General features: G+C 48.9%; 5 protein-coding genes across 10 annotated transcripts in view; 4 read left to right on the plus strand and 1 right to left on the minus strand.

Annotated features, from left to right (window-relative positions):
- Positions 1–10,980: 10,980 nt before the first annotated feature.
- Positions 10,981–18,289, plus strand: Arf4 (ADP-ribosylation factor 2). Of its 4 annotated transcripts, none has more exons than XM_037236230.1 (6): positions 10,981–11,098; positions 12,579–12,688; positions 13,240–13,320; positions 13,775–13,956; positions 15,565–15,690; positions 17,786–18,289. In XM_037236230.1, the coding sequence occupies exons 2-6, from the start codon at positions 12,622–12,624 to the stop codon at positions 17,867–17,869; spliced, it is 540 nt and encodes a 179-aa protein (XP_037092125.1). In that variant the 5' UTR covers positions 10,981–11,098; positions 12,579–12,621; the 3' UTR covers positions 17,870–18,289. The 4 variants fall into 4 exon arrangements, with proteins under 4 accessions (XP_037092125.1, XP_037092126.1, XP_037092127.1 ...); XM_037236231.1 differs by having other exon boundaries at positions 10,987–11,109; XM_037236232.1 differs by having other exon boundaries at positions 10,988–11,104.
- A 2,682-nt stretch (positions 18,290–20,971) lies between these two features.
- LOC119112678 (mucin-5AC) lies at positions 20,972–48,128 on the plus strand. 2 transcript variants are annotated; one of them, XM_037236923.1, is made up of 8 exons: positions 20,972–21,201; positions 31,198–31,274; positions 36,790–36,967; positions 38,801–39,693; positions 40,576–40,722; positions 40,932–41,249; positions 44,645–44,866; positions 46,972–48,128. In XM_037236923.1, exons 3-8 carry the CDS (start codon positions 36,943–36,945, stop codon positions 47,149–47,151), a joined length of 1,785 nt encoding a protein of 594 aa, XP_037092818.1. In that variant the 5' UTR covers positions 20,972–21,201; positions 31,198–31,274; positions 36,790–36,942; the 3' UTR covers positions 47,152–48,128. The 2 variants fall into 2 exon arrangements, with proteins under 2 accessions (XP_037092818.1, XP_037092819.1); XM_037236924.1 differs by lacking the exon at positions 31,198–31,274 and having other exon boundaries at positions 20,972–21,153.
- A 1,065-nt stretch (positions 48,129–49,193) lies between these two features.
- On the plus strand, positions 49,194–56,575 carry LOC119112860 (uncharacterized). The gene is made up of 7 exons (XM_037237148.1): positions 49,194–49,253; positions 49,619–49,813; positions 50,822–50,946; positions 53,080–53,337; positions 53,824–54,159; positions 54,416–54,548; positions 55,861–56,575. Exons 1-7 carry the CDS (start codon positions 49,202–49,204, stop codon positions 55,887–55,889), a joined length of 1,128 nt encoding a protein of 375 aa, XP_037093043.1. The 5' UTR covers positions 49,194–49,201; the 3' UTR covers positions 55,890–56,575.
- Positions 56,576–62,417: 5,842 nt separating this feature from the next.
- Positions 62,418–69,500, plus strand: LOC119111973 (pre-mRNA-splicing factor syf2). The gene is made up of 5 exons (XM_037235881.1): positions 62,418–62,510; positions 64,864–65,130; positions 65,611–65,739; positions 67,835–67,998; positions 68,637–69,500. Exons 2-5 carry the CDS (start codon positions 64,885–64,887, stop codon positions 68,800–68,802), a joined length of 705 nt encoding a protein of 234 aa, XP_037091776.1. The 5' UTR covers positions 62,418–62,510; positions 64,864–64,884; the 3' UTR covers positions 68,803–69,500.
- A 143-nt stretch (positions 69,501–69,643) lies between these two features.
- LOC119111971 (ubiquitin-conjugating enzyme E2 N) overlaps positions 69,644–69,906 on the minus strand; it is a 5,813-nt gene continuing 5,550 nt past the window's right edge. For both annotated transcript variants that reach the window (XM_037235878.1, XM_037235880.1), the window contains exon 5: positions 69,644–69,906. This exon is cut by the window's right edge and continues 581 nt beyond it. The gene's annotated coding sequence lies outside the window, so the exon portion shown is untranslated.

Below are 69,906 nucleotides of genomic sequence, written 5' to 3' on the forward strand. Positions count from 1 at the left end.
AGTCTACAGCACTGATTGACACAAAGCTTTTGCTGTGTTCGGTGTCGCTTGTTCAATAACTTGCCTTTTCCGGAATATGGTGGTCTTGGTTCAGGTCAAAGGTCACCGAAAAAAATTATTAAAAAACGGATAAATTAGTTGACAAAAAATTGCGCTCCGAGCGCATGGAACAGATCACCACGAACTATACACCAATCGATGCCCTTTTGTTGTTGACGTTTCCTTTTCAGAGAATGGTGACCGTGGGTCAGGTCAAACGTCATCAAAAAAGGTCCCAAACCATCCAAGTTATCTGCAGACCATATGACCAGACCATTTTTCCAACCATATGGAACCTACCGACAAAAACCTTTACCAGCCGATACGCCATGGTCGATAAACTAGCCTATCCAGAAGATGGTGACCTTTGGTCAAAGATAACGAAAAATGCTCCAAACCACCAAAATCCAGTCGGCAGGCAACCCTATGCTCCGAGCCTAAGACGCTAATTGGCACAAAACCTTTACCATTGATACGCCATGGGGGATAACTTGCTCTTTACAGAACATGGTGGCCGTCGGTCAGGTCCAATGTCTGGTCAAAAACGCTCGAAACCATCAGGAGTTAGTTCGCAGGTAGCCCAACGCTTTAAACCTATGTGACCGATTGACACCAAACTTTTACGATGTCATGCCGTTGAGCCGATGACTTGCCCTGTTCTGAAGATGGTGACCTTGAGTCAGCTCAAAGGTCCCCAAATATACCTCAAATCATCTTAAGTTGGTTTGCAGACAACCCCATGCCCCGAGCCTATGAGACTGATCGACACAAAGCATTCACCAATTGATGTGCCACAGCCGTTAAGCTATACTTCTCAGCACATGGTGACCTTGGATCAGGTCAAAAGTCCCCAAAACGCCCGAAACCACCAGAACTTACTTTCCAGAGAATGCCATGCTCCGAGCTAATGGGACCGATCGACACGAAACCTCTACCATTCGATGCCGCGCGGTGGATAATCTGACGACAGTCATCTTCTCACACATTCCTCAGGCTGCGATCACCGCACAAACCCTGATGATCTCCAGCCATCACCCTGCTGAGGCTCGGCGGTTCCCCCCTGGTGCCTTTAGTCCTGTCCCACCGTCATCCACTCTCCTTCATCCCAGAGCTCTGAAATGCTCATATGTGGTCGGAAGGGCTGTTATCCAAATAACCAATATCATCCACAAAGTTACACTATCACTGCGACCACTTCTCTCAAAAAAGCACTTGGTTCACATAATTTGTACTTCAAGTCAAAGTATCCAAGTCGGCTATCGGCTATCAATCTGAAGTAACGCCGATTTTGCATTTGTCAACACATCTTGATGGAGGGTCTACAGTCGGATTATCTTTCCAGTCTAAGGTAGAAGTACTTTCGGCCACCCATGTATGATATAGTGGCGATCCCGATCAACTCCAGCCAGACATTGATTCGTCATATATGACATGCTTAATGATGTTTCAGGTCGTGCAGAATCCCTTAGAAATCATCGAAATCTCGCGTCACTTCAGAGCAACTGAAACCACTATTTCAAACCAATATCAGAGCAAGGATCCCTGTGATATAGCTCGTATAGCTGTGCAACTAGGTAAAACGAAAGAAATTTCTCTTGTTCGTTAGAATCATACCATTATGTTTGTATTTTGACGAGCCAGGTCAACTCAGGCTGAGATCGGGCCAGGTCAAGGTCAGGTCAGCTCATCTCATGTAATCGTTTTGTTTTTCGGCCACGTGTTGTAGAAAGCCATGGGCTCGAAGGCTTACATTTGATCGATGTATGAAGTCGGTTTTCCACCACATTTATCTCAAATGCAAAGCAAAGCAGAGCATTTTGCCTCAGCACGAGTTTCACCTCATATGACGTTCCATGGCAATCTGAATGTGTGTATACCTCATGTGGGCTGACTGACCCTAGCTGGCAGACAACTCAACCCATGGTAGACATTCTTATGTTTGTCACAACGGTACAAGTTGCAAACATTTCGATTAACCCCGATATTGCTATGGTTACCAAAGTGAGAAAAATGTGGGTTATTAAATGATTTTCTGTCGTGAGTCGTGGCAGACTAGGCAATGCTTTTAAAAATCGTTGTAGGGTGTCCGATGATTTATGATGTGGAGGGAATGGAGGGAAGGGCATTGGAAGGAATGGAGGGAATTTCCTGAAATTCCCGGAATTTCACTGGAGGGAATTTCCAGGGCTCAGCTCGAAGTGATTTCAAGTTTGCAATGGCATTGTTTGCCGAGCGTACCTTTCTGTGAAGGCTATTAGTCTTCTCTCTTAGAATGCCAGATTCAGGTGTATATTTTTCAGGTGAAAAGGCGCCTTTCACGGGCTCCATCGCGGCCATCGTGGGCTCCGTCAGCCCTGCCATCGTGTCTACAGATGCGGCGCGGTGCCGTTAGCAACAGCACCGCGTCACCACCCCTGACGTAGTGTTACCGTCTTCTGCGTATTATCGTGACCTACGTAGTATCGCCATTAAGAACTGCGCAAAAGCTGCCAAATCATTACTTAGCAAATCCCAAATTGCTCATGGTCTATAAATTCTCAAGTTTGGTTCGGTCAGCCTACACGTACAGTGAAACGAGATTTAGCAGGCACCGCTTCTTTCGGAAAGCTTATTGATCTTACAATTGGGCACACACTGCTGGGTATCCAGCGTTGATGATCTGCAGCCAAGTAATTGTGGCGGCGCCAGCTTCGATGCTACGCGTTAAGAACCATCGCAATTTTGACGGCGGTACGGTCTATGTGATATTCCATGTAGGTGGTACGATTTACAATAAATCTCGTGGCGTTTTGAGCATTGTTTTTTTAAGGGCATCTACGCTATGCCTGTGCAAGAAGGTGGAATCAAAAACTACGCAATGAGAACGGATGCGAAGTTTTCGGGAAGTTTTTGAAAACAAAAAAAGGTTCAGCTGTGTGAAACTGTGGAGAAGAAGGAAAGATTTGGGTAAGAATCACGAAATGGAAAAGGGGGTTGGAGAATGGTGTGCGAGTTCGGAGGAGAGTCTTGGTAAGTAGGAAAGGGGGACATCGAGCTCAATAAAGGCTCATGATGGAATACGTTAAAAGTCACCGAGTTTAGCCCATTTCATTTCGAGACTTCCCAATTTTCTTCGCCTCTTTATCTAGTTCTTCTGGCGTTTGCGCTCATTCAGGACGCCAATGGATTTTATAAGCTAAAGAGGCCCTACTTTGGATAAGATTGAGGGCGCAGGTGGTACACTAGAATGGTAGATACACTGGTGCATTGCACACTGCACTACGCTTCGTGTATGGTAGCACACCAGGGGGCTTTACCTTTCCCGGCCAGGGGTTGAACAACCCTTGCATGCCAGTGCGCATTATTCACCAACCGCCATCTCGCGACACGAGAACTGGATCCTGGGCTCATCCGGAGGCCTTCAGAGAAACACATCATACATCGTTCCCTTCCCGACGCAGGTGGTCTTCTGACTGGAGTAGCTGGCGTCAGATCGACGCATTCACTCTCACTGACGCAAAAAGATCACTCACTAGCACAGAGGGTCCAACAATTTTTACGGGGACACCAGCTTCTCCTGACGAGTCACTAGTCGAAACGATGTAAAGGATTCCTGTTCGTTACAGGACCTCCTGTGAGATTCGAGGACTTCCGACTGTTTCATTGACTCATTATGCAACCTTTCACTGTTTCATCTCTTCTAATCCTTGAAGTATCCGAATCAACGGAGCAGGCCCTGTGATTGGCTTTGATGGATATAAAATGGGATTCTGATCGCCTCAGGACCCTTGAGCAGCGCAGGATCTCCCATTATGTATGCGTTGTGGTCAGCGGCACTCTGTTCGATGCAGGGGCCCGACCATTGAGACTTGCAAGGTTTACTGACTGTCGTTCGCGGGCTCAGACCTTATCTTTGCTTGGGAAATAGGCCCGGTCCGATAAAGGACCGAATGCCGGTGATCTCTGACCGAAGTAAGAGGTTCCGTTATCATGGCGCCCCCGGTCGCCATCAGAGGCACTCTGATAGACATGCGAGGGGCCGGGTCATGTGGGCTGGAGACTTTTCATGAAGCCTCTGCTCAGTCCTTCGGGTCTTTCGAGCCCTGCTATCGGGCCGTCGATGGTTGATCTCGGGACTCCCTCGGGATCTCGACGGACCGAAGGTCTTACGTGACCCTTTTGCCTCCTCTCCTCCTCCCCCCCCCCCCCCCCCCCCCTCCATCTAAGCGCCCGTATGTGAGACGACATCGTATCAACGATGATGGCAAATACCACTGGAATTATTTGTGAGATTCCTTATGTTCAAAACAAGCAAACTATATTGCACTGCAGGAGTGCCAGCTACACGACACCAGATGACAGTGCATGTCTGGCGCTTGCAATCAGCTAAGCGTGGTCGCCTGCCAGCAGTGCGCCAACCGGTCATGTCCGAACGGCGCTCCGAGTACGGAAACGGCAATGACAGTCAGTTATTAAGTCAATGACACTGTCGGCTTTTACGCAACGTTTATGCAAGTTCCAAACAGTGTACGCTCAGTATGGTTCCAAAAATCGGACACTTGAGTGCAGATACTTGTGTGCATCATGCACCCCTAATGCATTTTTCCCTAAAATCCTAACCGAGCAAGCTTCTCAAAGTTGTTTTTATATTTTGTGAGCAGTTTACCTGTTTGGAAGAGGTGTCCAAGACCATTGGAATCGTCTTGAAACTTGCATTTTCATAAAAGTTCCTGCTTGAAGACGGAATGTTGGTCTGGAGCGAAAACCTAAAAAATATATTATTTAATCGCTCAAAACGCTGAGCTGTAGGACCAGGTTCAGGGCCTATATTTGATACCAAAATCAAAATCCCATGTCGGTTGAAAGTAGTAAAAAAAATCATTAAGCAGCGTGCTACTTGTACCACCGAAACGTCGTGACCTCAGGTTGGTTTTACACTGCTGATGATGGGTCGTGACTATGGCAATTATCCTCAGTAAGAGAGCAACGGTAGGGTCGGACATCGAAAACCGCACGGAAAATGCTGAGTCATTATGGTTGGACGGGCACAGTCATAGAACGTACTGGCAACGGAGGTGATTGATTGCATTTTTTGACGTTCGAATACGACAGTATGGCGGTGTGCAACGTCCTTTGCGTGATTTTGCGCCGTAGCCATGATGCTAGTGCCGTCACACACAAAACAAGAGCCACAGCAATCGCGGAACATGGCAAGCCACGCCGGACGGCGTTGCATGTCCAATCAGTGCTCGTTGCATGTCCCATTACATGGCGAGATTATTAATGACCTACATTTGTGCATGTATGGGCCTCGATATGCCGATGGCCACCACCTTACATTTACAAAAGCACTGCAGTGACAGGGCTGCAGAGTAAAAAAAAACAAAACAAATACGACCCATGCGTTCGCGCCGGCTATGGCCGACAGGCTAATCACGCGCCAGCGATAGAGCGTTACAAGTGACAACATTGACATGACATGTCGCTCTCGTTACACTGGGCCGAGTACAACGCAACCTGTGACGAGCATATCGGAGCATTGACAACAAAACGCCAGGCTTTGTTAACTTACCGATGTCACTGAATGCATGCCTAATGATCAATCTTTGTCGCATTTCGTCTTTTTTACTTTAAAAAGGAATGCGACATGCATCACTGTGCCCCTTTTATTGAGTGCCAAGGACTGCACTACCCATACTAGCGCTCAGAGACCAAAGTGCATCCAGGAATCGACCCTGGGGTCCAACGTAGGAGTCCGACGCGCTAACCACTCGGTCATAGCGCCCCTTCCAAAGAACGCTGAAGAATAAGTGGTGTTTCAACAAACCTCGCCTCATATAATATTGTTTGAAATGAACAGGCAAAAGCAATAGGATTGAGTGGGGCAAAACGTCCCTATTCTCGTGAAAAGTGTGATATCTTTGGGCTGGGGCTCAGTAACGCAGGCAGAGCGGGTAACAGAAGGCACGTGGCCCCCTTAAGGTTCCCAGCAGCCGAAAGGGCCCCTCGGAACCTATGATTACACGCGCTCGGGTGGGGTTCGAATTAATTCCTCGAGGATTTTCCCGGAATGGTTTCCGATCGACGCAGCGAAACCGCGTCAAATTTGGATAGCTTGGCTATTGAATAGCGAATCGTGTGGCATAAAAATTAACTGTACCTTGTAAAGTTGCTGACCTACGACAGGCCAAATCAGGCCATGGATCTGCGAAGTCAGTTTCTAGGGAATTGTTCAATCTGATGGAACAACGGAGTGCTGCTTATTTAAATGCAAAGCTCAAAGCAGTCTTCTATGACTTTGGTCATCATGACCTTAAAAAGTTCAAACAAGGTCACTGACCTTAAATGAGCTTGTGAACTTCTGCTTAGAACAAGTATCTAGGTTCTGGGGACGCTTTGGAAACCATGTAGTCTACCGCCCCCTGTACTGGGGCAAAGCGCCCCTCCCCCGTGAAAATTTAACTTTGACACTTGTTATTGCGTTCATTTCATCGCGTATCGCACAAGGCATCCCCCTAAGATGTGATCGAGTGAAGCCCTTCTTAGTATGTTCATGAGTGTATTGCTTGCCGCCTCCACTTCACGAAAAATGCATAGCGGTCATATCTGAGGTACTTCTTCGGAAAATTAAACATGAGTGAAGAACGTTAAATGAGGCGTTTTTAGCAACAAATTATGAGCCTCATACATGTGTGTGATGTGATCAATGATCATATAATTTACACTGGTAGAAAATATGTTCTCGTTCGCTGGCCGCTCCCCGTTGCGTGGTGCTGTCCGTCTCACACGCCGCAAATGTGCCGCATCGTTCAACTTAGGTAACAGGCAATCTATTTCGCAGTATTTCATATGCTCATCTAAGAAGCTCAAAGCTCAAAGCGTATATAACGTCGCAATCTCCAGCAAGGTTAACAACGTCCCTTAAGTCGTCACTGGTCACAGCAGGACACTGAAGGTGGCACTCCATAGTAAGGAAGAGCTGAAACTTCGGTACGACGGGGATAATAGGCCGCTCTCCAGCATTCCCCTGCTCCAGGCAGAGGTCCCTTACAGAAGACATGTGTCCTTTACTGGCATCCGTGCATGGTCCACATGCCCATTTTGACCACCTCGTGCACTGAATCCAGGATTCCCGGGACAGTACAGCAAATAACAGGCGAAGCACATAGTGTCTTTGTCGCCCTGCTTCTCTGTCACCTCTCCGTCACCATTTCCCCGCGTCGTGCTCTCCTAGTAGGGTAGAGGTCGATTTTATTTGCGACGACACCTCTCCCCCTGTCTCTAGCCGTTCCTGGGCTTTTCCTTCTGCATTGATCGTTTTTTATAGTGAAGATGAGACCCCAGCACATTTCTCCTGTCCCCGTGTACGTTTGCCTTTTGGTGCCCTTGATAACGGGGACAGGTTCTGAGCGATTTTGAACGCCACTAGAACCAGCCACAGGCTCGATACACGATTCAGAACTGGGCGTTGCCTCTGTCCGTGTCGCACTGCCCACCACTGTACGTGCGGGTGGAGTCGGCCTTGACCCTGCACCATATTCCGCCGTGCCATCTGTAGCACCACGCTGCATGCTGTTACCGCCCGTGCCCGACTCCAGATCCAGTTCCAACTTCTGGGTCATCGCCGACCTCATGAAGTCGTTGTGACCGAAAACACTTCGGAATTCAGCGGCCACAGTCTGCTGGCGTTGAAGCCTTTGAGAGACTTCTATAGGGCAGCCACACGGTTCAAGGTGGTGCCAAAAATGGTGCCCATTTCGTACGTCACCACTTGCTTGCCGGGGTTGTAAATAAGTAAGTTTTTTTGTCCCAACGTCACGAGTTTCTTATTATTTTCTTATTATTTTATTCTATTTCTAAAACAAATTACCTCGTCTCGTATTAGCAGTGACACACACAAGTAAGGGATACAGCATGGTAAAATCCCAGTAGCCAGAGGGGGGAGGGGACAGCGGGACAACTCAGTCTCACCCCCCCCCCCCAAACGCCAAAAAATGGGACGTCTAAGCATGATGCAGACCTGAGCTTTTCGGGGTCTCAAAAACATGGAACGAGTAGTGGAGGGTGGTAAACTTTTTTGAATAAGCTATTGCAAAGTTTCCTACATTTGTTTTACATATTTCACCGAGCGCGATGTAAAAGGGCTAAAATCTGAGCAAAATCAAAATTAAGCGAAAGTTTCCGGCGGCCGACGGCGGGCCGGCTTGCCCCAAATCCTAAAAAAAAAACATTGGTGAGACCTATGAGCCAAAGGTATGGTCAGATCAACTTACAAGACCAGCCAAAATCCAACAGTGTGAAATAGAAGGGCGAAGTACGGGAACACATTAGATTTCGGGGTGAGGTACCAGGTCAGTTTTCTAAGGGTTGGTACAGCTCTCTGTTCTGCGTATGACCTACCTTGGCTTCGAACCACCGTCTTAGTCCTACTTGGCCCTTCTTGGTTTATATCGTATGCATACCATCATTGTAAGAAGCCACTTTCAGTAGCGTTTAAAAGGACTGCTCCACACTTGGGGTTTTAAACACAAATGGCCATCTTGAAGATCATTCGGTGCAGTTAAGAATACTGCCCTTCTTCAAACCTAAACACTTCTAGTGTATCAGCCACACGCTCGCAAAGATGCTCAGACTATTTCACGCAGACTTTTGTGTAGATTTTTTCGATATCAGTAACGTATCTATGACGCCGAAATCTTATGGTCATTCAATTTCTGACCTTCTGTTGGCCACACGACGATCAAGGTCAAGACAAAAGAATTATCGAGTCGTACATATCGGGGTTCGCAAGCATGATTCCTAGATATAACAGCCGTCAATTGACTCCCACTCAGCAATGTGCAAGATACGATGACGCAATTAGACAATAAGGCATTGAGGAGTATGGTTATCATGCGCAGAAATTGTGTTGTTTGGAGCAACATTTTACTCTGAAGCAAACCAAAAGCTATAACTGAGCCTTTTTCATCATATCTGATGTTTGCTTTAATATTTTCAACCATGGATTACTCCCTAAATAAAAAACTATAGCATCATGACAGCGAAACAAACCTTATAATTCTCGGGAACGTAACCAGACTATCAATTACATGCTCTCATTATACTTCCGTTGATGCGAAGCAGCTTCATATAGTTATAGTGATAACTATAGGAAATGAAAGCGCCCCAACCTTTGTTTCAGGGATCCAGACCAATGCAAATCGTGGCCCCCGGTCTTGCTCCTGCTTGGGAAATGGGTCCCCAGGCTTCAGACCAGCAGGGAGCCAACTGTTCGATGTTTGTGGTCTCAGGCTAATAATATACACGCATTGCCTCAGTGGTTCCTCAAACGATGCAAGAGGACCTCTGACTGATATTTCAGGTCACGACCCTACGGGCCGCGATTCTTTATGTGACCTAGGCAAGTACTTCGGGCCCTTATGCCCTCCAACCAGGCTTTGATCGACGGTTCCGGTGGGCCGCCCGGACCCCTCTTCGGGCCTTATTAAAACTTCCCTTGGTCGGCTCAGGGTCCTTTGAGAGCACATGACCTTCTATCCTTCTATTAGGCGCTGTGGACCTCCGACAGGCACAGGAGGTTCGACCAGCATAAATCACTGACCCCTGCTGATTGGGAAGTGGGCTCTCAGGCCCGTACCGCACACGACACCGACTGTGCGGTACTGGCGGGCCTGACCGACATATAAGCCCATATCGACTCAGAGATTCCCGATCGGCGCAAAGAGCGCCCGGCTGTTACTTGAGGGCACATCCCCACAGGCCGGGCTCCCTGAATAGGACTTCCACAGGCCCGTCGTGGGCTCGGACCCGCCAATCGGGCTCTTGATCGTCGGACCCGGTAGGCCCTCCAGGTTCTTCGGGCCTCCTCAAACACTGCCTCTGACCTGCCTCGGGGCACCTGCCAACACAGGGCCCCTTGTTAGGGCACTGTGGAGGGCCTTACAGAAGTTGCGGCCACGACCAATGTAAATTGCTGATTCCGGCTTTGTTCCTGCTTGAGAAATACTCCCCCAGGCCCACGCCGCCAGGAAGCCGCTTGTGCGCTACTTTTGGTGTGTGACCGACATATAGGCCCTCATTGAGCCAGGGGCCCCTGATCAGCACGCTGGGCTCTCTGGATGGCATTGGAATGCCGGCCCTGTGGACCGGGGCCTCTGGATGCCATCTCTGACTGGCCTAGAAAGCGCTTCGAGTCCTCAAATCGGGCCGTAATCGTAGGTAACGAGGGACCGAAGAGCCCCTCGGATCTTATAGGGCTAGCGCACGTGCCCCTATGCCCCCCATCCCCGCCCCTGCCTGCGCTACGGGCTGCGCTCATCCTTAATAGTCAGGATGAGGATGAACTCTTGAGGATGAGCATGGCCCAAAATATTGAGAAAAAACGCCAGTAGGAGAAAAAAGCCAACTTTGCCGTCGCGTCTTCTTTTTTTAATAACAGTCGGGAGAGTGCCGCTCTTTTTTCGGTGCTGTATTTTTTGCAGACAGCGGCGTCCTGCTTTAATTACATTGAACTATGGCACTAAAATAAGGAAAATGCTCCGTTGACGACGAATGCCGCACAACCCGGAAGTGCTCACGCCTACGCTAGCAACACGCATTCAGCAGCGAAATCTTGGGGCCGGGATGTGCGGGGGCGCAGTATGTGGGGTTACCAAAATGCGCAGTGGCGCGTGCGTAAAATCTGAGGAGTTGCAATAATCGTCGGTGTGAAGGGGGGGGATATTCGTGTCCGCGAGCAGATTTGGGATCGGGGGGCTGCGAAGTGCACCAGTCACTATGCGGGGGCTGCGTTCAGGGTAGTCTTGTCTTCGCATGTCAATTCTGCGCTTAATGTGCCTTTGTTGCGCGTGCCAACTTCCAGTTCACAGCAATAGTTGCCTGGGTGCACAGTAAGAAAACTTCTCGAATTTGGTAGCATTGCGTACATATCTGCCAGATTGGCGTTTTCAGGTTTACAGGAATAATTACGCTGACGCCACTGTGGTATCGCTTTCGTGTGACGTTGACCTAGCAAAGCCAACACATTTATTTCCTTTCTGTATCGTAGGATAAGCGGCAAATATTTTAGCAGGCTTCGATTGTGAGTGTAAGGTGTGCAAAATGGGTTTTTGTGTATGAAAACTGTGGTGTTGGTTGCATTGGTTTCAATTGTCGTATTCAAGCAATGTGCGGCCATCCTTCCTGGAGTGCCGACGTGGCATTGCTTCAGTTCTTGCACGCTGCATTGTTTATGATCTTGGAGAACAAACGACCAGGTTTTCAGGAAACTTTAGCAATAGTCACCTTCGGTACCTCCCCTGTCATGACAGAAATGTCTGACATTATCTGGCAGAGTTAGAGACTAGAATACTGCCTAGAAGGGTCATTTTGTGCTTCAGCCCACAACATTATACCTATGTAGTCAGGTGCTGAGCATCGTGGCATAACCTGAGCATTGTCACATGCCTTACTTTTTTGCTCATGTTTTGCATATTTTAAGCTTGAGCACATTTCAATGTGTCCAGCATTTTCATATATGCATTGGTGCACATGTTGCAAAATTAATGAACCATGCTGATACCAAGTGACCACCTTAGAGGTACAGCTATTAGATGATTGTAAGAAGTTGCTCTAGACTGTTTTGTGATTATAAGTTAGCCATACATGAAAAATGTCTGATAGGCAAACAAGTTCAGTTTGCAAACAGGCTGGATATTACAGGGAATATTTTGTGCTTGAAGATATTGAAGCAAGAATCAGACATGATGAAACAAGTTCATGTATAACTGGTGGTATACTTTAAGCAGAGAAGACCACTCTAGATGACACAATTCACTGTTTAATAAATACATTCCTCAATGTGTCATGGTTTGATTTTGTCATGCCTTGCACGACTTTTATTCGGAGCCATTTGACAGACGGTGTATCTGAAAGTCCATTCACGAAGACCGGATATGAGCTCCTCCTTAGTTATATTTTTGGCCTTGATTGCTGTGTGGCTTTTTGAATGGCAGGATTTGAATGATGTTATTACAACATGAATGCCAGGGTGACTGAAATTCTCCCCCCCCCCCCCCCCCCCAGCATACCTTTCTCCATCTTTGTGGGCATTTAGCCCAGAAACTAGATCGTTTTAGGCCGTAAAGAAAGACAGGGTTGTGAACAATAGTAAAAGGTCTTCAAGACAGCTATTTCAGTTCAAAACCCCATACAAATGTTGAGCACCCCCTTTAACTGGATACCTCTAGCAGCATCATCACCTGATAGTTTGGACAGTACCACTGGCCCAACAGCATGTTTTGAAGAGATGTGGCAGTTTGTAAATTTTTGAATGAATACTAGCCAAACAGTTAATTTTGTGCCACAAAGGGAGCACTGGGCACTGACTAGGACATAAGGGTGCTGAAACTAAACACAATCCTGCAAATGAAATGGATGAGTTGGTCTGATTAGAGGAAGCATCAACATGGCATGTTCCAGATAAGTCAATGTCAATGTTGTGAGCATGTCTGCTGGGCTAAAAATGTTTCAGGAATTTAGCTGATCATTACTTGACTAACCTGCAGTTCCTCCATTTACAGGGAAAGATACTGTCTTGAAAAGCAAGTACATAGACAAAAGAACATGGGTCTTACAATCTCCAACCTGTTCCAGCGCATGCTAGGCAAAAAACAAATGAGGATTTTGATGGGTAAGAAACCAATTGTGTGTGTGCCTATCATGGTTCCTCTGTTATGTGTGTTCCTTTAGCAAGTTGGGTGATATAGCTTCTTATGTAAAAATTGTTTTGTATATAAATGTTTGTTCTCAGCATGACACTTGGTTTGGCATATGCATTTATGTAAATAAATAAATAAATAATATATATATATATATATATATATACATGTATGGATTAGAAACAAATCTTCAGCAGCAGACATCTGAGGGTAACTTTTTACTTGGTATTGCTGAAGTACATTTATGTTTCATTTCTATGAACTTTTCAGTTAAAGAATTATAAGAGCATCCAGAAGCTTGCTAAATGAAGTGGAGAAGATGCATGATTTAAATTGCATTTGTTTCAACCTTTTAATAGTTTTTTTGTGTGTGCTCCAAGCCAATATGTACAGGTTTTCAAAGCACAATGTTAGGGTAGTTAAAAACATGGCCATTTCATGGTGTTCAATAAGTAAAACTGTATGGTGGATTGAGTTGCGTGCTTGCTGCTTGTCTGGTTCACTAATCACTTTCTTGTTCCAGTTGGATTGGATGCAGCAGGAAAGACAACCATACTGTATAAGCTGAAGCTTGGAGAGATTGTGACTACAATTCCAACGATTGGTAATGTTATTGCTACTTAACACTGACTACCTCCTCATGCTGCATCTAAAATTTATCATTGATTGGGAAAAAGCATGTGATGTTATCTCTGTCAGTCATATTTGGTGTATAATTAAAAACATATTTTAATATGTGACATCATTCCCACACATTTGCAAAGTGGGGATCCTACTTCCTATCATCTGTTCATGGGTTTGTTTTGTGCCCTTGCTGGCTTTAGCCAAATTTGATGGAATTGATTTTGTTCATGCTTTGATTTCCTGCTGTTGGGCATATTATGTCTTGGAAAATTGCTGGATGGGCCACAATTCATGCATCTAAGATCCATTTTGATTTTACTTTGGAGTACTGACTGGCTTGCTTTCACACTGCTGTGAGCTGTTCAGGATTGTGGAGGCTGACCAGCATGACAGTTGAGGTGCCATACTTGCTACTGATTGTTTGCTGCATTCAGGCTTCAATGTGGAGACGGTGGATTACAAGAACATATCATTCACGGTGTGGGACGTCGGCGGTCAAGACAAGATCCGGCCGCTTTGGAAGCACTACTTCCAGAACACACAGGGCCTTATCTTTGTGGTGGACAGCAACGACAAGGAGCGGGTGGCTGAGGCGCAAGATGAGCTGCAGAAAATGGTGAGTGCACAGCAGCCAAAGTCTGGACGCCGTGGCAGCACTTGTCGTGGCCTAGGCGCTGTGACAGCAGTCCTGTCGTGGTCCGGGCACTGTGACAGCAGTCGTGTCTTGGCCCGGGCGCTGTGACAGCAGTCGTGTCCTGGTCCGGGCGCTGTGGCGGCAGTCGTGTCTTGGTCCGGGCGCTGTGACAGCAGTCGTGTCCTGGTCCGGGCGCTGTGGCGGCAGTCGTGTCGTGGCTTGGGCGCTTTGGCAGCGGTTGGATGGATTATGCGTTAGGCGACCGTCCAGTACTAATGACAGTGTGCATTCAAGGTATGCGTGAGTTTGAAAACTGGGCCGCAATCGGAGCGAACATCCTCTGTTGGCAAATTTTGGGTAAAGCCATGCTTACTTATGACCGTTTTCCGAACAACGCGCTCCGCGCCTGGAGCTCTTTTCTTTGTAATACGTATGATAGGATCATCTGCGCTGACAACACGCTTTTTTCAAAATCACAATCCATAGTTACTTGGGCCCCATCAAGCCATATTTGCCACGGACGGACTTTTTGTGTTTCTCGCGGTGGTGACTAATGACTTTCCCTTCATCACTTCCCTGCTGCACGGCACGCTTTCCGTGACAAAGTACGCGGCAAGGGGAGGGGGGGGGGGGGGGCGGGGCCATACGAAAGCTGCTCGCGGTAGCACGTGCATAAAACATGGCCGGGCGAGCGGCGGCGGCGGACAGGGCAGAGCCGCTGCCTCCAGTGCCCCAGGCCTGCTGCCCGCCGGGGCGTCGCGTCCACTCGTGGGCAGCTGCGGTGAAGGAACCGTACCCGGCTGGCGGTCCGAGCACCACACGTCATACCTCTGCCGTAAATTATTTGCAGTCTGGTCGCATGGAGTTCTGCACGCTCGAATCCCTCGCGTTCGGCTTGGCTGTCGGCAAAACAGGTGGCGGTCCCCATGCTCCTGAGCTACTAATTCTTGTCATGTTGCCAGTAGACAGGGTTACCATTGTACCCAGCGGGATTATGGTCCGGTCCGAACCGCCGCAAAACTGGATGGCAAACCTGTTTCACCTGTGGTGCACCGATTACGGATATTAACAGCCTTGGTGATGGTGACGGTTAGCGCTGTGGCGTAGCGACTCTCGTCGTCTCGTCTGTGAATAGGGCGGCTTTCGACGTCCACAGCTGCCTTTGTGATATATACTGGAGGATCCTCAGCAGTATAATCTTGTTAGAGGTGTACGGCTGTTGGATCTCAGCAGGCGTGCTTTTGAGCATGTTGATAATGATCGCCGATTTATAATCGAATGCGGGGAATCACGCAGCTAAGCGGTAAAACTATGCCATGACCAACATTGAAATAAACAGTCATTGGATTTTAAAGGCGCATTCATAACTAGGTACCGTTGGGAATTGTTTCGTGTCTAACGCCCAGGGGCAGGCACGCTGTTTGTGACACATTGGACCCGCACCACGGGTTCTCAGCCCTGGAACGTTTCATGGAACACACGTGGAATGTTCCGGTACGGCTGGCGCGTCGGTTACTGTTGACGTTAGCGAAGCAGTGTTCCGTAAGAATGGCTCCCACAGCGAGAGCTGAGCCGACCGTCTGTGTACAGCTCCAGGAGGAGGAGCTGCGGGAGGCCGCGCTGCTGGTGTTCGCCAACAAACAAGACCTGCCCAATGCCATGTCGGCCGCCGAACTCACCGACAAACTCGGCCTCAACTCTCTACGGGGACGCAAGGTGGGTCTGGATCGGGCCTCCCGCACAGGGCAGTCCGAGTCCGCGTGTTGTACGCCGTCGCGAGCTGATGGTCGTTTCGATCATCATCATCATCATCATCATCATCGCGGTGGCCTCCGACGGCGGTGCGCCCTAAAAGTCCGGCTGGATCGCGGCGGCGCGGAGCAGTCTGACCATAGCGTTTCGATTTATTATTCTGCAGATCGTGCATTGCCTGTTCGTTGTTCGGACATACTGAGTAAGCGAGCTAGGCAAGCAGGCAAACGTGGCTATACAGGCCATTAACGTCCGAGCTTTGTCTGGTTGCTCGCTTGCATGCTGGCATAAAAGTGACTGCCCAAATATTGCAACATAAAACATATTTCCTGAATGTCTACTTGTATCCGGAACGTAAATGTCGGGTGTTGTTCTCTCCGTATTTTGACCATGTAGGCTTGCATCGTGCGACCGCTTTGCAGGGCGAAGATATCGTTCATCTGACAGGCACTGAAAATACGAATGTTATCAGAGAATCGAACCGGGGTCCTTTGGAAGTGATGTCCGGGTGTTCTACCAACTGCGCTCAAGATTGCGATACCTTACTGCTAGTATAGATGTAATTCGTTTCAGGTGCCATGTTTTGCATAAGTGCTTGGACGTGTAGCCGGGGAGAGGGTTAATATCGAGTTGTTTATTTCCGTACTTCGGCGGTGGAGGATTACATTGTGTGGCCGCTGTGCTGGTCGCGTACATCGTAGTGTACCCGCAAGGTTGCTGCGCATTGCGGTCCTCCATAGCCGTGGTATGGAGAAAAGAAAACACGATAGTGATTTTTCTACAGCTGTATAATTTATCTGTATGCATAATGGTACTCGCAAATGCACTTAGCAACGTACACGATATCAACTTCCATGCTACTACTTTGAACATTTACGAAGAACAACGTGCATGATATCAACTCCCATGCTACGACTTCAAACATGTACGAAGAACAACTTACCTCCAGGAAATGCTATCTTTATCCATCGTTACCAGAAGTGAGGCAATGGAAGCTGAACCCGCATGAGCTCAGTTGGTTTAGCATTTGGGTGCGATGCAGTGGACCGGGGTTTGACGTCCCGGTGAGGTCAGCCGTCGCAGTGCCCGTCAGATGGACCATATCATTCACTTGTAAAGGGGATGCACACTGAGGTCCTTCACAGCCGGGATGTGGAGGAAAAAGGAAACACGGTCTCAAAATACTCCCGGCTTTCTTAATTTGCAAAACAATTCTGTGAGTGGCTGTAATAGTGTGTTGGAGTTTTAAAAACATATGGTTGTAAAGTGCGTGGCGTATGTGTTTTGAAAATGATTAACAGAGCTGAATATACGTCGTAATAGTAATATGTGTGGCAGTTTTGAATATATATATATATATATATATATATATATATATATATATGTATATATATATGTATATATATATATATATATATATATATATATATATATATATATATATATATATATATATATATATACGTATCAAAACGCAAACGCACACACATAAGCGTACACACACACATAAGCGCTTTGCCCTCGTGTGCACCCTTGCGTGTGCGTGTGCGCTTGTGTTTGTGCGTGCGTGCTTGCGTGCGTGCTTGCGTGCAAAACCCACGAGATTTGATGCCCTTACTACTAGTTTGGCTCCACATATGAGGCGAAGTCGTTTGCGCTCTCGCCCATGTGCGCACGCTTAGTCCAAGTAATGTATAGTGTTTTGTAATTCGTCGGTGCTAGGCCTGTTACCGAGATCTCCCGCGCGTATCTTTAAAATGCATGTCCATCCGCATAATTTGATGCCAGAAGAAGCATTTAGCGCCGGTGTTCTCGATGTGGTTGCTATGACCTATTTAGCGCCGGTGTTCTTGATGCGCTTCCTACGCTCAGCGCCTGTGTTCGTGGCCTCGCCGCCGACGCGCCCTTAAACCCCAAGCCCCCACACCGTGCTCGTTTATCGTGTATGGGTTTGGTGCAGATAGGGCTGCTCTCGCGAGGCTGCGCATATGACGTCCACGTGTACGATTCCGTGCCGCACGTGTGCCCGAAGTCTGACCGCCGCCCGTCTGTTCGACAGTGGTACATACAGGCGGCGTGCGCGGCCCAGGGCCAGGGCCTCTACGAGGGTCTCGACTGGTTGTCGGCCGAGCTGTCCAAGTAGCGCTGCTGCGTGATATGGGAACTGGCCGGCGGTGGCGCCACCGTCGCCCGGCCGCTGGTGGCATTGGTCGGGTGGGGGTTGCTGCGGCCGCGAGGGGCGTCCTCCTGTGCGCGCTCGCCCCGCGCCGTCTGCACCCGTGATGCTCACGGACGTGTGCACCCGTGCCCTCTCTGTGGGAGGGGCGGCTTCCGGCCGAACAGGGCCCCGTTTGAAGCCCGATGGGCCGCACCGTGCTCACGGCTCGGGCCGAGGGGCATCAATTAGGTGTTGTTTGAGGAGTGTCCGATTTGTGCTACATTCCTCTGGATGCAATCACGAACTGGTGCGGAATTATTGCAGTTGTTGTGTTCTCTGCTCTGTTTGTTTGGTGGGCACTGTCATCGGATTCAAATATACATATATTCTTTTGATGTGATACTGGCTTATGCGTTTGTATGTATCTGCTACATAACGAATATTGCTAGGGATTCAGCACTCTGGATTTGTGGATTAGTTTTTTATGGCGTGCCTGTTTGGATGCGGAACTGTTATGCGGACGTGGACCCTACAGGTTTTCATGCGATAACAAGATAGTTGCCGTTGAAATATTTACCAGGCAGGACCAGTGTCTCACACCGACTTATGTGGAGCCCTTGACTTGGTCATGAGTGTGACGATCTGTTTTCATCTGATGGGAGGAGTCATCTGACTGTTTTATGTGGCGGGGCGTGCCGTGCCCACGTCTGCGTCGATCCATAGGCCTTCGGAATGCCACGATGGCCTTGAAGGTAGTGAATATTGTCAAGATCCCGCCGGGCCTGCCGTAACTCCGCCGAGATCGGCTGCCAATCTCCGCCCTCGTTCGCAAACAGCTCGGGGCGATGCAGCCTTCTAAGAGGATTCAGCTTTTGTAGTGCACACCTGAGGAGTTCTTTGAGTGTACATCAGGAGAGATTTTTGGTGCGCAACTGTTCTACATGGCGCATGTGTTTTAAAGATATATTGTCATAGCTTAAGAGTTATGGGGCGAGTCCATTACACCTGTGTTCATGAACTGCCCTTGATTTGTGCAATTTCGTCTGCCTAAAGGAATAGCGTGTTCCAAAAATAGGGTCGCGTTTCTCTTAAGGTCAGGTGGTGGGCGATCGTTTTTTGGGTGTTGGACTTTTAACATCTGATGCTGGTTTTTCAGCACTTCTATGAGATTTCGCTGTCTTAACGTAATACCTTGTTTAATGAACATTAACATCAATTTGCAAGGCTCAAGCTCATCCTACTTTATATCAAATTTTGATCGTTTCCACATTGTTCACTTCCAAGCAGACGCGCGACCAAAGGAAGAGGGGGTTCTCATGGCTCTTGGACCTCCGCCGTCCTCATTCGGGAGCCTGGCCTAGGCTCCGGATCAGGATAGAAGTGCATGAGCAGTACTGCGACTCCTCCAAGATCCTGGTTGTGCACCTCACTCCATATATAATTTGTTTCCAAGCTGTTTCCCGCTAGACACATATAGACTTTAAAGATATTATCGTTTACATTACAAAAATGGTGTGTCGCTTTAGTTCATCGAGTGATCAAAAATGTAACTTGATATGGCCAACCCGTGTTCGTCTGGAAAAGTTCGGCCTTCAGTCAGAATCGATCTGTGAAAACAGCATGTAACATGGATTTGAGCATGCGCGCACGCAAGTCTTGGAAACAAAAATCCCGACGTCCAGCGTGGTCTCCGTAGGCGGCGTCGGCCTCGCGGCAACACTAGGCGGCAACCAACAGACGGACGAAAATGATGACGCACTGGATGGAAATACCAATGAAAGCAATGAACTTCCTAAGCGGCTACGCTTGTTTCTTTGGAACATGATGATTGACCATTTTTATGATTCTGCTCAGCGTCACAACAAATTCATCGACATGCTTAACCGACTCCGCAGGTCTGCGGCAGTGGTCTGTGGAGATCCATTGGCTACACCGAGAAAGGGAGTTATATCTTCCGTAATTTCTTTGTTCTACACTCAGGACATATTCAATGCTGAGCAAAGCCCTAAGAAATATTGAGCTAGATTTGGTAGTCCGCTGATCACGCGGGACTGAAATTGCGGGGATCACCCTGATTTGTATCGCTCCACACGAGGAACACACTCGTGTAATCCACCATTCAATTGCCTGTAGCCCAACGCCAACTGCCTGTAACCGGCTGCTCTGAGGCTCGATGAAGCCTGCGCATGCGCGCCCCACGGGGGCCTGACACTGGACACCTAGTATACGATGACTGTTACGACGAGGGTCGCACCGAGCAGGCGACCGACGCTCGCTGCCGGTGCTACATTGTTGTACTGCAGGATCAACCGGACTTGATTTCGTTACATCACAACTACCCTTGTATCTTCAACTGTGCTAGGGCGGCCGGCACATAGCAACGTTAAGTCAAGCCCTACGAAAAGCAGGGGCTACGCATATTGTTACCCGTAGGCAAAACAGAGCTCGTGCTGTGATGAGTGGATTTCACACACCACAGAACCGTTAAGCCTAGCTCATTTTTTCAGCTCCATCGCAGGAATCTTTGCGAACTTGACGGCATATAAGTTGATGACATTACGCGTATATTTACGGGTGTTATGATGACGATACTAGACATACAATGCCAACTCCAGTTATGAAAACGCCTTGGGGAATATCCTGTGACCTATACATAGAGGATCCATATATAGGTCAGAGGGACGTAATATTTTGCCAGGTGGATTGTGCGCATCAGATAACCGTCATTTCTTTCAAAAAAATTCAGTGAAATCTGAGGCATGACCATGTCTGTTGTGATGCACTGGGAGGGAGACCACACTTACTGGAAAAAAACAACGACAGCGCATGACTGTTTTGAAATTAGACTAATTGCGACTACAAAATAACGTCACGCAAGGCTTGAAACCGTGTGACGCCGGGTCACTGATCGAGCCAAGGCCCAAACGCTGACGGCGGTGGCGGCGGTGCCGTCTTACAGCCACCGCCGCCGACCGAGCACAGGTGTTGCCGCGCGGCACACCTGCTCATGTCGGGCAGGTGTGCCCTGCGACACCACCTCCGGCGGCACGAGCATCCCGACCCTGCTAGTCCGCGGCGAGTGTTAAGCGGCGCGGGAACAGCACGGCCCGCCACGCCTTGGCGCTGTTTACCACTCTGCTGTGATGGGCGAGCCGCTCCCCCGGCACGTAGGCTCGCTCCCCCGCGCTCCGCCCGGTGTTGGGTGACGCGCCCTCGACGGCCGGGCATGCCCGCCACCGAGCCGCCGGCCAGCCTACCGCGTACGGCGGGTGAGTCAGTTCACCTGTCAGTCAGCGAGCCAGGTCACTGATCAACAGGTCAGTCAAGTTAATTGGCCACAGGGCAGCCCCATCACCAGTCATCAGGTCGGACAGGTTACCAGTACGCAGTTCAGGGAAGCCATTGATCCACAGGGCAGCGAAATCGCTGGTCTGTAAGTCGGTGAAACCACTGGTTTGTAGGGCAGTAAAGTTATTGGTCCACAGGGCAGCGAAACTACTGGTCCGAAGGTCGGTGAAGCCACTGGTTCGTAGGTCAGGGAAGCACTGGTCCACATGACAGTGGAACTACTGGCCTGTAGGTCGGTGAATCCACTGGTCCGAAGGTCAGCGAAGTCATTAGTCTGCAGATCGGTGAGATCACTGCTCAGTAGGTCAGTGACGCAGGTCACTGGCCCGCTGGTCAATTAAACCACTGGTCCGTAGGTCAGCGAGGCCATTTTCCGCCGGTCAGTGAAGTCACTGTTCTGCAGGCCAGTAAAACCAATGGTCCGCAGTTTTTTGAAGTCACTAGTACATAGGTCACTGAAGGCCCGTAATGGTCAATGGTATTCTTTAGCGCCGTATTTAGAAGAGCTGGCAGTTTATTAAAAAACGGAACGCCTTTATATTGCAGCTCGATGCATTCGGACTTGATCTGTAAAATATGGAAGCAATCCATCAAAAAATGTATGAGCACATGTTATTCAAAAATTGTGCTAAGTGTAATCATTCTGCCGTCATTTGATTGCGCATTATTTTCGTGTAGCGTTTCATTTCATTTTTAATTGAACTGGACTCCCCTAAAAGGCAAGACGGAACATTTTTCAGTTGCTGTCTCACCCCACCTGTGTTCAGATTTTGAGGAAAGCAAGAATAATATTCTTGGTACTAATGGTATTTTATTATTATGGTGTGTTTCAAAGCTCTTTTATGTTTAGGCGAGAACCAATCACCGCATTTAACATCCACGCCGATCATGCTCAATGCAAAACAGAGAAGATGACAAGAACAGAGCTGAGCATCCTAACTGAATTTTCCTTCAGGCATTTGGTTGGGTTTTATTTTTGCGAATCACTACGTTTTGTGTGTATTTGACACTGGGCCCCAATATCTGACAGCATGGATTTCGGCCGTCTCACTCCAAGGTGTCGAAAATCGGAGGCATCAAACATGTAGGAAGATATTGAACATGATATTATTTTCACAGCACGTTATCTTACCAACTTTCACAATGACCACTATAATCACACACATTGATACCTGGGAAATGGGCAGCAGTATCCATACAGCTATCGTTGTGTCTGAAAATGTCGCTCCTATTATCTAAGCCGTCTGGCTAGCATTGAAGCCCTATTCAAACGCATTTCAAGATATGAAAAAGCACAATTTTCATTCCAAACAAAATGCGTCATCTGACGTCTGAAAATAGGCGCTCCGGATCACGGCAATGTCGCTCAGCACCGCGACGCAGGTCCACGCTGCTTTTCTTTACCAACCGCTGATCAAAATGATGAAACAGTCCCTCCATGTTCACCAAAGGCTTGTCCACGTGGATGCATATTATGTGCATGTGCGGTGTGAAATTCTTGTCGGGACATATGCTCAGAAAGTGTTCCGGCCATGCACTGTACATGTTGTCAACCGCAGATGGACAAAAAAAGAATATCGTTGCGTGTCCTCTGATCGCCCGTGACAACCACATGAGTTAAAAGTTGATGCAGTTTGTATTTAACCTTTGACCTGTCATAATGGGCTCAATTAGTGACCCAAAAGCACACAATTTTCTAACAACCACGGAATTTGTTATACCCAATCTGCTGGTGTTTTCCGAGGGCTGTCATCGTTCACAATTTGGAAAGGGGTAGAAGAAACATTGACCCCTGTCATTCCGCATTATAAAAATAATGTCATTCAGGGCGAGGGTTAATAACATTTTACCTAAATGTACCAGGGAGAACCATTGTTTTCAATTCATTAACATCACGCAAACTGTGCCAACGTCCCTTTATACAATCAGGCAAAATCTAGTTTCCCTTGTGGTATTCACAAAAACCTTTCACGGCTTTGTATTTTAATTTACGGGAGTGCTCCATATTTGCATCGGAGTTTGAACTGAAACAGACACCTCGAAGATTATTTGGTGCACTTTACAGCACAGCCCTTCATAGGACTTAAACTTCTCTACTTTCTGAGCTACACGCCCGAAAAGATACAGGCTTTTTCGGGGAGACCATTTCAAGGTCATTCAGACATGCATGACGCTATTCAAATCCTATTCTTCCATCAGCATTGCATGACGCTTTTCAAATCCATTATCCATCAGTCGAGTCGTTCATGTCTGGCGTTTGTGAGCACGATTTCCAGATATAACAGCCGTCAATTGGCTCTCAATCACTGATATGCAAGGTGCGATGACGTAATCAAACAATTATCTGTTAGGGACCATTTTCACTTAACAGAGGAATCGCGTAATCTAGCGCAGTATTTTTCCCTTAAAAGTAGACCAACAGCTAAAAGTGAGCTTATTTCACCATATTTGATGTTTGCTTCAATATCTTTAAATGTGAAGCATTCCTTTTATGATGGCTGTTGACAAAGCTGGTGAAATCGAGATGACAAAGTTTCGATAGAATGCAATACTTGATTTATGCTGTACCATAATAGAACTTTGCAACAGCACGCGCGTTTGCCATTTAGGGGTAAAAACGGCAGAACCTTTCCTCGAAAATTTCATGGACGCTATCGCTTGCTCGTCCTCGCATCGGTGTCTTTAATATGGAAATAGGGGGCGTTTATGGTAAGCATTGCTGATGTCCGTTCTGCAACATTATTGAGCGAGACAAAGGAGCACTCCCTCTGGTATTCACATCCGGTTTACGCGTTTTAGTCGGTTTTTAGCCTAGAATTAAGCTCTGATGTAATGCAAAGTCTTCTTTGAAATTAACAAATGGCTGGCGTACGTAATTTAGGATTACATTGATAGCTGTGGCGAACTGGCTTTCAAAAACTGCGACGAATAATTATAATACGTGATTCAGCTTAGTTAATATAAGCCAAGATTTAGCTACTGCCATCTGGCGGAGGATGCAATTTCAGACAGCTATTGACGCAGTTTAGTGTAATTCTCAAGTCGCTAATTCACCACATGGGACACCACGTTCTCACCTTACCAACCCCATCGCTAATATATGATGCCTACGTGGGAAACCTTAGGGGCTGAAACTTGGCGTACCTGAGCTTATTTCTTACTCGTGTTGTGTAGATCGAAAGCTTTTGACCCACGGCTTATGGTCTATGACTCCTTTATCGAGGTCATGCTGGCGACATTTTGCCCAGCAGTGACAAATAATGATTACGTTATTTCTCACAGGAAATGCACTCTGATAAGGTTTTAAGACTTTTTTCTTATCTATATAGCTAAAGCGCGTTGCTGTAGTTCTTGTGGCTTTCGCCCGGTCAGGTTAAGCAAGGCTATGTTAGGCCCAGCTTTTACCTTTGTGACCGGATGCGACCGTCTAAAGGCTATAATATTTTAAACCCAATGGAACATATCTTACTACTTTGTGAAACCCCTTCTACCCATCACAACTTGGTTTTTGTGGTTCTTGCTTTCGGAGGACGGGCTGATGCAACAATTGCCTTCACCCATTTAGTCCGATATATCACAGGTGACGTGCTTCGGTGTCGATTAAAATAAGTCCGATAGCGGTTTTATAGACCGATTCAACAGGCCTCCACATTACTGTAGCATACTTAGTTCTCGAGATAACAGGATGATCCCTTTGGGCTGGTTTGACGTGTCAGAGGTCACCTTTGTCAATGTGTAGACATTTCTATCGGACGTAGTTTAACGAGACATTTTCAATGCCGTTTTTACGTTGCTGCAACTTTATTAGTCTTCTAGGAAATTGGTCTTCAGCTTTTTAGAGACACAGCTAGTAGAGGATAAAGCACGGACACTCCTTCACATGAGTCCTTTCTGTATGTCTCTAAAGATTTTCTCCTCTTTCCTTTTTCTTTTAGTCAGATTTAGCATGGTTGCTACACCACTAGATTTTTGGTCGGCGACTGCGACAACCATCGGCTGGCGTCTCGTCGGCGATTTGGGCGATCATCGTATGCTGTTAGCTCAGCGTTGTGCCAGAAAAGAGCTGTCATGTACCACTGGAGATCAGAGCACAAACGTGGTAGCTGGTATTGTAAGAATTTGGCACTGGTTAGCTTTGGCATTATTTCGTACTGATTGAAATCAGGGCTCCCGAAAACAAATGAAATGTAGAAAAAATGAAACAAATAAAATGTAATCAAATAGCGGATGCCGTCGAAATCTGTTTAGTGCTGACAGGCCTCTTCAGACATGTTCTCGTCTGAGTTTGTCCCTGTGGCTTTGGTGGTCACTTCAGTATTGTGAGTCGGCATCTGGTAGCTGATGAGACAGCCCTGTTAGCACTAAAGTGGCATACCCAACCAGTGCAAACCCATCTCATGTCCTCAAACTGGATGCCTTCCAACGTCTAACTGTTCCCAAAATTAAAGGAGAGAACACGGAAAAATGGGTATCTACAACTCTGTACCGCAAACTCAGGGCGGCACAGCCGGCTTTTGCCAAGCGGGTAAACAGATCTAGAGAGACCTCTTAAACCGATCTAGGGTCAACTATTTCATTCCTGTCCAGAAATCATCCTCATGATTTCGCTCTTTTTTAAAAATCATCTTACTGGATGTAAAGAGAAACCTTCAATCGGCATGGTGAGGCCTCCAATCTTCCTTATCGAGGCCCCCTCTTCGGCTATTGAGGCTTCTTGCTCTTTTCGAGGGGCCTGCTGTGCATCTGATGGCGCATCCTTTGTATCATCTCATGTGGACTGATATCATGTGGTGTCGGCCATTTGGGGCCCCCATCTGGACAAAAGTTTTCTTCTGTACGACTTAAGGGTCTGCTTTTCGTTTGGTGAGCCACTATGGGCAACCGCCCCTCGATCAATGACAAAAGGGTGGCTGCCACCTTACATTCCTTGCGGCACTGCTGTCACCAAGATTGCAAGGAAATAGCACCCCTGACTCGAGCGGCGAACCGATTGACCTTGTTTGGGATCCGATAAGACGTGCTTAACACGCGCCCGGGTGGCCGACTGGATACCCTTTGCTCGGGTGGGGGTCATTTTGACACCCCCTGAGATTTCGGGAACTAAGAAAGCTAGAAACACCAAATCTGCATGGGTGTGTTAACCTGTACGTCAACCCACTTAAGTCAAAGTTTTATATTCCTAGGTCATGACCTTTGGGTCAAAAAAGGTCAAACAAGGTCAAGTTCCAGGTTGGTCTCCAAAGTGCCCCAGACCTAGATAACTGTTTCTAAGCAAAAGTTCACATTGTCATTCAAGGTCAGTGACCTATTTTGACCTTTTGAAGGTGAAGGTGACCAAAATCATACCAGATTGCTTTGAGTTTTGCATTTGACTAAACGACAAAGATTACGTTGGGCAATATGCTCCTAAAACAAAATGTTGACCCGGGTCATTTTAGGTCAATGACATACTATAGCCTCTTAGAACTCCATGGAAGATGCATAATGCGGTTCCTGCTACCAATAAACTCGAAACGAGACCAGAAACTGTCCCATACAGTAAGCCCTTGAGTAACAAACTGGTTGGTTTTGACCTTGGTGTGACCTTTATACCTGACCTTAGGTCAATGTAATTTGCTCGTTTAGCTGTTTTGTTGCCTAAGAAAGCATCTCAGAGATGTATGGGTTCGTGTAACACTCCGTTGTTGGATCAGATTGAAGGATTCCCTAGAAATTGCCTGTGCTGAAACTATGGCCTGACTTTGACCTGCCATAGGTCAGCGATCTTACAAGGTACATGTCCATTTTTTATTTCAAGCGATCCGCTATTCAATTGTCTACAGCTATGCAAAATTTGGTGTGGCTACGCCGCGTCGTTCGGAAACCATTCCGGAAAAGCCTTCGGGGGGGAGGGGGTCAATTTGACCCCCCGCCCGAGCGCGTGTTAAGGCGTGGTTTTGTTGTGATTTTTCGTATGCTGCTGAAAGTTTGGCGACATTGTAAAATTTCATGATTTTTATTGACTGGCAATGAAAGAACCAGACGTCTAAGATTATGCGCCTGTAATAGTTATGCTGATTTGACAACTTGTCAAAACGTACGGCTGGCAACAGACGATTTTCATACTCTTTAATATGCGTGCTCAATATCTGTCGGCCGTGCCGTGTCCGATTCGGACAGGCGTGCGAATCCGACACTGCACCAGTTCGGCACCGGAGCGAACTGATGAGGTGTACTGTGCACCAGTTCGGCACCGGAGCGAACTGGTGAGGTGTACTGTGCACCAGTTCGGCACCGGAGCGAACTGATGAGGTGTACTGTGCACCAGTTCGGCACCGGAGCGAACTGGTGAGGTGTACTGTGCACCAGTTCGGCACCGGAGCGAACTGGTGAGGTGTACTGTGCACCAGTTCGGCACCGGAGCGAACTGGTGCGCAGTACACCTCACCAGTCCGGCACCGGAGCGGACTGGTGAGGTGTACTGTGCACCAGTCCGGCACCTGAGTGGACTGATGAGGTGTACTGTACACCAGTCCGGCACCAGAGCGGACTGGTGAGGTGTACTGTGCACCAGTCCGGCACAGGAGCGGGCTGGTGAGGTGTACCGTGCACCACTCCGGCACCGGAGCGGGCTGGTGAGGTGTACCGTGCACCACTCCGGCACCGGAGTGGACTGGTGAGGTGTACTGTGCACCAGTCCGGCACAGGAGCGGACTGGTGAGGTGTACTGTGCACCAGTCCGGCACCGGAGCGGACTGGTGAGGTGTACTGCGCACCAGTCCGGCACCGGAGCGGACTGGTGAGGTGTACTGTGCACCAGTCCGGCGCCGGAGCGGACTGATGAGGTGTACTGTGCAAGATGCAGGCGTGAACAAACAGGTGAACAGAGGGCTGTGCAGCAGCGTGTCACAACGGACGGATATGTTTCAAAGGTGACGCAAAGCCGGATCAGCTTGCGCACAGGTCTTTGAAAAGGCATGCACTGGCAAATGTGCTGGCATCATATTTGCAGCAGTAGCACGTAATCGAAATGGAATGTGTATTTCTCACCTGTTGATACATAACTTTGGCCTCTTGAACATTTTTTCCCCTCTGCAGCTAGTTATTGCCTATTTCTTCTCAAATGTGATTCATTCCAAGCAGCTTTTATTCTATCTGGCTTAGTGGGAAAACAGATCTTTCGGGGTTAGCTTATCCAAGACACTTAAGCTTATATCGACATGTTGAGCGTTGCTGCATCATCACGGAATGGATATGGCGGTTTTTTATTTCACAGGAGGCTTATTCTTTACGTTGCAATATTTTTGCAAAGTGGACTTGTGCTCTGGGGAACGATGGTGCCGGAGTTGCGTGCGGATATTATGGTGTGATTTACGGTCACAACTCGTTTAAGGCCCAGTGAGCCGAAGCTGTCATGAAGAATTTCTTAAAGTTCTATATCACTGCATTGCTGAAATTGGGGGTAAACTATTTTATCAACTGGCGCTTTTTACATCCCTATGCTTTGATTTTTCCAAATATCTATCGGGCCTCTTCATCGTCTACTACCAGAAGCCTTCAATTCCCCAGCGGTAATGCTTCATGACATTTAGCTACAGACGGTCGACGCAAGATTAGCCGCTCGAATGGTTACGCGAACATGAACGCCGAGACATTAATCTGCTCATGAGATGCATTCCAATGTTTCTTACAGCAAACACTATTCCCAGACCGGCTAACGTATAGCATGACTCCGAATTCTACATTTCCACGAGGTTCGATAGTAGATCAATAAAAAGCAACACATTTGGTTCTTCAAAAATATGCGGCAAAATTGGTTGTTAATTGCTCGATAGTTTAAGCTCAGCCGTGAAAGACTTAGAGAGATGTTATCAAAATACATGGAGTGCGAGAGATCTCGTACGTCGAGAGCAAGAACTATTCAGTTAACTCGCAGCGCCATATTTGCATCACGATCTCCATTACAGAATCGTGCGTAATAATACGTTGACAGCACACATTTCACAAATTACATTCTAGCACACGTAAGTGTACGATTGCAAAATTCCTGATGTAATTTTCGGCTGCCTCCCTCGTAGTTGTTGCTTCTCCGTCCCAACAGCCCTTCGCTGATCTGACAATAGCACAAAATAAACAATACAAAAAACGTTGGCTTCCGCTGCACGGATATTCAGTACCCGTTTCCATCAATCGCCTACCACTCGTCACGAAATACACCAAGCGGTGAGAAACCGACTTCATCGGTAATTTTTCGAGTGTTTTGTGATAAGTTCTGTCAAGTCTGGGAAAACCTCTGGCCATTTTCATGACATATACGGTGATGCTTAAAAGAAATCTTCAATATTTGAAGATATTAAAGCAAGCATCAAATATGATGAAGCAAGCTCATTTTTTTGTGCAATAAATGCTGACGAGGAAGTGTGGGAAAAGCAAGGCAAATAAACCATGCTTCTTTCAAAGTGGTGAGCAGGAAGTCAAATGAGATTTCTCCCGCAGGAACGGCTACTTCAAATCGGAATTATGAGCCATCCAGAGGGCTGTCGAGGAAACTGATATAACTAATAAAATCGTAAGCGTCTGGAAGTCGGAAGCTCACGGACGCCAGATCTGGACGACTTGGTGATAATTCCTTAATGGCCTTGAACGTCGCATGACCTATGGGATATCTCGATTTAATTGACTGATATGGCGGCAGGCGTGCCTGAATGGCAGTGAGCACAACATATTTTGTACGTTTTCTTGAGCGTGTATCTCAGAAACTGGAGGGTTCAAGCTCATAAAAAGGACAGGGCTATGAACTGCACCGACTGATCTTTAAAATTTTCATCTCAGTGCAACACTCCTTACAAATGTGAAACGCTCGCTTTAATCAAGTGCTCGCATGCCTGTGAATCGTTTTTAAAATAATGCTTTTTTTGGTCGGCAAAGGCACGGGCGTAATGGCGTAATGTCGTAAGGCGTAATGTCGCAATGTGGGCACAACAATATGACTTGGCCTCACTTGGATAGTCCGAGAACTAGCAGCGCAAATATGCTGAAAGCATTTTAAAAAACCATGTCTTGAACTTCATGATTTGTCTCACAAACATATAGACGTCATCGTCATTATCATCTCTTCGAACCTCTTCCGCGATTCATGGCTTTTCATGGTAAGAGTCATGCATGGTGCAAGACAAAGACACCAAGTTAGCGTATTCTAAACTATCATACACAGTCCAAAAGATTTGAACTTAACCGAAAGATATGACGGCCGTTCTCTGTCCACTCGTATACGGCATGGAGTGCTTGATACTGACCTGTGCTTTGGCTTTGACCTGTATTGGCGCACTGCTCCAATCAACAATCGCACGGAAATTAAACGGATGTCTGGCGCGCCCAGTTCAGAAACGGGGTACATTAAAGAGTCCAGCCATCGATGTCCGGGTAAGTTCTGACTGACTTGTCAGCACGGTACCCCAGCTCATGTCTCAAACCAACGTGATAGGGCGTGATACGGTCATTTTGTCGGTACCAGTTTGCAGCTCTAGTACCGTGGTTAATAATCTGCACGTGTTTACGCTCAGTTACATTACGACCACCCCAAACCTTTGAGGATCATGAAATGTGGTGAAATATGAGAAATTCTGTTGAACAAAAAGTCATTTAATCTGATAACGGGTTAATCATGTAGACAACCAGCCAAAGTTGCGCAGGCGCATCGCGTCACCGGAGAAAAATAGCTCTAGAAGCTTCTTCACTAACACTTTCTGTTGTACGCTGCCCCTATTTTCGTCTCTTTTTATGCACCACATAGCTCGCGAAAGAGACCTTTTTGTCAGCGATGATCACATCAAGTAAATCGGTAGTGTTTTCGCCGCTGGGTAGGAGCACGCATACCTAGCCGCATACCGCATACAGCCGCGCTGGGGCTCGAAACCGGAGAGTGACCGGGGCGCGCCGGCGCCGTGTGTCGTTACGAGAGGCGTTAACCGCACCTGATACACCAGTCGGGCGCCGGACGTGCCGAGGGCGAGTGCTGGGAGCTGCTGCTGCCGCTGCCGCTGCCGTCGTCGCGCCGCACCAGGTGAGCCCATACGCCGCTGTACCATGTATTGGAGTCGATCGTGCCACGTGTTGGAGCCGATCGTGCCATGTGTTCGAGTCTACCATACCATGTGCGAGACAAGTCCACACATTGATGGCGCCTTGTTGCCTGTCGTCACATGCAAATTACAACGGTAATGAATGCACACGTGCAAACACGCATGCCCACTATACGGTCAATAAAAACATGATGATCATGAAAACATGAAGCCCCCCCCCCCCCCGCTCCCTTCTAGCGTTGGGAAGAAAGTGAGCGGAATCCGGGAAGACACCTCTTTATTGACATATCTTGGGGGTAGGTTAGGCCATTTTTTCACTAACCAGCCCAATAACATGCTTTGCGGAACTACGCCCCTGTGTCTGGCAATTTTTATAGAGCACGGATCCGCGGTAACAGAACCTACGCCCACCATCCTCTGCTCGAACCATCGGGAGGCCCAGGAAGCTGTCGCAGCGCGTGCTTCCAACCCGTATCTCACGGTCGGCTAGAAAAGTGGAAGAAATGGACCCTGGGGCTCTAAGCGAGCCAATATTGTGCAGTAGTACGAGAGTGGCACATCATAAGATCCTCCTCAAGCCAACCTAGCGATGCCCAGACGTCCGCTGACTGGCTGAATTGTTTTCCCCTAGGGATTCTAGAGGAAAAATTCAAGACATTCAAATTTTCGAAGGATTGTTACCGGTGCGGCTCGTATACAATGGGAGACAGTAGCGGACCTGGAACAGCACCAGGGCGTCTATGATGGTCTGGAGTATCTTGGCCGGAAGATAATGACGGATATGCGATATGCGAATGAGGATCACCGTTGTGTTTTGAGATCCATCCTGTTTGCCGTTTTTCATGACGGAGACTGATGAGGGGGCTGATGCGGGAGTTGTCTCAACGAGATCTTAGGACTGTCAATAGTTTGCATGCTGCTAGCTCATTAATTGACCTGATTATGCGAGATCAAAGCTAAAATTTTCCAGATAATGGCACATTTCGGTTTAAACCGTGTATACGAGACGATGCCTCATGGTGATTCAAAACGTACACAACCTTGCTACTTGTTCAGTTCTTAGTACAATGGCGGGCACTTGTGTGTTTTAACGTATATGTTTATCTGTGCCTTATAAGGTTCCGCTCATGTAACAATATTGGGTCGTTGTACGCATTCCCCGGCATCGGCTGTCGCCGCTCGCCGCTCGCGCCGGCCATAGATCGCCGTGCAGTGTCCTACAAAAAATATTCGCTGCTCCAAATCCAGAAAAGCCCAAAACACGTTTTTGGTGTCAAAACATGAGCATGAATGTATCATAGACTGCGGAAAATTTAGGTTCGATTGATCGGTATGCCGGAGAGGTATTCTCAAAAAAACTTATGTGGATCGTGTTGACCTCCACCCCTCATTATGGTGCGGGTTAAGACTAAAAACATCAAATTTCTGAGCTAGACGCCCGCGAATATGTGCAGACCTTTTCGTGCAGACTATTTCAAGGTCATTTAAACATTTCATTACGCAATTCAACGACGACGTATTAAGGAGCATATTTACTAAAAAGTGAAATCTCATTGTCTAGAGCAGTATTTTGCACTTAGAAACCAGTGGCAACAAGTGAGCTTATTTCATTACATCTGATGCTTGCCCCAATATCTTCAAATGTGGAACATTCCCTTTAAATCAAGCAGGCAAAAAACGAAATTTGGTTGTCGTTAGCCAGGAGCGCGCGGTCAGAAATAATTATCAGAGCCGTTTCAGCGGCATGGTGGGTTCGGAAGCCACGCTGGCCATCGGAGAGGAAATGACTGAAGATAGGGTACCGGTAAAGTTGGCGCGGCACAATGCGCTCAACAGTTTGAATATGACGGGTGTAATGGATATTGGTCTGAAGTTGGAATTATTACTGGTTTACGTGATTTGTGAATGTGACTGACGAGTGAATGGCTCCATTTGTCAGGAACGTCACTTTAGAAGAGTCACGAACTAAAGGGAATGTTTCACGGTCGAAGATGTTGAAGCAAGCATCAGATATGATGAAACAAGCTAACTCATCGCTATGGGATATACTGAGAGAGAAAAGGCTACTCCGCATTTTCCACGACGGGGACACAATTCCGCTGTTAAGCAAAAATGCTCCTCGAGACGTAATTGCTTGATTGTGTCATCGTGACATACACGACATTGATTGACAGCCAACTGCCGTCCGTTACATCGGAAAACCGTGCTCACGAACGCCAGATATGAATGACTCGACCAGTATATTTGTATTAGCCTCGACCGTTGCATTGCCTATGGAACGACAGGATTTGAATGACCTTATTATGATGTCATGAATGTCTAAGTAACACTCCCCTAAATAACCTATCCATCTTCACAGGCGTGTGCCTCAGAAACTAGAGAGGTCTAGGTCTTACTTAGGGCAGGCCTGTGAGCTGCACCAAATGACCTTCAAGATGGCTATTTCAGGGAAAACCCCCATGGAAATGTAGAACACTCCCTTTAACCAGCTAAAGCAGTACCGGACCTATGACAGATGGACCAATGTTAACCAGGTGGACGGATATCCCATCCAGGTCGCATGCGGAGGTGTGACACAGATTGAGGACAATGTTAATCAGTATCGGCACGTAGACTGGGAGTCCTTTAATATTCTCCTAGGAGAGGGTGGGGGTCCATTTAAACCCCTGAATAATTTTACGGAATAAAATTTGAACGGTGCGGCAAACTCGCACCAACCTTTGCTTACATGTAGGCAGTTGAGTAGCAAACCTTCTAATAGAAATAATATTAGACCCGCCATGCAAGGTTGCTGATCTATGCATGGTGGCAAGGTCAGACAGGCTGTCAGCAAAGGCGATTTCTAGAGAGTCGTTAAATCTGATGCGACACCGGAGTGTTAGACAAAGTTACACGTCTGTGGGATCATTTCTTAAGGAATGAGGCAATTAAATTTGGAATTACAACAAAGTCCATTTCCCAGGGTGATGTGTGAAGGTCGGATCGAAGTCAACATCGACCTACTTTTGTACTGGAGAGCTTGCTTTATGGGATAGTTTGTGATGTACATTTCGAATTTTGTAATAACGAACCGCAACAGACATTTTCCATGAACTTATTAGGGGTCAGAGTAAGTCACCGGCCTAAAATGACCCCGATCAACCATGTGTTACAGGCATGTGCCGCCTGGAGAAATTCTTGGGTTAATTCAAATTAAAAATAGTAACAATGTCGTAGTTTCTTGATCATCATGATCTGCTAAAGGCCAAGCAGGTTCACCGACTTCAAATGAACACCAGTGAAATCCCGCTCAAAACAGGAATCTAATTTCAAGGTGGGTGCATGAGTGGATCTGGGGCACTTTGGACACCAATCTTGAGTTTGGCATTCTTTGACGCGTAGCTCAAGATCTAGAGATCTCAAATTTGGCGCCGGTGAGTTCGCATACAGACCAGCTCACGCGTTGAATTTGATACAAGGCTTTCTCAATTTTTGAGATCGCAAATTCAAATTGTGGCTGGTGTAGGCCGAAAATCCCCCTCCTCCCCCCCCCCCCCCCCCCGATCGAACGGTATTCAAGCGGTCATCCGTGCGCGTGTGAAATGCGCACGCTCACACCCTCGGCAGCCTCCAAGGGAGCAGCGGCTCGTCCCCGGTAGTCACGCCTCGTGAGCAAACCTGGGGTATCGACAAAAAAGACGCTTCTATCGTCAGCTAACGCCATGGGTACGGTTCTCTGTGGCGGACGTTTTCTCTGGTAGCTGTGACGGCCACCTGCCATCCCTTTGGCCAACCGAGGGTGCGCCTCGCTTCTCGTCCCTCGCTAACGGCCAGCTTGGGGCTTCCGTGAAGGGTCGGGTACACCTCGCTCCCTCTAATTCACCCGCGGCCACCTGGAAGCTTTGTGGGAGGGTGGTACTTACAATGAGTGGCCTAAAAAAACACGTGTTTCGGAAACACGTGTCGAGTGCAGAGCCCGCGGTGCAGATGCTTCCGTTTCGATCTTTTCCGCACGGTTAGTGATCGTCAGAATGAGTACGAGCGCGCTGGTGTGCCCAAGTACGTATCCTTGCTACCTCTGCCAACAAGCATATTTTGCTCGCTGTTCATGCAGAGCGCGTATGATGCTGCGTTAGGTTCAATTTTCTTTCGAGTCATTTTTTCACGTGCGATCATCTGAAGACGCTAATTGACATTTTCTCTTTCTTCAGCAACAATGAAAACACAACATCCGATATTTAAGCCCCTGACTGTAGATGCCTGACGGGAAAAAATGGGATCACCGTCGCCGGAATTCGTGGAATTCAGAATTCCTTTCCTCAACATTCGCCCCCCGGATCTCACGAGACATTACTGCAAATGTCCTTTGGCGGATCAAACCATTTCAATGGAGTGAAATTTTCAAAATAAGGTTCATTTCTCATCTCGAATGCTGTGTGAACTTTAAAAGTGGCGAAAAACGGCATTGTATATCCCTGGAACACAAAATCAAGCGCGAATTAGCAAGTCATTAGGCGGGTTTGACCTGCAACGTGTAAAGTGGCTCGAACAGGCTAAGCCTTGTAGGCACCGGTCTCATCATCCAGTTAAAGCAATGATTAAGCATCGCACAGCAGAACAAGCATCACTGAATAGCCTCAGTCGTTGGATGATGCGATCCAAAACATGTAAATAAGCAAGATGTGAAAAGTAAGACTCTTTCCTGTACGGTTTTCACTCGGAGGACTTGGCCTATGAGCCTTTGGTAACACCGCCCGATTGCATTTTAACGCCGTCGTTTTGCATTCGTCGTACATCAGCATGAAGTTGAGCCCATATGATCTATGATGTGTGGCATCTTTAAGCTGTCCGAAGCGTGTGAAGATATCAACAAACTCGCACTGAAATATGTACCATTCTATGTGCCCTCTACTTGAAAGGATATAGCTCCTCGAAAGTCGCAGTGGTCCTCTGAGGCTTTTCTCGTCGGTCGATGGTTAAAGCACGAAGTGGAACGGCTATCGAGCTGATGTCACAGTCATCAACAATTATTGAGGTGACGCATCAGTCATCTTGCTAACAATGCGCCGATTGGCGAATATTGGCGTAATGCGAATATTCCAGTGTGTTCTGACTAACGTTACTTATACTGCACATTCTCGACCATTGCTGTATTCTTTAAAACGTCAGCATCGGGCTTGCAAGCTCCAGCTGGTTACTACTCGAAAATTGTATAGTTGATGCTCGAAACGGACAATGAAAGTAACACATTTACCTGTATCATCCACGCAGCGTGTTCTCTATCTGTTTCCATGCATGGGATGCGATACGGATGTTCCGAACAAGTGCTTATATCCTCTCTCACTATGCATGAATGGTGCACATTGCCCTCCTCAGCAGTGTGTACATGTCAGGCCACGTGACAGGCCACTCCAGAGTGCACTGCGTCACTCTTTCGTGCACCGCGACCAATGAACACGCCATCGATGCTGCCTGCAAGCACTCACGAAATTGACGCAAACACTTCTTCTGTTTCAGATGAGCATCGACGGATCCGTGTAAAAAGCTAATTGGATCCATTTATACAAAAGTCCGTTGGGAATTAGTAAACTGAACACTTCTGCTATGCAGAGGTAGCAGTCTGGGGAAGCAGGCGCTGCTCCGTCCGGCGACATCGAGCCATTCGGCGACATGCATCTCTCAAGAAACATTATGGGTGAGCTTCAACGACAACAGGGTGCATTACTTTCATAATAACCATAAGCACGTACTTCTAGCAGCGAAAAACACCTTGGACTGTTAAAGTCTGGCTGCTCGATGCTTAGAAGAACTTTCTTCCTACTCAGCGCTTAAGAAAGGCGTTTCAGCACTTCGTGGCCTCGGCTGGCTAGGACCGTGTTCCAACACGCTTCATCGTTGCCAACATTAACCAGATTGTGGCTACGGCCTGAAACGTGACCGATCACGCCCGCGTGTCGGCGGCGCGGCGCAGTTTTTGTCGGTCGCCTTCACTCAGGTGTCTACACCCAGCTTTTTTGCCACGCGTTATGTCGGCCGGTGTGTTATCGGCCTCTATAAGACAGCCGGCAGCAGGCGGCATTCCGGATGTATTGTTTCGAACCATTTTGACAGTGAGCAGAAGCTAGTTTGCATGGTTTAAAAGAGTGTTTACGGACAACACGAGTTTCATGGCGCAGCATTCGCCGGTCATAGTCCTTCAGGCTCGCGTTATCCGACAATCCTGCTGCAGGATAGTGTCCATTTTTCTTATAAGTGAGATACGGTGCGGATTGATAAAGGAAGGACGCAATACAATTAAGCAGTAGACGTCTTTCGGGCTGCTGTCAAAATTTCCTGGTCGCTATGCACGTATTCCACCTGATTTACATTCGTTACCGCGTGACTGGTGTTGGCCCCGAATGTTCATTATGAAAGGGTGTGTTCAATAATACAGATCGCTATTCGTATCATGAGGTATGACATGACGCCTCTTAACCCTTTTCCCCCAAAAAACGAGAATTATCCATCGTTAGCGTGGTCTTTGAAATCAGTTAATTTTCTACCTGATTTTAAATATCAAATGTTGCATGAAGTTTTCGCTTCTGGCTCCTTGTAGTCTTCCTCCCATCACGGTAAAAAAGAGCAAAATTGATCGTTTAGGAATCAAGGTTTCAACAAGGCCATGCAGCAATCGCGTCACTGTGGAGGTTAAACCCCTCCCCCCTCACAAGCATGCTCTGTCAAAACGGGCAGCTGATGCATCGGAGCGTCCGTTAACACACGCTCGGATGGGGGTCAAAGTGACCCTCCCCCGAAGGTTTTTTCTGAAACGGTTTCCTAACGGCGCGGCGTAGCCGCGCCAAATTTGGCGTAACTGTAGAAAATTAAATAGCGGATCGTTTGGCATAAAAAGTTAAATGTACCTTGTGAGGTCGCTGATCTATGGCAGGTCAAAGTCAGGCCACGGTTTCAGCAAAGTCTATTTCAAGGGAATCGTTCAATCTGATGCAACAACGGAGTGTTAGACGAAGCCATACATCTCTGAGACGCTTTTAAGACAATACAACAGTTGAATGAGCAAATTACATTGACCTAAGGTCAGGTGTAATGGTCAGACCAAGGTAAAAACCAACCTGTTTTATTACTCCAGAGCTTGCTGTATTTGGTACTTTCTGGTGCTCATTTCAAATTTTTTGATAGCAACCCAGGTCAACATTTTGTTTTTCGGAACATACCGCCTAGCGTAATCCTTGTTGCTTATTTTAGTACAAAACTCAGAGCAGCTTGTATGATTTTGGTCACCATGACCTTGAAAAGGTCATGGTGACCCTGTTTGACCTTGTTTGACCCAAAGGTCATGACCCCAGTACCTGAAAGTTTGGCCTAAGTGAGTTCACTTACAGGTCAAGACACCCTGTAGATTTGGTGTTTCTAGCTCTCTTGGTTCCCGAGATCTCATGGGGTCAAATTGCCCTCCCCCCCACCCGAGCAAAGGATATCCAGCCGGCCACCCGGGCGCGTGTTAACGCCTCGCGCCCGTGTATTGCAGTGGCGCTGGCCTGCTGCGCCCTCTGCCTCGGTCAGAACGTCACAGAGCCGACTGAAACCACACAACCAGCCCAGAGCAGCTCGGCGCCCCCGGCGGGCGGCGCCGACCCCAGCTCTACTTCGGCCTCCAGTACCGAAGCTACGGGTACCGCCGACCCTAGCTCCGTCTCGGCCGCCAGCACCGGGGCTGATGGCCCGACGCCGGGCGCGACAGCGGCAACGGCAGCGCAAAGCAGTGCTGTAACCTCAGAGATGGCGGAGGGAAGTAGCGGGGATGCGACAACTGGAGCTGGTGGAGAAGGGGTGACGACGTTGGAGAAGACGTCGGCCACGGTATCGACCCCGACGCCCGCCGGAGCGGCGGTGACGTCTTCATCGTCGGCAGCGGCTGGTGGAAGCTCGTCACCGGCTCCGGCGAGTTCGCAGCTGGCGGAAGTGACGACGACCTCTGCTCCACCTGCAGGCGCTGGTGGCTTTACGACAGCAGCGCCGCCTACACTCAATGCCGTGACGACTTCATCGCCATCTGTCGTTACGACGTCAGCACCCCCTGCAGCGGCGACCACAGCGCCACCAGCGGCCACAGGTGCGGCGACCGGCGGGTCCCAGAGCGCCGCGACGTCTGCAGCGGACTCCACGACACCTGCGGCGACTCCTGCGCCGACAACCGCGTCTGCGGAAACCGCTGCTGCGTCCACAGGACTGCCAGACTCGTCTTCCACCTCTGCTGAAGAGGAGACCACTTCCGGGGGCTCTAGTGCCGCCCCTGGCACTCACACTTCCACGACTTTATCAGCATCCTCCGTCTCACCAAGCCCCTCGAATGTTTCTGCCTCTAACACTACTGGCGACGCGCAGGATGAACTCCCCATGCAGTACTATGGTTATCCGAAGGTAAGATATTGACGAAAATTATTTGCTCTGCCTGAACTTCATTGGTGCTGGTGACAATAATATGCATCAATCCACCTAGTGACACCGAGAGAATTTGTAGTTCAAGGTAGGGAAGTCGCCTTGATCCGTCACTGCCCTGCCTCTGTGAACGTTTTATGGCATTTTCGCGCTACATAAACGCGAGCCCATCCAGACCCAGCTCAGAGCCGGCACTAAGTAACAGTGCACGCGTGGCGTGCCTTCGACGCGCGCAGTGGCGCACTGTTCCGAACAGGCCCCGCCGGGTGTTGGGTGCCTTCTGAAGGTGCACTTCCTCCATGCTTGCCGCAGTCTGGCTAACCTCAGGCGTTAATTGCCGCTTTGCAATGCATGACCGGCCGTTGCCATGACCCTGCCGGCGCGTGCAATTCGAACGGGACTTCCAGTGACGTCACTGGCGGGATTGACCTGACGCCGGTCCGGTCTGGGCGAGGCACGTGGCTTGGCCCGGCAATGCGTCGCGTACGCGGGCGCCTGGCTCCGAGTCTGCGGCGTATCGGGCGCGGACGGAGTGGGTTCGCGGTCGGGTCACTGCCTCGGTGGTGAGGGGGCCCGACGGCCAAACGAGACGCGAGTGCTCGAGCTTTACGGAACCGGCCGGGATCGTAGACGCAGGCATCAATCCCACAGGCAGCGTGGAGGAGTAATAGTGGCATTAGTTTTTTCTTTTAGATTTTCCATGTGAGCAAACTGTATGTGACAAAGTCAGCGAATCGGGATCGTTCCAGTGAGACAATCAGTGAATCGGCACCATTTTGCGGTGCAAAACGTTACATGAAGCAATGCCCAAAGTCCAGCCGGGAGCTGCTGGCCTCGGCTTGACTCACCCGGTCAACGTTTCAGAGCAAGACTCTGCAGCAGCTCAGCGCTGAGCAGATGGAAGGCGTGGTGACGCTGATACTAGATCCAGTCCGGATGGAGTTCATTGCATGGCTGGCAGTCAAGGAGAACCTCTTTAGAACGGCCATTCTCAACATGACCAGGGGAAGGGTGAGTGTGCTTGTAATTGGAACACTGGCCACAATTATTTGGCATTCTGTGCAGATCTGTGCACCGCAGACTATTCTACCGGGCTTGATGCAGCATCCATACTTCTTTCTAGCGTTCAAAACATGACTTCTCAATGATGCTCATCAGGACGTTGACTTAGGTCCCTTACCATGCGGATCGGTCTCCATCACTCCCTTCCCCCACCACAGGGCTTCAACACCTCGGAGCTGGAGTGGGTCTACGTCTCGCCCTCGCCGACCAACAGGCCGCCGCACATCGTGCTCAGCTTCGTCGTGCTCTGGCGGCGGGAGCGTCGGGCGCTGGCCGCGCCGACCGTTACAGCGGCGCCGGACGCCTCTAGCGCGACCGCTTCCGGGGGTAGCCTGACCGCGCCGCCGACGCCCGTGACCGTGACCTCCCGACGGAGGCGGCGGGACGTCGACACGGCCGCGGTCGAGACGGGAGCCGTGTCGGCGGCCGTGTTGCACCAACTCGTCACCAGCAACGCCGACGAACTGGAGGCGGTGGTGAGCCGAGCGGGGTGGTAAAGGGAGGGGAAGAGGAAGGGGAGGTGCTGTGGGGGGGAGGGGGAAGGCGGTGAGGGTAGATGTTCAAAGGTGTGGAAAGAGAGAAGGGGTGGCGAGCTTGGGGGACAGGTGATCAGGAGGAAGGTGATGAACGGGAAGGGTGGCGAGGGGGAGAGCTGGGGTATGGGGAGTATGGTTACGGGGAAGTATGGTTAGGGGAATAACGGATGGTCAGAGAAGCATGTGGCGAGGGCAGGAGGTAAGAGAAGGGAGGTGGTTGTGGGATGAGCTGTCTGGGGGGGGGGAGGGACTGTGAGGGGGGACTTGACAAGGAAAGGAAGTGATGAAGGGATGAGCGTGTGAAATGAAGATTGTGACGGAATTACATGAGGTAATGGGGTTGAGGCGAGATGGTAAAGGGAGGGATTTGTGAGAGGAGGAGATGCACGTTTGGAAATGTAGTGCATAGGGAAATAGGAGATGCTCATTGTAGCGGGGTGGCGAGTGGAAGAGGGGTAGGGACGGTTTGAGTAGTAACGGGAAGGGGCGAGGGGATGAATACTAATTCCCATCCTCATCCCGTCCTCTCACCATCCCTGAGGGGTGGTGTGGGTATGAAGTAACGGGAAAGTAGGTGGTGAGCGAGGGGTGATGGGTGGAGGCATGGCGAGGGCAGAGGCGGCGGGGCGGAGGGAAGATAGGGGCGGGGGAGAGAGATGATGTGAGGATTGCCCGATTATGTGGATTATCTTTTTACCTGCGCAGGCCCCTCAGGCATATGATGGATTCCAAGAGATCTTTCCAGTAACTGATTCGTGGTTACCTCACGGCTCCTGAGCAGCAGGGTCCAGCACGAGCAGGGCTCAAGTATCGGGCTTTACTAGGGAGATCAGTGGGACCTGGTTTCACCCCGGCACGAAACTCAACAAAAATCCAAATCAAACGCGCCACTTGACCGAAAGATTCAGCTAGGCCCAAATCTAGCCTTGAATTATGCCGGTCGATCCAAAGAATCCGAGATTCGGCGGAAATGCGTCTGCAAATTAAACAGGAACTGTGCGCTCTAGCTCGGAGTTGTGCAGAGGATAGTACGAATTTTGTCAGCAGATCTAGCAAAGATCATGATCCAGCATGGAACGTGCCCAGAGATCAAGCTGGAACCAATAATGAACTGTGGTTGTAAAAAGGGATCCAGCGAGCAACCAGATCCGGACCGAAATTGTCAAAGGAACTGGCACAAAACAGGATCTACATGGATAGGGAAAACCAGCGTTTGTATTTTGCGCTTCTTATGGATCAAACAATGGGTTGTCCATTACAGCTGATATAAAGTTATGAAAACAAAGTTTTTTTAAAAATCGGAGTGAGCCAAAAATAACTGGTGAGTTTAGATGCTAAGTGATTACTGACGACCCTCATTTATAATCAGAAAAAGCGTTCTCATTTAGCGTCCAAAAATAATTCCTGCCCAAATAACACAACAAATCTGCTAGAAATAAACAAGCGTGATGATGAGCAAAACGTAGAACGTGCAGCATACCAACTCATCTTCTGAACTTCTCACGATTGAACTTCAACAAGAATCTAAAAGCTGCTGTACGAGGCACTTGACTAAGGATCAAGCGTTAGACAATGCATTAAAAAGATGACTGACAGCGCTGTGCTCAGAAGCCTACAGCTTTGCACGACTGAAAAAACCCAAATCTGTGTAACAAAAACAATAAACGTAAGCCGTGTATAAATCAGAAAAATTGCCGGGATATTCTTTACCTCCGGGCACAAGATGATGTGACCGGGGTAGTAGCCAAGGGGAGGAGGAATGGGGGTCTTGACCTTCCCTGAACCAAGAGATTCACACATCATGCTGAGCGGTTCGCGGGAAGCTGGTCCAAAGTCGCAAGGTTTTGAAGAAACTTTGACACTTAGCCCCCAGAGAAACACTTTGGCTTTGGATATGACGCCTTGACACTAGGCCAGTGGGGTTAGACCAACAGTGATAAACTGAATACGTGTTGCATTTATTCGCCGAAATCGCCTGCTGAATGGCATTTGGATCAGAAACATCGTGGAAATTCATGTTTTGGTCGCCCGGCGGTAACGTTTTCGCTCCTGTCGAGGAAATCCTATGCAGGCTGCCTGGTTTGGTATGGATGCACCGGGTTGTTGCGACACTAACCTTGCCCATTCAATCTATTATATTCTGCTGCAATATGTTTTTTCAAGCAGGCTGTGAGAGCCAGGGTGCACGATCTGATTTTTTTCGACAGACGTAATGGCAACCGGTGTCTGCTGTTTTCTTTTGTCAAAATAGGAAATCCGTGGGGTGGGGATAGGCAGAAACCATGGCTTGAAAGTTATGAAAAAGTAGGCGGAACTAGGGCCAAGTGCTAGCAAAATAATCGTTAAAGAGAATGTTTCACGCTTATATGGGATTTTAATATAAACTAGCCATCTTGAAGGCCTTTCGGCGCAGTTCACAGCCCTGCCCTTCTTAAGACCTAAGCCCCTCTAGTTTCTGAGTCACATGTTCGTGAAAATGGGGGGGGGGGGGGGTGTTTCGGGGAGAGCATTTTTAAGTCACCTTGGCATTCACGACGCCATAACAACGTTATTGAAATCCTGCCATTTCATAAGCCATGCGGCAATCAAGGCCAAAAAATAATGGCTGATTTGTCCATATCTATCGTTTGTGGGCACGATTTCCAGACAATAGCAGTCGTCCATTGGCTCTCTATCAATGTTGTGCAAGGTACGATGACATAATCAAACAATGACTTATCGCGGAGCATATTTACTAAACAGCGAAACTTTGCTGCCCAGAGCAGTATTTTATGCTTAAAACCGTATCAATAGTTGTAATTAAGCTTGTTTTATCATATCTGATACTTATCTTCAAATTATTGAAGTGTGAAACGTTCCCTTCCAGGCGAAAGTTCCCAGAACCAGGCGAGAAGTTTGTGAATGAACGATGAAAAATGAGGATTTAGAATCCGCTATTTCCCAATATTGCAATGATAGCAGGGAGACCGAGTTCAATTTTTTCTCAAAAGAACCTGTGTACTAGGCCCGGGGATCTTGTCTGAAAAGAGCTATTGAAAACCAAGATCCGTGGTGTGGTGCATGAAAAGATGCGAGCGGGGGCCAACAACCCTGGTCTCGTGTCTGTAAAAAGCAATGAGAACGAAATCCAGGATTCCATGTGTGTAAAAGAGTCGCTGGGAGCCAGGATCCGGAGTCCTGCTTCCACGTAAGAACAAGTGGGAACCAAGCACACGCCCGTCGCCTCTTCCCTGTGCCGCTCTGTTGTCAGCGCTATCCTCTGTGGCCGTGTCTCTCTCGTTTGCGCCGCTCCGTTGTCAGTTCTGCCTTCTATGACCAAGATCAAACATCTGCAGGCATCGTCTCGCCTGGTGTCGGCGAGGGTCGGCTTGGTGGTACCATCTATCGCATGCCCGCAACACGAGAACGACGTCACCATGACCAGCAACGGCGGCGTCATGATGGTGGTGACGATCGCCGCTGCGGTCTGCGCCGCACTCGCCTGCGGCGCGCTCATCTACGTGCGTCTGGGGCGCGGCTCCGGCCATTGGGACCCCGAGCCGGCGTACCACGAAGGGGTCAGTGGCTCCAACATTGTCCTCTATGACCACAGGCAGCTGAGGTGCGACGCTTGTCACTCGCCGTTCATGGCGCCACGGTTGACGTACAGGCTGTGAACGTGCCGTCTGCTGACGTAACACCACCTGGGCTTGCACCCTGTTGGTGTACATGCTACACGTTTACAGCCCCGAAGACTGGAGACTGCGGAGGAGGGGGCGCGGGAAGGTTGAAAGGAAGAAGCGCCTGGTCTGGTTGCGATTTGAGCCCCGTCATCTAACTGTAGGCTTTAGGAGGAGGGATTTGAGAGGGTGCAGGCTGCCATGCTGCAGCCAACACTACGGAAAGGGTGGTCAATATCAGCAAATTCAAAAGCGCCGACTCTCTGCCTTCGACCGATGGTAGTGCACGCCGAGATACATGCACGTCGTGTGTGAAATACTGCGGGTGTGCACGTCACGCAAAAGCTCACCGTGCTTACTTTAGCAATATGGGCTATTGTCCAAACATGAAAAAGATTGCGGGATCCTTTTTCAGCTGTGTTCTTCCACAGACATCCTTTTAGAATCTTTGTCACAATTCCTTGGGCCATGATGGTTCCAAGTTGCTAGGTATGGAATGGAGGCTTAGTTGAAAAATCCTGGTTTGGCTATTCCGAATCATTTGATACAGAAACATGACAACCTCCGACCGAATAGATTTACACCTGGAATTTTGTTTCTCTATTTTGTACATGAACAGTCGAAGATGGGGGAACTAGCCAGAAACCTCAAACATTTAATCGATTTTTGTTTATTTAGGCTGGCGGGAGAAAATCAATATTCGCCAATCTCAAGTTTAACCACGGCCGTCTGGAAATATATTCTGATGATCCCTCTATTGTTGGCATTCATTAGCTTGCATTTACGCTAATCAGCTGAATATCACGACTAAACATATCAGCGGCGCACTTTTGTGACATCCCAATGCGTCACACGAAGACACGCTGTACAGTGTGCTCGTGGTTCTGCGTGCATATGTGCAGTGTATACAACACAGCAATGTGCCAGTCAACTGCGATCGGAATCCTCAGACAAACGGGTACTAGCACTCTCATTAAGACCAGTCCAATGGCAGTATTTAGCCGCGTGCATCTAAATTACAAACCAACTTAACGCACAGTGGCTTCTCCCAAATGCTACGGGAAACTACTGACTACTCTGCTAGAGCATGATTAGTGCTAAGGAGCCCTTTGCCTTCTAGTTTTAGGCTCAGATTATCCCATTCCAGCAGGACGTATGATTTTCCGCGTACAAACAGGCTCTTCATGAGTTCGTGTCTCGATGGACTGGACACTTACAAATACGTGAACTTCACTCAGGCGATTGACGAGAGTATGCCATATTATTTATTGTTTACGGATGCGAGCCTCGCTCCGCCTTTTGCAAAGACCAATGGTCACATCCGTGTTAATGTATGACAATGCATGGGCATAATCTGAATACAGCATAATGTAGCTAAGCGGTGTTTCAATGCAATACTCAACAATCTCTCCATAAAAAGGCGGAGATTGTTGTACTTTTGGCACAACAAAGCCACACTCGGCAATAATAACCGTCATTCTGTGTTGCCTGGCGGTGGTAGACTTTGCAAAAAATGGCTGTATAAGCCATTTGTCTGTGACCCAATTTTGGTGAAAACTTTCTGAGCAAGGAGATGCAAATCAAGAGAGCTTTGCCAATGGCATGTTCAGTGAATGCCATGGGTGCGTGATATAAGTTTTGGCGTTCGGGATAACTTACCCGTCAAGTGCAGCAAGAGCGTTCGTCACCGAGCAAGATAACCTGCTGTTACTGCAAACAGTGCAAATCCTGTCTCGTGTCACGAAAGGCTGACGCCAACAGAGCCGCCTGGCGCTCTCCTCAACAGCATGACTAGTAGTGTGTCAGTGGGCCGATGCAGGCGAAAGTCAGCAAAGCTTTCATCCCCGTGTGCTTCAAAGATGCAGCTAACGACGCCTCTCCCGGCTCTGTCCCTGGTACTGCTGCGAGCCTGTGTCGTCAGTCAGGTGTAGTTTCCCTACTCGTGTGCAAGCATGACTCGACGCGACTAACGGTGCGCCCCTCTCTGCCTCTCTCCGGTCCAGGAGAGGGTCAGCGGCGTGAACCTGCACTCAGACGCCGACTGCAAGAAGGGTGAGGAGACGCTGGACGCCGGCGCTGGCGAGGTGTACCCGCTCTCCAGCGTCCAAGGCACCCCTCGAGCCTCGGCCAGGAAGGGCGACGCCAGACGAGCCTCGGCTAAGAAGGGCGACGCCAGAGTCTGAACGCACAGGACAAATAGAGACATCAGAGTCTGCGCGGACGAGACGGACGGAGACGACAAGGTCTGCGCGGATGAGACGAACGGAGACATCAGAGTCTGAACGCGCGGAACAAACGGAGACATCAGAGTCCGCGCGGACGAGACAAACGTAGACATCAGAGTCTGTCCGGATGAGACGAACGAAGGCGGAAGAATCTGCTGAAGGGAAGACGGATGCACCGGCAGGGTCTATGGGGATAACACTTAGGAGCGCCGTAGGTCTAAGACGTGTTTGAGTCGTCGACTAAGTGCAGTTTCCACACCGTGTGTATGCATGATTCGACTCGACCAACGGTGCCTGCCATCTTTTGCGGCTGTGTCGGCGGCACTGTTCTCGCAGACGATAGGCCAGTGTTTGTGGAGTCACCCAAAGACAACCCAAGGTCAGGGTCCTCGCGTGCCTTCCCGAACAGGACGCGGCCATGTAGTGGCATGCGGACGGACGGAGCCCCTCTGAGCCGAGATTGCGCCTGCCAGAGTCGACTGGGTGACACCGCCTGTGCTGTGGATGCGTCCCGCACGCCCTTTCCTGCTCGAGGGCGGCTTGTGGCAGTATGGACACCCAAGTGACTGATGAGTGTCGTCGCCATCGTGCTCTTATGGTGACGCGTAAAGGGTGGAGCGAGTGGTAGTCATGTTATGAAGGGAGCATGAGACCTTCACGAAGCATGTTGTGAAGGAGATGAGAGAGGCGTGCGAGGTTATCATGAAAAGCCGCTATTGCTACGGAAGCCTGTCTGGTGTGATTCAGACGATCCGACCAAGTCGCTTTAGGCCGTTGGCAGTTTGCTAACCCAGGCATGCAGCATGACAGGTCATTGCTTCTCTAGAGCTACGTTTGCTCGTTTCACCAAACCTGTATTATGAAGGCGGTCGGTGATGCAAGCATGAGGAGTTTGAAATAAATATTCCCACTCTCTGGCAATAAGACGGGCACCTGTTGCCACAGTAAAGGCTGTTTTTATCAATGATAAAATCGTGAGTTATGTCAATCGGCAACTCAGAGTAGAACAATTGTTGCAAGAAGCACTCACCTTTCATTGCTGTGCACAAAATGCAACCGCGTCATGTTTGAGATGCGACAAGTTATCACTAATATCATAGGGTGGATACTACTGATTTGAACCGACAGTTTATGAGGGAATGATATTGCCCTAGCGAAAAAGACTGCGGAGCAGCTGGTGTTTTGAACATGCCTTATCGATGACTAATGGTAATGGTTAAGCTAAGGCTACTAAACAATGATAGGTATGTATCTGAATTAGCCATATGGATCCACCAATTCAACACAAGTATGCGAAAACACATGCACGGACATCTGATTTGTCTGATTCGCGATTTGGCTCATTTGAGACCCCCTAATTAAAGATATTTCTATTTTTGCATTTATCCACGTGAGCTATTCCCTGGAATGGACTCGTCACCTGAGCTCCCGTTGAGCATAACTCGTTGCTTGAATACTGACCCCGGCACATAGGTGGTTCTCATGGGATGATCTGCGTGGCGATGAGATGCCGTCCAGTTTATCAGGTAAACGCAATTTGTCGGGAATTTCGGATGTGTTTAGATGCGATGCCACTTATAAGACTGCCCAGTTACAAAACCCCCGCCTCCTCCTCTTGTCTGGAAAGCGACCTCTCGACAGGATGTATCTTTGTCTTTAGGCGCTCACTGCTCGCAGACACTGACCCGAAAGATCCGACCGCGGCATTCTCGGCACTTGCTTTGCGGATGATACTTGTGCGCACAGTCGACTGTGACGACTGTCGGCGAAGTCGACCACACCGGTGTCGGTGTCGATGGCCGAGGAGAGCTGGCCGAGCGGCGCCGCCGTCTGCCGTGGCGTCGCAGCCGGCTGCCGGCCAGGCGCGGGCCGCGAAGCCAGTACGTTCACCCGGCGCCAGCCAACCTCCCGTTAGCCGAGCCGCCCCGGGCTGCCTCTCGGTGGAAAACTATAAAGCAGGGAGCGACGGGCGGCTGCAACAGAAGCGAGTGCGCCGCCGGCTAGCACCATGAAGGCCATCGTGATCAGCGTTCTGTGCGCCGGAGTCGTCGCCGTCTATGGTACGGGAAGCAGCTTCGCGCCCTGCGTCGTAGCAATGTTCCACTGTTTATAGGACGGAGTTAGGACATGTGTGTTTACCATCGTACATGGGGGCTAAATCGATATATATATATATATATATATATATATATATATATATATATATATATATATATATAGATAGACTAGATGAACATCGGCCCAATTGTCTCCGCTGTTGCCGTTCCCATGCTGGGTCTGACCGCTGTTGCCGTTACAGTGCTGCGTCTGACCACTATTGCCGTTCCCACGCTGCGTCTAACCGCTGTTGCCGTTCCGATGCTGCGTCTGACCGCTGTTCTCGTTCCCACGCTGTGTCTGACCGCTGTTTCTATGTGCTGAGCAGCAGAAGACTCCACGCCACCCGGAGAGAAGAACGCGCTTTTCAGCTTCGGTGGGCTCGAGCCTCTCCGCGACCCGGAGTGCGTGCCAGAGGAGTATCATCTCCCAGCCCGGGTCAAAGCGATCACCGATGAATGTCTGGATAAGGTCCATAGCAACTTTGAAGATCTGGACGGGCTCGAGGCCGAACTGTCCGCCCGTGAGTAGAGCCTTGTCCGCCCGTGAAAAGTACCGTGCTCACCCCTGAGTAGCACCTTGTCCGCCCGTGAGTAGTACCTTGTCCGTCTGTGAGTAGCACCTTGTCCGCCCGTGAGTAGAACCTTGTCCGCCCGTGAGAAGCACCTTTTCCGCCTGTGAGTAGTGCCTTGTCACGTTGACCGCTCGTGTCTGTTGTACCGCGTCAAAGTGCCAGCCCGTGGGCTATGCCTAGTCAGGCAGTCCACCCATCAGTTCCGGGTGCGTTCATGTAAACCGGCTACCTGAGTTGCTACATCCCCACCTAAGGAACACGTGAGCAGGCCCATGTTCAACCACCAGCCCTTAAACAGTGTCATGTTGAACAGTCTGCGTCTAAACAGTGTCATGTCTAGCTGTAAGCTTATGGCTAGCCCCACACCGAACTGTTACGGCGTGAGCAGTTCCATGTCCAGCTATTAGCCCCATGCCGAGCTGTCAGACCCTGAACAGTCCCATGCCGAGCTGTCAGCCGCCGAGCAGTCTCACGCCGAGCTGTCAGCCGCCGAGAGCAGTCCCACACCGAGCTGTCAGCCGCTGAGCAGTCCCACGCCGAGCTGTCAGCCGCTGAGCAGTCCCACACCGAGCTGTCAGCCGCTGAGCAGTCCCACACCGAGCTGTCAGCCCCTGAGCAGTCCCACGCCGAGCTGTCAGCCGCTGAGCAGTCCCACACCGAGCTGTCAGCCCCTGAGCAGTCCCACGCCGAGCTGTCAGCCCCTGAGCAGTCCCACGCCGAGCTGTCAGCCGCTGAGCAGTCCCACACCGAGCTGTCAGCCGCTGAGCAGTCCCATACCGAGCTGCCAGCCCCTGAGCAATCCCATGCCGAGCTGTCACCTTGTGAACCAGATCGCAATGTCGGACAGTAGAAGCTCAATGTTGGGCTCCCGCGCGTCAAATCTATAAGCAATCTACCAGTGTGCTTCGCTTCCCTCGCGCATTCCTGAAGCGTTCAGAGGTGTCGCCCGTTCCCCAGAGGACAGCCCGGACACGTCCCGTAGTCCCGGCAGCCCACTCCTGAGGTTTAAACTGGGCATCCGAGACTGCATGTCCGAAAAGATGGGGTACGTCGATGACGCCGGACAATTTATCAAGGACAGGGTGAGTGAGGGAGGCTCGGGCACCGACCGTTGCTGGTGAGTTCATGCAGTGTGCTTCGGGCTGGGGATCGTACTCCATTATGTTTTGCCCCAGCGACTCTCAATGGCATCACTGCAGGCTCATACCATTCCTCTGTACATGAATCATGCGTTGCTAACTTTCCTGAACATCTCGATGATACCATTATTTCCGAGCTGAATTCTGCCCGAACTTGAGACATCGCACACCAATGTCAACCATGCCTCCACAACATCTCAGCCTAGCTTTGTGAGATCTTGGATTTGGTAACCCGCAGCCAAGAGTCTGCCGGGCGGCGGCTGAACGCTGCTGCTCTCGTAATGAACCACTCAGCAAGCCAAATAGGTACGGCGGAGATAACCATTGGCAACATGTCTAGTTTGAAGGACACACTCAGCAGGTCAAAACAGCTCGGAGAGGCGGCAATAAACCCCTCTCAGAGCTGATGCCTATCAGGCGTCTATCAGCATAACCGGTGTCTCTCAGGGCAGAATAGCCCGGCCAATGGAAATCGCGGGCCCCGGCCCTGTCCCTGCTTTGGAAATGGGCTCCCAAGTCTCAAGCCGAAACGGAGCGCGGAGCCGACTGTTCGGTGTTGGCGGTCTTTGGACGAAATGGGGGCCTGCATTGCCCCAGGGATCGCCAATCGGCGCAAGAGTCACTTTGACTAATATTTGAGGTCACGGCACTACGGGCGGATATCCTTAACGTGACCTACAGCAGCCAGCTCTTCGGCCCCTCCAGTCGGGCCCTTGATCATCAGCCCCGAGAGGCCCTTCGGTCCCATTTCGGGCCCTCTCAGACAGTACTTCTATCCGACACGGGGCTCCTTGCCAACACAGGAACCCCTATTTGTCACTGTAGACCTCTGACCGCCGACACAGGGCGACCCTCATTGTCCCAGGGCTCCGGCCAATGTAAGTCGTAGATCCTGGCTTTCTTCCCGCATGGAAAAGGAGCTTTCAAATCCAGACCGACACGGAGCCGCTTGGTGTTGTTGATTCCTGACCAACATAGAGGCCCTAATCGATTCAGCGGGGGGGGGGGGGGGGAGGGGGCCGCATCGACATAGAAAGCGCTCTGGCTAACATTTGAGGTGCACGTTTGTTGTTTTCTCTCTCAACATTCTCTTAAACACTCCCTTTAAAGGTGGTGTGCCTGCGGCGCGTCTGTCTTAATGCAGGCCGGTGGTCGTCAAGCAAAGTGACTGTAATGGAAGCAGATGTTTCGTAGCTGCACAAGTGCATTGCTATAATTGGCTTTGCCTTTTACTTGGGTGTAAAGCTCTTCGTTTCAACCGGGCACTACTCTTAACTGGGATATTGGTATCACCGTGGGATATGACAAATGGGGTAACCAGCATCCCATAGTTTTGATACCTGGCTGCACCATTGATAAATCTGGCATCCTTCATATTTGTGGATGCCAGATCTATAAAACGAGACGAACTGAGATGAAAAACTGTGGCACTTTTCTTACCAACACATCTGCTGCACCAATCCACAATGGAATCAATATTCCAGCATTGTTCTATTCCACTTCCAGCTTCTTCTTTTACGCCAGGTAAGTATCCTGGCAACATACTTCACAGTCACCGGCTAACACGACCTAACCAGTAATTCTCAGGAAAATTTGTCATCCCAGTGTGTTCTAGGTGGATCAATCTCACAGAGAATCACAAACCAAGCGGAAAGCTTGTCTCACTTCACCAGTTAGCTGCTTACTAAGTTCACACTCAAAACAGGACAATCGATGGATTAGCAACCATTTTTTCAGACCGTCCAGACCAGTATACCACTCGATTAACAGGATAACTTAAAATTGTCGCGAGCCAAGAAAAAACATCAAAAGGCTTAGGCTCAGGCACGAGGCTGCGAAACAGCTTAGCCGCCTGCAAACCCTCATGCAAGACATCAGGCACGTGTTACACTTCTTTGTTGCTGTAAATCACCATTTATTCTGGGGCGAACAGCTGAGATGAGTATACATTACCGCGCTGGTTTATGAATTGTGAGCAGGTTGAAATGTGAAGGTCATGCAAAGCACGGAGGTATTTGTGAATGTAACCGCAATAACCTCGCCTGAACTGACGGCAATGTCAACTATCGCCGTCAGCTGGAGGCCGAGATCTCGGCACTGGGCTTCCCGGCTCCGTTTGAACGCGACGTGCAGGTGGCGTCGCGCGCCTGCCTGTACCACACGCCCGAAAACCTGAGCGTAGAGCAGAAGCAGAACTTCTACTACGTATGTCGTGACACACTGCTGGAGGCCAACTGCCTATACAAGCGGCTGGAGCGCGAGGAACCGGACCGCGCGCTGGATGTCGGCCTCCAGCAGACCCAGTGTCTGGACGACCTCAGGCCTTCACCCCGGGTGAGACGACAGGCGGCGCCGCGGGACGTCAGTGCACGCCGCCGTGATGCGATGCCGTGAGACCTGCTGCGTCGAAATCTGCAGGGTGAAACATTGGTAGCGCTGCAGCATGAGGAAGCTTGTCGTCATCCGAGGTGCAGTGTTGGGCCGACAGGTTTTCAAACGCGTCGTGGGGCTACTTTCTCATGTCCTCGTCCTTCTTTATAACGGCAGAAGCTCAGATGAAAATACGCCTCTGCACGCCTTCACGCACAAATTGCATTTCATGCACCGAAATGTTTATTGTCAACTTGCATAACTATACGCAAGAGCACTCACGTAGACCAGCTTCCAAAGCGCAGATCTCCAGCGAAATTTCATTAGCAATCACACAGGTTAAATGTGAATAGGCTGGCAGGTCAGCATGCTTTCCAACCGGCTATGTCCGCGGGTTAAATGTGACTAGGCTGGCAGGTCCACATGCTATCCAACCGGTTATGTCCGCAGGTGCTCGACGCCATGAACCTTTGCAAGGACGTGCACGACGTTCCCGTGCAGTACGCGTCTCTGAAGAAAAAGAGAAGCGCGCGTCACCACGACCTAACCACTCACCCCGAGGAGGTGACTGAGGAGGTCTCGGAGGGCAGCGGACTCGAGGAGGGCTCCGGGGCCGCCGTCGAGGAGCCAGGCGAAGAGATCGTGCCCAAAGAGGAACTACCGCTGCCCCAGCGAGTGGACAAGTTCATTCATTGTGTGTATGAGTCGATTGGTGCTATAGCCAATGGCAAGTTTAACGCAAGCACTTTGATCGTACAGCTGAAACAATTCGACGGACATGAAAAGGTAAGAAGGTAGCCCCATCTGCCGTCATTATGGAGAGGCCTAACTAGCACAAACTAACGCAATCGCACAACGAAAAACACTTCCATGCCGAAAAGGGTGTCTGCACTAGTGATGTGACTACATTAAAACTTTTAAGCTGTTAGGAAGCTTTCAACGTTTCAATGAATTAATTTGTAACGCTCCGCTCGTTAGGCAACTACGTGCACGGCTCCGGTTGTCAAATGCCCCGTCTGACCTCTCTTCTCCCTTCCCCCAGAACTTGAAACTCCAGATGGACGCTGCAACGAACTGCCAGAACGAGGATTCGGTTCCTGCGTTCAGCCTGTGCTACTACGACTTCATCTCCTCGGCTTGCCATATCTTCCGCGTCCAAGATGCCTTCCTCGCCGGTTCGTTTAGGACCATGCTAAGGGAGAGTGAAAGATAGAGGGATTTTGATGGCATCATCAGTGTGCTGTTTTGACAAAATTATTGCCGTCGTTAGTCATTTCCATCTGCTGCTTCGCTGCCTTCTCGACAAAACAGACAGTATATGTTAAACCTCTGCAAACTTATCACACGTATATTTCCCAATGTGCCAAACCTTCGCCCTGATAGCGGGGGAAGGTCGATCTAGTCCCGCCGTAAGATTGTTAAACGACATCTCTGACATGTCGAACAATTGCGGTGGCCTTTGGGGCATTCATTGCACGTGTTTTAAAACCAAAAGCGTGTATCTACCAACGCTGGCTTCTTGAAAGCGACGCCTTTTTTAGGAACACGTTTTTTAGGACGATCCACGGCCGGCGCTGGCGGGTGGCGGCAACTGACAAATCCGCTTATCGTGCGTCCCGGGCCAAAACTGTTTCACCACTGGCAATGGTTCACATTTGAAGATATTGAAGCAGGCATCAGGCATCAGGCATGATGAAATAAGCTCACTTATAAGTATTGGTGTTCTTTAAGTGGAAACGACTGTTCTGAACAACACAATTTCCCCCCTTAGTAAATATGCTCAGCAATACGCAATTGTTTATCGCGTCATCGTACGTTACACAATATTGATGACAGTCAATTGACGTCCGTTATATCTGGAAATTTTGTTCACAAACACCAGGTGTGAACGACTCGACAAATATGTCGTTGGGTTTGATCACCGCGTGACCAATGGAATGATAGGATTTGAATGACGTTATCATGGCGTCATGAATGCCTGGGTGACCTTGAAGTAGTCTGCACAAAAATATGCACATCTTCGCGGGCGTATAACTCAGAATCTAGCAGGGTTTAGGTCTTAAGGACAGGGCTGTGAACTGCAGCGAATGCTCTTCAAAATGGCTGTTTCGGTTCAAAAGTGCATACAAATGTGGAACAGTTCCTTTGTCTGAGTCCTATGTTATTACCGTAGTCGGTTTGAAAATATTCGTGTATAAATTAAGGTGGTTTGATTTTCAGGAAAGATCGACCTTGACCCGGCCTAGCCTGATCAGTTATTGATCTAGTAACATGAAGTCACTAACCGGAAGACCTTACTGATACCTATCCACCATTTTTCATGCGAGGCTCTACCGTTCTTAGTTTGGGAAACGGCAGAGGGTCACATCAACCCCCTCCCGCCCCTCCCCTAGCATATCAGTCCGCGTTATGTAAACCGGGACTCATGGCAATCACTTATTTGACGTTGCATTTGCCCTTAAAACCGACACTTGCCTTGTATTTCAGGAGACCCGGAGCTGCTACCGAAATACTAAAGAAGCTGCCTCGTCATCCGGCAGCTCCGGTGCTGCATCCGGCTCTGAAAGAGGCCACGACAGGAGCGCGTTGGGCGTCGGGTTGTGGGCCCAGCTCGCTTTTACACCGATCACGCCAATATGTGATAGACCTCTCCACCGCTGCATTAGGGAGATTGCCTTACCATACCCGGCTGGTGACATCAGCGCGCTGATATTGCCGCACCAGTCGAATGGAGGGTTGAGGTGAGGCGACAATGCTGAACAGCATTAGACTCGAACAATATAACGTGCGTGGTGAAGCTGTGCCCTGGCATGCATGTCCCCTAACCGTGATGATTCTGCCGGAGTGTTCTACTGGTATGTAGGCGCGCTTAGCGCGTTGCAAGATTTTAGCTAATTGATTTCAAGAATGTGTTGGTTACAAGGCTGGTGCGTTTCGGTTGTCACTGTTATGTGTTTAGACATTAGCCTACAATATTTTGGAACACGAAGCATGGCTTCTATACTACGGCTTCATATACGGGCTAGTGGGATGTTGCGCAACAGGCAACAGCAATCGTTGCTGTAAAGCGGGTTTGTGTGTCTAACTGGATCGATTTACGGAGAACGGACGCTGAAAATGATGTGCGCTCCCTCATCAGCAAATCAGCACAGTTGGCTTCGACCATTAGCAGCGTCGAGTTGTGCTCCGCGGTTTTCCCCAATTGTCTCGCATCTGGTTTGCAAATTATATATATATATATATATATATATATATATATATATATATATATATATATATATACATGTGTGTGCGTGTGTGTGTGTGTTTGTGTGTGTGTACGTGTGTGTATGTATGTATGCATGCACGCGTAGTGACGCTAATATGTTTCACGTGAATAAAGTAGTGGCGGGCCACGAGTAACCGTCCCTATTTAACGAACGTGGAAAAGGCATACTGCATTAAACCATCGACTATAGCATACTACGGATGACTTGTTAGGGACGTAGCTGGTGCAGGCGAGTATGTGAAATAGTTCCGTGGTTTAACACAGAGACAGATATCAGCATTAGGGCGCATCATCAACCACAAAATTGCACTGGAGTACGATAAAAAGTGGCGCTGAATGATAAAGAACATCAAATCCGAGGAGCTCTTTGAGCAAAAGCAATACAAATTGAGCGAGAGCCGATTTACTAAAAGACAATTTTCTGGACCTGTCGATGGTAGCGCCACATATATCGCCCATGTTTCGGAAGCGAGCTATCATGTTTTATGACTATGATGAGAACTGTAAACGATCATGAAGCCATGTTTTAGGGTAGACTATTGGTTACAATGGAAATAACACAAGACTGCATGCGAAAGCTATATTCAGCGCTTCTTAATCAGATTTACAAAGGCAAAAACCCGTATATTCATTGAAGTCCAAAGTGCGGCAACTCCTGGCGCCGACTCAGCTGAGGCCGGCATTGGCAGACGCAAGACGAGTGTTATTAACGGAATGGGCGAGGTTGTGGCGGTGGAGCAGGACAGCCGAGTCACTGCCACTCGTCGACAAGCCGCAGTCACCCGGTCGATGTGGACTTGAGAGGCTCCGTGGAAACGCTTAATTACTAGGTTAGGCATCTGTGGAATGAACGGATTTTTTTAGAAAGGTGTTGTGTTAAAACACAACCAAGACATGGATTAAAATGAAATAGGTTTCGAGGTAGGACAGCATGTACACGCTGACAAATAGGCTTTTGACGGCTGAAGAGAAGTAAAAGTATCTGTAAAATGTGTAAAAATCGTGACAGCCTCGTTTTCTACATCAATCTTAATATCCTTCCATGACAAGCGAATAAATGAAAGGGCATAAGATGCAGTGTATACATGCTGCTTAGTGTTACTGTAGTTATTTGGATATGCTAAGATGAACTTGAAACTTGTAATGCATATAGTATCCCAGGCCGGTACTGGTACCGTGCATCAGAGGGGCGCAAGTCCTGCTGCGAGTTGAAGACCGGGATGATGTGCCGGTGTTTCAGCCTCGCTCTGGTGAGGCGGTGCCTCGACCCCCTGCCCAGCACCGAAGACCAGGCTTCCGTCACCGACCCGACGGCCCTCTCTACGGCCTGGGTGTTTACTGAATACGGCGGGAGGACGGCTGGGGCTTTGACGATCTCATGCAGGTCCCCATCGCTGATGTCTCGCAGCAGCGGTGGTTCGGCCACCTCCACTGAGCTCCAGTCGATGACGTCCGCGTGCCCATCAGCTCCGAAGTTCACATTAGGACGTTTGGAGCTCCTGTCGGCCCGCGTCCCCCGTAGACGCGCGGCACGAATGAGACGGACCGCCTTCTCCCGTATCTGCCGGCTGTCGTCGGAAGCCATGGCGTGCAATAGCTGCTCGGGGTGGGCCCAGTAGCTGTTCCTCTGCAGCATCGGCCGGACGATGGTCTGGATGTTCGGCGACAGCAGGCAGAACAGCTCGACACTGCGGAGCAGGTTCTTCGCGCCGAAAGTGCAGTCGCTGTTCTGGCGCACCGTGAACCAGACTGGAACGCAGTGGGCAAAGCTGGCTGCCTGGTCCAAAACGGCGCCATTTTGGACGGCACGAGCCAGGCGGTGCAGGTGCTCCTGGTTGTGGCTGTGTTGGCGCGCCACAGTGTATGGGATTTCTTCCACGAACCCAGGGACGGCGTCGAATACCACCACCTCACGCTGCCAAACATCGGTAGCACACTTCTTGCCGATGGATTCTGTTAAAGACCCGTGACCCTGAGGTGGTCCCGTCCAGGGTGAGCAGAGCGTAGCCCAGGTTCAGTTCATTTGGCATGCAACTGGCAGGTGAACCACGGAACTGGAGTCCCCGATACGAGCTCGAAGAGTCGACACACTCCATTAGTTGTGCTAGTGTTCACAGCCGTTCCGCCATAGCCCAAGACCTTTACTCCTTCGCCCAGCCGAAGACAGGTCGAGGATAGCTCCTTCAGCACGTCAATGGCTCTCTCGGACTGCGGAGTGAAACGTTTCACGCACCTCTCTCCCGGCTCCGTGAGGGCAATGCCGTGCTCCTCAGCTTCAGTAACGGTGGTGCGGTCCACACATTTTTGTCTTTCCGTCGATCAAAGGATAAACTGGTCGATCTTGACGCCAAGAAGCCGTCTGTGTTCTCGTGTGCTGCCTCTTGCTTTACTCGGGTCCTTGCCCGCCAGATCTTTCTCGGTTCAACAACGTAGGATCTGTCTTGTGAGCTTAGACGACCAATAACCTGCTGAAATGCGTCTATGATTGGGGAAGCGGCCCGCTTGGGGACGCTCAAAGCGAGCCGCGGCCAGCGCTGTGCGAGCCAAGTTGTCCACGTTTCTCTCGGAGGTGACGGCAACCGACAAAAAGTCGTCTGCCTCCCCCTGGAATAAATTATGGTTGTAAATAACAGGTCATTGTTGACCATGTGTTCCGGTATTCTCTATCCTAACAACATAGCCAATTGCATATTTGTGGTTTTCTCCTTCCACACTCTGTCTTGCATGCCTATCGCACTTATTAAGGATGAGCCGATTTGGCGCGCGATTAGTGAGGGAAAATCGCTTTGTTCTCTTGCATCAGGTAGCTCGAAGCCCCCTACAAATTATTCGACAGGTAAGCATTGTTTGGCATGTACTCTCGATTACATAGACATTTACATTCTCATTGACACAGTTTTACACAGTTTTGACCGTTTCAAAAAGAGCATTTAATACCTAGGGAGCATGTCATGAACCCGAGCTCCTTTTCGTAGGCTCATCCAATGAATCTTCTCAGTTTTTTTCATGTAGCCCTGAACGCTCAGGCGTCGTGGTAGGTCAAATATGATATCCAATGGAAGGACACCACTGCCGCGCGTCGCCTTGGAGATAATTCCAGCCGATCCAAACCGGTTTTGGGGGCTTGCGAGCCTGCAGCAGAAGACGTATCTTGTTAATATTATTTAGTCACTGTGCGTGTACACATGTCTCACAATATCACTGTCCAACAATCATTGACATTTTTTCTCTCAGATGCCTGACTGAGATATGTGTACTGGAGAATCCTTTTAAACACAAAGGTACCAAATAAAAGGTAACTTTTGGTGTCGATTTCCCTGGCAGCCTGTGATCAATAATCGTCAATGACCTGCCATAACCACGGCTATCAACGAGAAGCGTGTAAATAATTGTGGGAACGGGAGGGAAGTTAGCATGATCATATGTGAAGTGAAAGAGGGGGCCGTCGGAAATTAAGTTCCTACAGCGAAGCTTCAAGATATCTCAAAACACGTCGGCTCTTCAAAATATGCTGCCAAACAAAACCACGCAAACGTACACTGAGAAGCGCGTGGCGAATCTCTTGTCGCATGTGTGTCACGTTCAGCAGGGTGCCGCTGGTGGTCCCGGTCGCTGCCGCGCGGGCGTGCCAGCACACGTGCACACCGCATGAGTGTGAATCGGCCTGGCGTGGCACATTTCGGGGTAAGACCAGACGCCAGTCACACCAGTTCAAACGTCTGGCTTGATAAGTTTCTGGCTGATGGGCATCTTGAATCAGGTGCTGAGCCAGCCCGATCAAATGCACTTGAGGTTCAAAGCCCATGGAGTCCAGGTGTCATATTCGCTTGGCAGCATGGAGAACCACGATCAGCGCCCAGTGACTGCCGCTTCGGTTGTAAGGCATCAGCCAGACTTTGGCGTTGCCTGCCGCGTGCTCCTGCAGTACTCGGCGCGTGTGGTCCTCAGTGGGGTGCAAACGCATGGCCGGCAGCCAGTACAAATCGAAGGCCAGCACTTTTCCCCCGGAGCCAGACGCTAGGACCGCCATGTAGCTATTGATGACATCGTCATTAAGCCAATCGTTTTCATCCAGATACGCCATAGCTCCAGCCGGAATCTTGAGAACGCTAGCCTCTGGCGACGGATGGGGCCTGGATTCGGATCCAGCTGGCAGCTGCAGTCCCGAAGATTGGTAGGACCTGTTGTCAGCCTGTTCTTCAGCCAGGCTTTTGCTGGGAGCTTTTCTGGCTTGGAAGATGGTGGGTGGAAATCGGGTGCGGCTGTAGTAAGTAGGACGGTTGGCCCTCGGGTTTCGTCTGCACCAAACCTAATTCTGGTCTGCTGGCTGCCACTGGGGGTCGTCCTTGCGCTTTCGTGTAATATACTTCACTTAGATGTCACATTTTGCATGCCATACTGTCATATGGCACGCCAAGTGGGGTACAGTGGACAAATACATCTCACAGGAAGCACTGTATACCATTCTTAGGCCTTGGTAGCATACTACGGCGTTGTACGTGTCGTTTTAGAGATATGCCATATATCCCACTGTTGACAGCCTCCGGAATGCGTAAATTCGAATGTCACAAATTGCCACTTGATGAAAAACTGTATATATGTATTGTATACATTTGTGGCGAATTTCAAGGTGATCGAAGGAGTCTCTCATGCATTTAGCTGACATGCAATGTGCATATGTTAACACGTGCGAGGCTGTCATTTTCAAGATTCGAATGCCTCTGGAAAACGAACGCTGGAATGTCACACTATAATATTTGGTGGCTAGGTCAAACCATGTAAGTTGATTATTTGTGATGAATTTCAAAACAAGCAGAGGAGTCCACGAATGTATGAAAACCGACATCGAATGTGACATTTTTTATTTGTACGTCACATTCTGCATGCCGTGCCGTCATATGACACATCATATGAGAGGCAACGGCTAATTACATCATAGAAGATGCATTGTGCAGCATTCCTTGGTCTTGGTGGCATATTACGACGCCATTTGTGTCGTTTTAGAGATATGTCATATATCCCATTGTTTGAGAGCCTCCGGAATGCGTGAATGGAAATGTCACAAATTGCCACTCGGTGAAAAGCTTTCTAGTTACATGGTCCACATTTTTGCCAAATTTCAAGGTGATCAAAGGAGTTTCTCTGCCATTTTACTGACATGGAATGTATAAATGTTAACACGTGCGAGGCCGTCATTTCCAAGACTTGAATGCCTGTGGAAGACGAACGTTTGAATGTCACAATGTAATATTTGGAGGCTAGGTGGAGCCATGCGATGTGAATGTTTTTACCAAATATCAAGATAATCGATAGTCCGATTTTGAGTGACCTTAAACTTGTATGGTTCTTTAAGGACGTGGTTTTTAATGTCACATTTGGAAGATGTGATTTTATTTGTTGAAATGCTTTGTTCTATCAACAAACCAAATTGGCTCAAAATCTGTGGAGCCCAGAAAGGTTAACCAAGCAATGACCTTGAACGACCTAGATCTTTGATCTCAAGTAACTTTGATCCTTTGTTGTTGGATGTCACACTTAGTGACTCGCATATTCGTCAATGGCATAATCAGCTCTATCTGTGATCTAAATTTCATCGTAATTGGTGAGTAGATCGAATGTAACACGCGAATGTGAATGTGTAATATCGATCTAACTTGACGAACGTAACCGTGCTCCATGCTCTCCATGCAAGGCTGTCTAATGCCTCCATGCCAAGCTTCGTAGGCATCTTTGGCGCATGTCAATATGACGCAAGCAGATTCGACGCAGTCCCATTTCCAGTTTGTTGTGCGCAGCGAGGCGCTTTGGTTCGTTGTTCCGCGGCCGTCCCGCAGTTCGGCGTTCATCTGCCACCGAGTGTAAAACCTTGGTATGTGTCGTTAGATAGCTTTGGTATGCATCAACTGGGGTTCCGTTGTGTGTTGTTGCGTATCCCAATATCCTATGTCCTATATCCAATGGCCGATTTCAAGGCGGGCTGTCGTGATGTGCCTGGACACTAAGGCTGTAAGGCTGTTGAGGGTTAGATTGATCCTGGGGGAATAGCGTGAGATTTGGTGGCAATGGTAGTCACTTGGAAGTATGGGTATTGGTATGATAGGTGTGGGAAGTCAAGTCAAAGATTGGCGTGTATTGTGCAGAACATACTTTTTGCCTCATGTTGAGTAACCTTCAACAAGGCGTGGTGGGGGGGGTATCCACAGCATTGATGATGTAGTGTTTTATGTGATGCCATATAAAATCTTCACAGGATGTTTTAGCTGTGCAGCGGGCTTTTTGTTTCAACTTAGTGACTGTGGTGACAATAACTGTGCATTTAAAGACACATTGTTGCTTGCAGGTACTACAGTTTCTCATTATTGCAAAACATTTGTATTGCTTGTTGGCCCTGGGCACACAAATTGATTTGGATAATGGTAGGGGTTGCACCATTTCTATGCCACTTTGATTAAGTTTCAACAAAAGATTGCATGCATCCAGGAAAGATTCTGCATGGCAAGACATCACATAGAATCTTTGTTGTCTGGGTCACTGTGTAAACCAAAAGGCACAGAATCTATGATACATTATGTCATCAGTGTAGTGACATGGGCTGCATGGATTCTTTGTTGTGTTGGTAATTTTGAATATACCTGTGGTTTGGCTGCTCTCAGGTTATCTTGTGCTCTCCCAGCTGAGTTATTTTCTGATGTATTTGTGAATGTGACTGAAAATGTGACGACTTATGATTTACTGGTTGTTGTGAAAAAACAAATCTGAAAAGTGAGAGAAAAAAGTCAAGAGAAAAGTTTTGACAGCATCTCGCTTGCACAAGTGAGATGTCAAAATGTACCATGCATGGCAAACCAATTAACTGTGCCCTTTTGGTGTGGTATATAATGTCTCATTATGCCTGCCCATGGTTTAGGTCTTGCATGCTTCTGAAACAAACTTGGGAAAACTATTTCAGTTATTAGATTTTGCTTGATAGAGCATGACATATTTCATTTTGTTTTCATAACCATGACTTAAAAAAATTGGTATCTAATGTACAAACCTGCAGTTTTAGATACTTTTATATGCTAAACATATATTATATACTGGGGAAGCTGTCACAAATGTTGGTGCATAAACATACTGATTTTACACATGTATGCATGTACACTGTAGTATCTTAGTACTTGGACAGTCAGGTGCTGGTGTCTAAATCTGTCATGCTATCACACCTTGACCTACAATTTACTGCTTGTTGCTTTTTCCCTTGATCAAGATTAGCAAATCAGCATCAGCCTGGGCAAATTTTAATGCATCACCTAGGTACCTGAGGCTTTGCAGGTTGGTGTGGCAGTTCAGATGTCAGAATCTGGGTCAAAAGGCAACATGATGGCAGTTGTGAATGCAGTTGCCGCAGAGAGATATAATTCTGCTTGTATGAAGTTACACTCCTGCATAACCTGTTGGATGAATTTTGGAATGCTGGCACACTTGTGTCTGAAAAGGTTTGGTATTTGCTGGTGTTTTTGTACTATGAACATGATACTCCGGGTTTACGACTAGGCCAAAAGCAAAAGTGTTTAATTGATATTAAAGTGAGTTGACTGATAAACCATTTCTTAATATATGGATTATCAGTCTGCTGTTGATGTAACCAACATCATTACAATCACAGTCACTAAGTTTGCACTCAGTTTTAATATTTTTACAGGGATTTGCTGTTGATGTTGCCAGCATCCTCAACTTTAGTCGCAAAGTTTGCACTCAGTTTTCATATTTTTGCAGAGATTTAGTCCAAATCTGCAGGAGTTCAAGGCAAATTGATGTCCTCTGAGGAAAGCTGTGGCTGTGTGTCTGATACACATATGCATTAGACTGTGCATTGCAGTGCACCACTCCATTGGGCACAAAATGTCTACATAAAAATATGGATGATTGAAAATCAGGTGTGAAAATGGAGGCAGGCTTAAAACAGTTCAGCTCAGTGGTAGCTAAGTTAAATGAGTTTCGGAAATCCACAGGCCTGTATTAGGCATGATGCTTTGTGGTGTGCTTTCAGGCTTAATTAGATAAGTTTTCACTGCAGGATATGTTTTACTTACCCTTGTGTTGTGACTAGCATTAGTGAATTGATCTCAATGTTATAGCCAGCTGACTTGGAAGGATGGAACTGATGTTGCCTAGAAAGATGGAGCTGAGGGAAGAGCACACCTTCTGACACCTGTTGTACTGTATTCTGTGTGCCTCAGGCAAGAGTATAAGTGAAGAAGATGGCCGACATTGCGGAGCCCTCTTCGTCCGCGGACGCCACCCTGACGCCCAAGCAGCGCATGGCCGAGCGTATGCGCCGTCTGCGCGAGCTGCACACGCGCCGTAATGAGGCCCAGAAGCTGAACCACCAGGAAGTGGTGGAGGAGGACCGCCGCCAGAACCAGCCCAAGAACTGGGAGCGTCGCCAGGAGTGGGCTGAGCTCAAGCTGGAGGAGGCTGAACAGCGTGACGCGGCCCAGAAGGAGGTGAGTTCTGCTGGACAGGCAGCTCGGGACTTTGACAGCAGTGTTGTGATGAGCCAATGTGTCCATAGTGTGGGATGTGCACAGAACCTGCATAGCCAGCTTCCCTTCCAGTTGTGTTTTAAGCTTCTTTGCACATGGGGTAATACAAAATTATGGCATTATTTGTGGTGTCACTTTATGGCTGGGTACTTGTTTTGGAATGCTTTTGTTTGGTCAGTCTGTTTCAGTTTTGTCAACTGTTGTGGCATATTTTATTGCTTTATTTTGAATGTTGGTTAATGGTAGAGCATAACTGATCATATCAGAACTTTGTTGGTACTATGCTGTCACTGTGTTGTGCATAGTGCAGCAGTGTGCATCCCTTCAATGTACACAGCTATGTGGTGGCAGTGTGAACGGATTGACTGCTCCCTATTCCGAACGGCGATGCTGCTGTCTGATCCTGGTACCATTTGCTGACCAAGGACTGCTCTGCCACAGGGAAAGGACTATGACCGACAGAGAAACATGGACGTGTCGGCCGAGGACGCGCTGAAATGGGACCGCCGCAAGCGCAAACACTACAACCCCGATCCGGGCTTCTCGAACTTTGAGGCGTCCGACCGCCAGGTTTGTCGCTCTTTTCAGCTTTCAGATCAGTTGATATGTGAGGGGCCCCTGTTTGGATGTGTGTTGTACAGAAAAGTTTGTGTTGTAAAAGGGAGTGTCACACATTTATGTAGGGTTTTGAATGGAAATTGTCACCTTGAAGACCTTTTGGTGCTGTTCACAATCCTGCCCTCCTTAAGACCTTCTAGTTTCTGAGCTAGATGCCTGTGAAAATTGGGAAAAGTATATCATGGAGAGTATTTCAGTCGCCTCGGCACCCACTGGTGTCATAATAACGTCATTCAAATCCTGCCATTCCATTAGCCATGTGGCGATCAAGGCCGAGAAAATGTAATGTGGAAGCGCGATTTTCAGATATAACGGCCGTCAATTGGCTTCCAAGGTTGTGCAGTGTATGAGGTGTCTTGAGTAGTCTTTTTCACTTGAAAAGTATGCCAATAGTTTTGAATGAGCTCATTACATCATATCTGATGCTTGCTTCAGTGTCTTAAAATGTGAAGCATTCTGTTTAAGGTTGATACATGATATCCAAATATTTCTTCCAATTTTAGACAGAGGTTCCCCTTATGTTATATGTAGGCCCTTTTTACATAATATTTATATTATTTTATATCCCAAAGCATACAATAGGTGTGTACACCGCATAAAACAGCTCAGTTGCATCTGTTTGCAAACACATCTATATTGTTTGATGGCATCACATTACATCAATAAACACATTGTCTTAATATGTTGGTGTGATGCACGATTTGGATCAATGAGTAGGTTCAAGCACTAACAACATGATGCAAGTCATTTCTATTTGTAGCTGAAAGATTCCTGGATTTTCAGCTCTGTTCAGATTTCAGGAAAAGGGTTTGGGCACTTCAGTGTCTCACTGGGTGTGTGGGAAGCCAGAAGTATAGAGTTCGGTTCTCCGCGGTGCCCGCCCTTCCTGCCAGAATGGGGGGGGGGGGGGGCAGGTGACACCATCTAGCCTCAGCAGTTGAGTGCGTCGTAAAGGCTCAAAAGCAACGTGCTAGTTCAATAGCTGGCACCGATTGAAAGGTGATGCTATTATGTGCATGTGCTGCACAAGACAGTGTTTGTCAACATCATACTTATCTGAGCGCTAGCTAATGCTTAGTGGGATTGAGGTAAAGAACCCCTCAGTTTGTTGAGGCGTGAACAAGTTTTTTGAGGTGTGAACATGCAACTGCAGTTTCTAGATGTTAATGAGAAAACTGCTTGGCAGACAAGTATGTGTTTGCCACCATGTCATCCATGGGAAAACTGCTGTTGAAACGTGCAAGGGAGGATCCAGCAGCTCGTTTTCTGAAGGCTAAACCCAATTTTCCGTGCCACCTCATGGAGAAACTCGAAAAAAATATTGCTTCTGCTATCCAGTGGGGCCCTTGATCCAGATCGCTCCCTCCTTGGTCCACCATTGAAAACATGGATGTAACGAGGACATCGGCTTTCACATCACCATATGCCTATGTTGGGTCCTGTTTCAGCGTACATATGCACGTCACTAGGGCAGTCATACAACACACTTGTGCAATGACCTTTTATTGCTTTGATGTATGAAATTTGAAGTATTCAGTCAATAGTGATAGTTGACTAGTTAATTTGATTGCACTCATTATATTTCAGTTGTGTTTACTTGGTTTCTTTATTTGTGTTTAATGTTTACTAAATGCTGGATAATGCACCTGTACACCCGAGTGCTCAGATGCTACTTAGTGCTCCAATTACCACGGATTTACTACAGACTGCTCATGCTGTTGTAACAACATGTTTCTGTGGTTTTGACTGGATAGGAAACATCACAACCAAATGGTGGGGATATGGACTAAATAGATCTTATTAAGTTTCTCAGTTTAGCCAGTTTATGCTGGCTTTAACTAGTATAAAACAGGAAAATGGCAGAGATTGGTTTCAGCCAGTTGAAATGCCAACCCTGGTCTTGACGTGTCAGCATATTTCAGCATTGGGATAGCTGGTTTGTGTACCGCACATCGTCACATGCGCCCACGCTTGGCGAGTGCACTTGATCCAAACCGTTCGCTGCGCTACCACGCCGACCCACCATCTACCTCCCTGCTGCAGGCAGTACGACCGGCTGGTGAAGAACATCAAGCCGGACATGGAGCAGTACGAGGCGAAGCGACAGGCGATGGGCGACGCCTTCTACGCCGGCGCCGGCTCCATCGTCCACGGTCATCACAAGGACACCAAGGAGGCCGTGGACCGCCTGGCCGATGACGTCGAGAGACAGTACGTGTGCCGTGGCGGCGGCCGCCGCCGACCGCTGGCTCCAGCGGCTGCGGGGCCCGGGGCGCCGGTCGATTCCGATGAGCAGTGATCGCTGGGATGCGGCCATGTGACTGAACCGTATCTGGTGCCGATTTAAATACGGGATTTATAGTCCGCCAGCAAGTTGTAATTGGCTGTTCCAATGGCCCTGAAAATTACAGTGGACATGCGTTGAGCTCTGCATTTCAATCAAGCCTGGCCGCAGAGCATTTACATAATCTGTAAACTTGACTGACCACTTGTCTCTACACAAAATATGACCGAATTTTAAAGCCGTTAACGGATTGCCATGATACTGCGTGGCTTTGGTCCTCCCACCCGACCTTTCTAACGCCTTGGGTAGGACATGGTAAAAGTTGTTCATTTTTAACAACGGATGCAATGATTTGTATGTGGCGTCTTGGCTCGATTGGTGGATGTTTTCTGTTCAGTAAGTTCAATATTCACTTCCGTATCAGGTAAATCAGACATTTTTGGTCAGTGATGTATCCAATGGCCACCACTCACCTGGAAACGGAACGAACTCTGCAGTCAGCGCGCCTTTCAACTCCACCCGACAGTAACAACGCCACTAACCATCCTCTTGTTATCTGCCGCAGGATCGAGAAGAGAGAAAAATTCAGTCGTCGCCGCGTGCACGATGACGAGGCCGACATCGACTACATCAACGAGAGGAACATGAAGTTCAACAAGAAGCTGGAGCGTTTCTACGGCCAGTACACGCAGGAGATCAAGCAGAACCTCGAGCGAGGGACGGCTGTGTAGTGCTTGCGTCCCAAATACTGTCGGCTTCCACCAGTATCCCCTCCAACGTTGGCTTTGGCTGGCAAGCGTCCGGTGGCATTGCTGCGCCGCGCCACGCCGCGCCCGCCGCTGGGCGCCGGTACCGACGAGCGGTGTGGGGCCGGCGTGTCGGCGCAGTCGCTCTCATCTCCGTTGTGCGGCGGCGGGACCGCAGCGGTCGTGTGTCCGCCATGCGGTGTGTGGTGTGCGGCGACGGTGGGGGAGCTCACCGCCCGATCGGTATATCTGCGCGGGCCGCGGAGCGTCTCTGCTCGCTCCAGGTCGCAGGGGGTGCGGGAGCGGGCAGGTGCTGAACCGCCACCTCCTGACCCTGATGACTGGTGACCGTAAGCTGCGGCTGCCGCAGGTCACAGCAGCGTCTGAATCTGCTGTGGTCTGCCCGAAATACACGTGAAGCGCGTGTGAAATCCCACGCGATCGCCGCTCGCATTTTTATATGCTAGTATTGTATCGAGTAAAGCCTCGCCTGCGGCGCTTACCCATTATCCTGCTCGGCATGCTTGGTAGGGGTGTCAACGAGACCACTGTAGAAATACCCGATGTCGTGTTTTTCGAAAACGTGCACTCCGTTGGTGACATTGAGAACGTCATGAGTTTGTCGTATGCGAAAATTTTACTTTCAATTGTGCCGTGTAGGAATCTTAACCGTACGTGTGATAGTGGAATCGTTTTCTTCTGAAAACCCATGCACTTGGTGCGAACGCACGGGATCAGGTATTCGTGGAATACACATCGTCGCCGAGCCATGGTAACCGTTTGGTTTGCGTTACAACGCGGCAGGTAGCTCCAAAGGTCACGAGGCTAACTTGTTCATGTTTATTTGGTACATGAGTGAGAACGGACCATCCACAGATATCTCTGCTCAATACGGGTTAAGAAGCGCCCCATGGAATTAGGCGCCGACAGCTACAAACGTTTGGACCTCAAAAGAGCTGTCGAGCTGTCTAGGTTCCGCGCGGAGGCGCACCACGTCTTCCCCAGAGTTCCCAGTCATCCGCGACGCGTGTCGGCGGAATGTTACAGCCGTGCATAACGATACGTGGTTGGGCCTGAGGCGGGGAGAGT

Source organism: Pollicipes pollicipes, unplaced genomic scaffold (assembly GCF_011947565.3).
Source record: "Pollicipes pollicipes isolate AB1234 unplaced genomic scaffold, Ppol_2.1 Scaffold_7261;HRSCAF=8764_pilon_pilon_pilon, whole genome shotgun sequence".
NCBI classification, from domain to species: Eukaryota; Metazoa; Arthropoda; class Thecostraca; order Pollicipedomorpha; family Pollicipedidae; genus Pollicipes; species Pollicipes pollicipes.

Excerpts from the sequence above, each read along its gene's own strand:
- Arf4 (XM_037236230.1), top strand. The coding sequence starts at position 12,622 with ATGGGTCTTACAATCTCCAACCTGTTCCAGCGCATGCTAGGCAAAAAA. Across the intron at positions 12,689-13,239 it reads ACAAATGAGGATTTTGATGG|TTGGATTGGATGCAGCAGGA; the intron begins GTAAGAAACCAA and ends TTCTTGTTCCAG. Across the intron at positions 15,691-17,785 it reads ACTCTCTACGGGGACGCAAG|TGGTACATACAGGCGGCGTG; the intron begins GTGGGTCTGGAT and ends TCTGTTCGACAG.
- LOC119112678 (XM_037236923.1), top strand. The coding sequence starts at position 36,943 with ATGCATCTCTCAAGAAACATTATGG. Across the intron at positions 36,968-38,800 it reads TCTCTCAAGAAACATTATGG|TGGCGCTGGCCTGCTGCGCC; the intron begins GTGAGCTTCAAC and ends CGTGTATTGCAG. Across the intron at positions 39,694-40,575 it reads AGTACTATGGTTATCCGAAG|AGCAAGACTCTGCAGCAGCT; the intron begins GTAAGATATTGA and ends TCAACGTTTCAG.
- LOC119112860 (XM_037237148.1), top strand. The coding sequence starts at position 49,202 with ATGAAGGCCATCGTGATCAGCGTTCTGTGCGCCGGAGTCGTCGCCGTC. Across the intron at positions 50,947-53,079 it reads GACAATTTATCAAGGACAGG|CTGGAGGCCGAGATCTCGGC; the intron begins GTGAGTGAGGGA and ends TATCGCCGTCAG. Across the intron at positions 54,160-54,415 it reads AATTCGACGGACATGAAAAG|AACTTGAAACTCCAGATGGA; the intron begins GTAAGAAGGTAG and ends CCCTTCCCCCAG.
- LOC119111973 (XM_037235881.1), top strand. The coding sequence starts at position 64,885 with ATGGCCGACATTGCGGAGCCCTCTTCGTCCGCGGACGCCACCCTGACG. Across the intron at positions 65,740-67,834 it reads TTGAGGCGTCCGACCGCCAG|TACGACCGGCTGGTGAAGAA; the intron begins GTTTGTCGCTCT and ends TGCTGCAGGCAG. Across the intron at positions 67,999-68,636 it reads GCCGATGACGTCGAGAGACA|GATCGAGAAGAGAGAAAAAT; the intron begins GTACGTGTGCCG and ends TATCTGCCGCAG.